The sequence below is a fragment of the Chelonia mydas genome, chromosome 8 (genome assembly GCF_015237465.2).
Source record: "Chelonia mydas isolate rCheMyd1 chromosome 8, rCheMyd1.pri.v2, whole genome shotgun sequence".
NCBI classification, from domain to species: domain Eukaryota; kingdom Metazoa; phylum Chordata; order Testudines; family Cheloniidae; genus Chelonia; species Chelonia mydas.
In genome coordinates, this window is record NC_057854.1 from 100,140,648 (window position 1) to 100,203,872 (window position 63,225).

The window sequence follows — 63,225 nt, forward strand, 5'->3', positions numbered from 1 at the left end:
GCTCCTGCAAGAGAGCAGGGGAAGCCCCCGCGCCCTGACCCCACTCCCCAGCAGGAGCTGTGGGCAGGTGGAGTAGGGCAAGCCCCTGTGCCCCAACCCCATTTCCCCAGCAGGAGCATGGGGAGGAGGGCGGGGGTGGGACTGCAGGTGGAAGGGATGGGGAGGTGCCCCACTTCCTCTGTCTCAGGGCCCCACAAAAACTTAATCCACCTCTGCTTCTAATAAAGAATGAACTCCCTCAATGTTGTCTTAGGCTCTGTCATAAGAACCCAGTAATATCACCTGGTGTCCGGAGTGGGGTGACAAGAACATGGACTGGAAATGGAGCAGCTCAGAGCCCCAGCAAAGTTCAAACTCTGCACCAAGGCAGCAGACCAGTGGAGCCACTGGGAAGGCAGATAAACAAAAGATTTTCCTTATTATAGCTGGGTCAGAAGCGCTAGATGTACATAACAGTCTGCAGGTAAGCCAAGAAGAGCAGGCTAGTTATGAGGCAGTGCTGCAGAAATCTGCGACGTACTGCGCTCCTGGAAGCAAGGAGACTTTTGAAAGATACAACTTTCACAGGAGAGCTCAAAAAGAGGGAGAAACTTTTGAAGAATTTCTGCCCGATCTCAGACTGCTGAGCCGATGGTGGAGAACTCAAAGGTTCCGTAATTAGAAAACAGATTGTTATGGCCAGCAGAGGAATAGAGCTCAGAAAGAGACTGCTGGAAGATCCAGGCTTGAATTTAGAAAAGGCAATCCGAGTTTGCCCGGCCTCTGAAGTTATTCGAGCCAGATGGAAACTGTGGGAGGGAAAAGAACACACTGAAGCAGTGGACGAGATTACAGTTCCTCTAACCTACAGAGAAGTGCAGAGGCAAAACAGATTTGAGAGATCTAGAGATAAATCTGAATAAAAAAACAAATCGGAATGAGCTTGCAGAAGGCTGTACAAAGGTCTGTATACCGTTTTATGGCAGGCGTGGCCCACAGCAATAGCTTGCGTCTGGAAAATGCAGCAACACCTGCGAAAAGCGTAAAGACTTTGCAAGAGTTTGCAAGCAGGAAAACCATAGGCTCAAACAGAAACAACGTGTGCACGCCCTGTCCCAAGAAGGGAACAGCACAAGCACCAGGGAAGAATTCTTCATTGGAACTGCACATGAAACTCCAGCACCTAGTGACTGGACTATTATGTTAGAAACAAACAGAAACCTTGTGACTGATAGGTTGGACAATGGTGCACTGGCAATTGTGGTACCAGCCTCTATTGTATGGGTCTTAAAGGAAAAACTAAGGCACATTGAAAAGAAACAGGTAAAGCTCAGTGCTTACAGCGGGGAGCTGACTCCAACTATTGGTGTATGTGCGCGTGAAGTAAAGGGAAAAGACAATGTGGAAAGGATAGGGTTTGTAATTGTGCAAGAGCGAAAAGCACCAATCCTAGGGTTGCAAACGTGTCAGACCCTGAGCCTTATACAGAGTGTGTTCTTTAGAGGGGGAGGGGATCACACATATTGAGGACCAGTACCAAGATGTCTTTAAGGAGACTGGAAAGCTCTCAACAGAATATAAGATAGAGTGGACTGAGGCCAATAGTCCTATAATACACCCCCCCTTAGGAGTGCACCTTTTTCCCTCAGGCAGAAGCTCAAAGAGGAACTGGACAAGTTTGTGGCACTAGGCACCATAGACAAAGTAGAACTGACAGAGTGGGTCCATTCTTTAGTAATGGTTGAAAAGAAAGATGGACCTCTTCACCTATGTCTAGACCCCAAGCAACTTAATAATATGTTTAAAAAGGGAACTTTTCCCTATATCTACAAGGGAAGATATCTTTGGAGAAATGGTTGATGCCAAATATTTCTCCACACTAGATGCATCAGTTAGATTTCGGCAGGTTCCCTTAGAACAAAAGTAGCACACATTTGTGCACTGGCCTTTGGGAGATACTGCTTTTGCGGACCACCTTTGGGTTATATCCTGCACCTGAAGTGTTCCACAGAAAAGCACAACAAATATTTGGTGGTACTGAAGGTACCAAAGCATAGATGGATGATGTTTTAATTTGGGCACATATGCCAGAGGAACCATGACCAGAGGCTCAAAAGATCAATAGAAAGGGCTTGTTGAGGAGGGAAAAAGCTAAATCAACAAAAATGTAAATTTAGGGTCAGACAAGCATACCTGGGAGAAAGGCTGATGGAACAGGAGATACAAGTAGATCTGAGCAGGATACAGGCAATTACCAATATGCTGGCCCAACAGACAAAGGTGAGGTACAAAAATTCCTAGGAATGATAAGTTTGTAGGGCAGTTTGTACCTAGATTCATAAACTTTAAGGTCAGAAGGGACTGTCATGATCATCTAGTCTGACCTGCACATTGCAGGCTACAGAACCTCACCCACCCACTCCTGTAATCGACCCCTAACCTCTGTCTGAGTTATTGAAGTCCTCAAATCATGATTTAAAGACTTCCAGTTACAGAGACTCCACCCTTTACTCTAGTTCAAGCCAGCAGGTGACCCGTGCCCCATGCTGCAGAGGAAGGCGAAATAACCCCCAGGTTCTCTGCCAATCTGACTCAGGGGAAAATTCCTTTCTGACCCCAAATATGGTGATCTGTTAGAGCCTGAGCCTTTGGGCAAGACCTACCTAACTTGGCCGATAAAACCAGCAACATGCAAGCTCTTCTGTGTAAAAATGCTCAATGGACATGAGATGCCAATCATAATAAGGCACTTGAAAACCTGAAAAAGTTCGTAAAAGAGCCTCCAGTCCTTAGATATTATGACAGTAACTGCCCAATGATGGTGGCTACAGATGTCTCCAAAAAAGGCATTGGCACAGCACTTGTGCAAAAGTATGGTGAACACTGGAGACCTGTGGCATATGCTTCCAGGGCACTAACCAAAACAGAGTGTCAATATGTTCCGATAGAAAAGGAGACCTATGCCCTTGTTCATGGATGTAAAATGGGGCAGGTTTTTATTATGGGAGACCATAAATAGTCCACACGCCACGAGTAGTTATTGCAAACAAAGGGTTAGCAGACACTCCCCCTAGGATCCAGAGATTATTCTTTCATATGCAGTTGTAAATAGTATGCAAGCTTGGAAAAGACCTAGTGGTTGGGGACAGGGCATGAGCCACTTGTTCGGGGAGGCTAGCACCTGACTCCGTCCCTTCTGCTGGAGGCCTCACCCCATCTCCACCTCTTCTGCCCCCCCTCCACCACCGGAGACCCGAGCCCCTAACTGCGGCCACCAGCCCCACTCCTGGCCAGGCTGCCTGAGTGCTCACAGCCCCGGAGTGCCGGGCGCCATGGCCCCAGCGACCCAGTGCCACCAGCACCGGGATGCCATGGCCCCAGGACCCCCAGCGCAGGAGCGCTGGGTGCTGTGGTGTCAATGTCCCCAGCCCCAGAGCGCCAGGCAGCTCCAGCACTGGCCCCAGCTGCCCTGAGTCCCAGGCTGCAGGCTGGCCTACCCTAGCTAATTGTTCCAAAAGCATTACAGAAAGACATGCTAAATTGAATACACAAAGGACAATTGGGAATGGGAAAATGTAAATGGAGGGTTAGAGATATTTTATGCTGGCCTCAAATGAATGTGAATGTAAGAACAGCCATACTGGGTCAAACCAATCGTCCATCTAGCACAGTTGTACGGGGAGATGTCAGCAAACCGTAAAATGACTGAAACAACTATGGCTTATTGCTAAAAGCAGCCAAGTCAGCAGGCTTAACTTAACCGAGGAAGGAGGGGAGGGGGTTTTGGGTGCCACAGAAAGGGCAGCTTGACCCCGCGTCCTTCCTGATGAGAATTGTGTTGAATGCTGACATATGCATTTTAGAAGAGCAGGATGTGCCTCAAGAATGTCTATTGGGGCCTCAAGGCTGCAGACTCTGGGAAAACCCACACCTGGTTAATCAGTAATCAGAAGGAACCTCTTGCTTGACCATTGAAACTGCTTACTTAACAAGTTTTCTTTAAGTGACATGTCATTGTGTTACTAATGTGTAAAATAAGGGGGGAAAGTTTGAGGTGGTAGGACTCTTCGGGACTGGACTCTCCCTCTGGATGCATCTTGTGTTCCCCACTGGCAGACGGGCTGCCGCTGTGCCACTCGAGAGCCACACTCAGCTTCGGTAATCATTGAGGGTTGGGGCTGTTTTACTAACCTGTTGCGGACATGTGTAAATGCTTGAGACTAAGTAAAGTTTAGCTTTAAGTGAAAGGACTCTTGTGTTGTCCTGTTTGTGCCAGCCATTGATCGGTCGGATGGCCATGTCTCCCCAGATTTATTTCTTGACACCACCTCGCACAGAGTAAAAGTTACCAAGAGCTTTTGGTTGAAAGAACTCCGGGTAACACAGTGGCCAAGGCCAGATGCTCCAGAGGGAATGAACAGAACAGGGAATCATCAAGTGATCCATCCCCTGTTGCCCATTCCCAGCTGTTGGCAAACAGAGGCTAGGGACACTTCAGAGCATGGTTTTGCATCCCTGTCCATCCTGGCTAATAGCTATTGCTGGACCTATGCTCCATGAACTTATCTAGTTCTTTTTTTAATCCTGTTATAATCTTGTCTTCACAATATCCCCTGGAAATGAGTTCCACAGGTTGACTGTCCGTTGTGTGAAGAAATACTGCCTTTTGTTTATTTTAAATCTGCTGCCTAATAATTTCATTTGGTGGCCCCCTAGTTCTTGTGTTATGAGAAGGAATAAATAAGACTTCCTTATTTACTTTCTCCATTCCCGTCTTGATTTTATAGACCTCTATCATATCCCCCCTTAGTCGTCTCTTTTCTAAGATGAAAAGTCCCAGTCTTATTAATCTCTCCTCATATGGAAGCTGTTCCATGCCCCTAATCGTATTTGTTGCCCTTTTCTGAACCTTTTCCAATTCCAATATAAGTTTTTGAGATGAAGCGACCAGATCTGCACACAGTATTCAAGGTGTGGACGTACCATGGATTTATAGAGAGCCAATATGATATTTTCTGTCTCAGTATCTATCCCTTTCCTAGTGATTCCCATCATTCTGTTTGCTTTTTTGACTGCCACTGCACATTGAGTGAATGTTTTCAGAGAACTACCCACAGTGACTCCAAGAGCTCTTTCTTGAGTGATAACAGCTAATTTAGACCCATCATTTTGTATGTATAGTTGGGATTATGTTTTCCCATGTGTCTGATTTTATATTTATCAACATTGAATTTCATCTCTCATTTTGTTGCCCAGTCACCCAGTTTTGTGAGATCCCTTTGTAATTCTTCACAGTCTGCTTTGGATTTAACCATCTTGAATAGTGTTGTATCATCTGCAAATGTTGCCACCTCACTGTTTACCTCTTTTTCCAGATCATTTTTGAATATGTTGAATAGTGCTGGTCCCAGTACAGACCCCTGGGGGACACCACTATTTACCTCTCTCCGTTCTGAAAACTGACCGTTTATTCCTACCCTTTGCTTCCCATCTTTTAACCAGGTTCTGATCCAGGAGAGGACCTTCCTTCTTATCCCATGACAGCTTACTTTGCTTAAGAGCCTTTGACGAGGGACCTTGTCAAAGGCTTTCTGAAAATCTAAGTACATTAGATCTCCTGGATCCCTCTTGTCCACATGCTTGTTGACCCCCTCAAAGAATTCTAGTAGATTGGTGAGGCATGATTTCCCTTTAGAAAAACCATGTTGACTCTTCCCCAACAATCGTGTTCATCTATGTGTCTGATAATTCTGTTCTTTACTATAGTTTCAACGAATTTATCAAGTACTAAAGTCAGGCTTACCGCCTGTAATTGCCAGGATCACCTCCGGAGCCTTTTAAAAAAATTGGCATTATATTAGTTATCCTCCAGTCATCTGGTACATAGATGAGTACATAGAAGAAACCATTAGAGCTTGTGAAACATGACAGAAATACAGACCCAGTCAAGTAAAGGGGCCCATAATCAGTGGTGAGCTGGAGCCAATTCGCACCAGTTCACGCGAACTGGTTGTTAAATTTTGAAGCAGTTTTAGAACCGGTTGTTAACCCACTTCCCTGCAGGGGGCGCTGAGGCTTTGATGGGCTCCGGCCGGGAAGTGATGTAATTCCTCCTCCGGCCGCCAGGGGCGCTGCGCTGCGGGAGCCATGTGGGCTGCCGCCTGGCCCTGGGCACAAGCCCTGGGGCCGCTGCTGCTTGGTGGGTCCCCGGCTGCTCTGCTGGGCCTGGGCTGCGTCCTGCTGCTCTCCCCGTGAGCACCCACCACCCTGCCCGCAGCCAGCCCCTGCCTGCAGCCAGCCCCTGCCTGCAGCCAGCCCCTGCAGCCCCTGCCGCCCCTGCCGCACACACCCCCTGCCCTGCCCACAGCCAGCCCCTGCCGAACCCCCTGCCCTGCCTCCAGCCACCCCCGCACCCCCTGCCTGCAGCCAGCCCCTGCCTCCAGCCACCCCCACACCCCTGCCTGCAGCCAGCCCCTGCCACACGCACCCCCTGCCCTGCCCACAGCCAGCCCCTGCCGCACCCCCTGCCCTGCCTCCAGCCACCCCCGCACCCCCTGCCTGCAGCCAGCCCCTGCCTCCAGCCACCCCCACACCCCTGCCTGCAGCCAGCCCCTGCCTCCAGCCACCCCCACACCCCTGCCTGCAGCCAGCCCCTGCCTCCAGCCACCCCCGCACCCCCTGCCTGCAGCCAGCCCCTGGCGCACCCCCTGCCCTGCCCGCAGCCAGCCCCTGTCTCCAGCCAGCCCCACACCCCCTTGCCTCCAGCCAACCCCGCACCCTCCTGTCTCCAGCCAGCTCCGCACCCCCTGCCCTGTCCGCAGCCAGCCCTGCACCCCCTGCCTCCAGCTAGCCCTGCCCCACGCCCCTGTCTGCAGCTGGCCCCATGTCCACTGGTGCCCTGCAGTTCCCAGGGCAGTAACCCTGCACACCTGCTTCAATGAAGGGGGCAGGGAGCAGCTGGGACCCACACATGTGCATACCCTAGGGTGACCAGACAGCAAGTGTGAAAAATCAGGATGGGGGTGGGGGGTAATAGGAGCCTATATAAGAAAAAGACCCCAAAATCGGGACTGTCCCTACAAAATCGGGACATCTGGTCACCCTAGCATACCCCCAGGGAGTGGCGGGGACCGACACATGTGAAACAGACCTTGTTTCTAGTTCAGGCCCATCTTTTTAAAAAAGAACTTTAGGCAGGGTTAACACACACCCGTATTTTCCCGGACAGGTCAGGCTTTTTGGTTCTTAAATCGCCATCCGGGAGGAATTTTTAAATTTTAAAAATTCCTCCCGGGAAAATACGGACGTATGGTAACCCTGTTGGTACAAAAAACACATACTGGGGCACATCCCTTAAATCAGAACGTTTTATAGGGAACCGGTTGTTAAGATTTTGGCAGCTCATCACTGCCCATAATATTTACTCAGGAGAGTTTAGTTCCATGGTATAAAGTGGGCATTGATTTGTTCACATATGCTAGAAGAAACTGTACACTGGTTTGGGATTATTTACTGCAGTTTCCAAAAATAGCATTGGTAGAAAACACTACTGCAAAACATGTTATTATGCACATAAAGTTCTTTTTTGTTAGATACGGTATACCGGAAGTTGTTGTGTCAAATAATGGTCCACAGTTTGATGGATGTGAGTTTAGACAATTTGCTAACAAATAAGGGTTTAAACTAGAGCTGTCAATTAATCACAGTTAATGCACGCGATTAACATGAAACAAATTGACTAGATTAAACAAACAGTTGTGATGAATCGTAGTTTTAATTGCACTGTTAATAATAGAATACTTGTTTAAATGTATTATAAATATTTTTGGATGTTTTTCTACATTTTCAAATATATTGGTTTCAATTACAACACAGAATACAAAGTGTACAGTGCTCACTTTATATGATTATTTTTGATTAAAAATATTTGCTCTGAAAAAAATAAACAAAAGAAATAGTATTTTTCAATTCACCTCATAAAACTCCACTCAGTCCTACTTCTTATTCAGCCAACTGCTAAAACAAACAAGTTTGTTTACGTTTATGAGAGATAATGCTGCCTGCTTCTTATTTACAATGTCACCTGAAAGTGAGAACAAGCGTTCGCATGGCACGGTTGTAGCCGGCGTTGCAAGGTATATATATGACAGATGTGCTAAAGATTCATATACCTTTTCTTGCTTCGACCTATAGGCTCTAAAGTTTTACATTATTTTGGTTTTGAGTGCAGTTGTGCAAATAATAAGAATAATTCTCCATTTGTAAGTTGCACTTTCATGATAAAGAGATTTCACTACAGTACTTGTACAAGGTGAATTTAAATATGCTATTCCTTTTGTTTATCTTTTTTATAGTGCAAATATTTGTAATCAAAAATATATGAAGTGAGCGCTGTACACTTTATATTCTGCATTGTAATTGAAATCAATTTATTTGAAAATGTAGAAAAACATCCAAAACTATGCATGATACATTTAAATTGGTGTTCTGTTATTGTTTAACAGTGAGATTAAAACTGTGATTAATTGCAACTATATTTTTAATCTCGTGATTAACTGCGATTATTTTTTGTAATCATCTGACAGCCCTAGTGTAAAAACATTACATATAGTCCGAGATTTGCCGTCTAATGGTCTAGTGGAAAATGGCATAAAAATAATCAAGAAGCTGTTTTAAAAGGAAGAGGAGTCTAACTCTTACTTAAAATTGCTGCACCCTTAAAGCATGGTGGGACAGAGTGCGGGGAGCGAACACGTGAGTCTGTGCTCTGAGCACTCAGACGTTAGTTAGCTCCCCTTGAGAAAGCTGGCAGCGGTAATTAGACAATCAGGTTGGTCGGCTTGGTGGGATCAGGAGCCAAGGCTGACAAAAAGGCAGGAAGGAAGTGCCAGGGGGAAACAGAGGGGATTAAAGCTAGCCGAGCCCAGATCTGCAGAGATGGAACCAGGAAGGGCCATGGAGGAGTCCACAGAGCGGGTGCGCATGGGTGGTACTGAACTCCACCATGCAGAGACTGAAGGGATAACACACAGATGCAAGAGACTGAGCAGCACACCTCAAAGACTAACTGAAAATTGTCAGTGAGTTAGTAGGGGGCTGTATTTGTATATATACTGTTGTGTCTAACCTTCACGTTTATTTGGAGACGGGAGGTGAGAGGATATCTCTCTGAGAGTCTGGCTCAGCACAAGGTGGTTAAGGATGCCACAGAAACTCAGGGTTGGGCTTTCCTCTAATACAGAACCAGTACCTCAACTTTGTTAAAAGTCTCCTTTAGAAGGACCAAGGAATATTCCAGATATTGTCTCATTGCACACTGGATCAGCCTTCATTGACAACTACTAGTAAAAGTCAGTCCCTTGGTAATCTGCATTTGAAAATATTGCAACATCATAGAATCATAGAATATCAGGGTTGGAAGGGACCTCAGGAGGTCATCTAGTCCAACCCCCTGCTCAAAGCAGGACCAATCCGCAACTAAATCATCCCAGCCAGGGCTTTGTCAAGCCAGACCTTAAAAACCTCTAAGGAAGGAGATTCCACCACCTCCCTAGGTAACACATTCCAGTGTTTCACCACCCTCCTAGTGAAAAAGTTTTTCCTAATATCCAACCTAAACCTCCCCCACTGCAACTTGAGACCATTACTCCTCGTTCTGTCATCAGCCACCACTGAGAACAGTCTAGATCCATCCTCTTTGGAACCCCCTTTCAGGTAGTTAAAAGCAGCTATCAAATCCCCCCTCATGCTTCTCTTCCGTAGATTAAACAATCCCAGTTCCCTCAGCCTCTCCTCATATGTCATGTGTTGCAGTCCCCTAATCATTTTTGTTGCCCTGGACGTTTTCCAATTTTTCCACATCCTTCTTGTAGTGGGAGGCCCAAAACTGGACACAGTACTCCAGATGAGGCCTCACCAATGTCGAATAGAGGGGAACAATCATGTCCCTCCATCTGCTGGCAATGCCCCTACTTATACATCCCAAAATGCCATTGGCCTTCTCGGCAACAACGGCACACTGTTGACTCATATCCAGCTTCTCGTCCACTGTCACCCCTAGGTCCTTTTCTGCCGAACTGCTGCAGAGCCATTCGGTCCTTAGTCTGTAGCAATGCATGGGATTCTTCCATCCTAAGTGCAGGACTCTGCACTTGTCCTTGTTGAACCTCATCAGATTTCTTTTGGCCCAATTCTCTAATTTGTCTAGGGCCCTCTGTATCCTACCCCTACCCTCCAGCGTATCTATCTCTCCTCCCAGTTTAGTGTAATCTGCAAACTTGCTGAGGGTGCAATCCACACCATCCTCCAGATCATTTATGAAGATATTGAACAAAACCGGACCCAGGACCGACCCTTGGGGCACTCCACTTGATACCGGCTGCCAGCTAGACATGGAGCCATTGATCACTATCTGTTGAGCCTGACAATCTAGCCAACTTTCTATCCACCTTATAGTCCATTCATCCAGCCCATACTTCTCTAACTTGCTGGCAAGAATACTGTGGGAGACCGTGTCAAAAGCTTTCTAAAATCAAGGAACAACACGTCCACTGCTTTCCCCTCATCCACAGAGCAAGTTATCTCGTCATAGAAGGCAATTAGATTAGTCAGGCATTAACTGCCTTCCAAAGAACTCTCTGCTGCAGCAGAGCCCAGGATCAGCCTCCACCTCATGAGACACCTTGTGCGGAGCAGCTCTGACACAGCTGAGCTCCCGGTAGCTCAAAGCCCTTGGCAGCAAACAAGCGGTGATCTCACCCTTTGCATCACATCCAGGCTTCTCAGCTTGATCTTCAAGGCTCTGCACAGCTGCTCTGCTGCTGAAATACCAGTTCCTAGATCTTATTCCCCCAGCCAGCACTCCACCTAAATCTGTCTCCTAACCGCTCCCCGTTGTAGCCTGCTCCCACTCTCGCCGTCACAACTTCTTCCACCCTGCTGCTTGTGCCTAGGACAATCTCCTACCCACCGTCCTTGGGCTCTCATTGCTGTAGCCATCCAGAAGAGCAGCATAGTCCCCAGTGTCCCCCTCCACAGCCAGAAGGATAAAGAGAAGAGCCCAGTGCCCCTCTGTGACCTGGGGTATCCCTCACTGGAAATGCCACAGTCAGGGCAGGCTGCAAAAGAGAGACCAGATACTTCCAAGACCGGTGGGTAACACTGAAGTTAAACTCCCCAACCAGTCATAAACTGTGCTTCTGATCCCCCACTCTGGTTATCAAGAAGCAAACAAAGAAATCACACAGCCCCTTTTATTGCTTTCCAGTTCTCTGCCTCCTAATCAGGACCTAGGTCCAGTATAGTGAGAAGTTATTTAAAAATCTCTGCTCACACATGCAAAATATTCCTCTGACCCCCAAAGGGTCAGCCACGTTACCAGATCAGTATAGGTTTGGATCTTACCCAAAATCCCACTCTGCCAGCCAATCCTTTAGTGTCTAAAACTAAAGGTTTATTATAAAGAAAAAAGACAGAAGAAGAAGAGAGTTGTTAAATGGTAAACTGTAACATACAAACAAAGACTTTAAAGTCCATATATCAGGTTCCTAGCAGTATTGGTGAGTTTGCTGGCTTGAAAGTCCCTCTGGAACACATCCACAACTTGGATGGGTCATTCAGTCCTTTGTTCAGAGCTTTGTTTGTAGAAAGGTTACTCCAGAGGTAACAAGCAGGAATGAAGACGAGAAGCAGAAGGTCAGCTGCCTTTTCTAGTCTTTTGCCAGGCAGCTTGATTTCCTTTGTTCCAAACACAAGCTGCCCAGCACATGGCCTGGAAGCCTTAGAGTTCTCTCCATAGGCATGTCCTGGCATGCCTTGCTGAGTCATAAGGTATATCCCTGACCCTTTCAATGGGTTCATTGTACAAGTGATGAGCCATCAAGCAGTCTAGGCAGCTCTGATGCCAAACTGTCTGGGGGTGTCACTCAGAAGCATGGCACAAGTTTGAAACACAGACATACATATCTATAACACATAATGCAAAGGTGACACAAACATATAAACAAGATCATCATACTGGGAAAATTATAACATTTCTGCAGATACCTTACATGGCGTACCTGACACAACTCATTGCAATTTTACAATACTGGTGTCCATAATATCCTAAAGTGTCCTCCAAATTCCATACAGCGTCGCACCCTCCCTGCCCCAGAAGCAGGAAGATGGGGTGAGGGACGAAGGAGCCTTTGCTTCTGGGTGAGCCCCCGCACCCTGGGAAGGAGAATGTGCAGCCAAGATGTCGATGGGCACCATAGGTATGGTAGTTGGGGGTAGCGTGGGCAGTGTTGGGGAACTGAAGGGACATCACATATGGAGTATTGTCGGCCAACTGGCTTTTGGGGAGGCGCAGTCCAGTGCACCACGGTGCACACAATGAACCATGGCCCAGCACCACTCTGGACCCTTCCCAGCCTTCCACGTGTGGGGGGGGGCATGAAAAGGAGTGTGGCCAGGAGTACACTTGTGCCCTGCTGATCCCCAGCTGCCAGAACAGCCCCTCGAGCCACATTGCACCCAGTACAACTTTACATTTCTCTTGGTAGCCAGTCCAGAGCCCGGCAGCCTGATTCAGTGTGCTGGTCATACACTACGTTACCACAGCCAGTTACCACCGGGGCCTTTATACTCGTATTTGTACCCTTTCCCCTTCGCTGTTTCAGAGCATCTTTTACGTTGTGAGTTCTTCGGGTCAGGGACCATGCCTGGCACACTGTGGTCATACCCAGCTCTAACTAATACCAGGGGTTGATTTCACCGGGGCTCTCTACTGTTGTTTTAATTACTAAAGCTGCTTTGTTTTCCCCCAGCATTCATGAAAGTACGTTGTATGTATCTTGCACTGTCTGAATCTGAGAGCCTGATCCAGCCCCTCAAGTCAATCGGAGTCCTTCTAACTGCTGCGAGTAAGCATTACAGTAAAAGCTGTGTTATCCGGCACTTAAAGCCTTAGAAACCGGCATGTCTGATATCTCCCAATACAAATCTTCAATAGGGTTGACAGGTGTCCGGTTGACGTAGGGCCGGCAGGCTCCCTACCTGGTTCTATGTGGCTCCCTGGAAGTGGCAACATGTCCCTGATGCTCCTAGGTGGAGGAACAGCCATGGGGGCTCCGTGCACTGTCCCCACCCTGCCCTGAACACTGACTCCGCAGCTCCCATTGGCCCGGAACCACGGCCAATGGGAGCTGCGGGGGCAGCGCCTGTGGGTGGAGGCAGTGCGCAGAACTGCCTGGCCACGCCTCTGCCTAGGAGCAGCAGGAACATGTTGCCACTTCTGGGGACCCACACAAAGCCAGGTAGGGAGCCTGCTGGCCCTGTGCCAACCAGACAACTGGCAACCCTATTGAAGATTTGCAGGGACATGTCACCACTTGCGGGGAGCTGCCTGAGGTGAGGGATACCTGTAGGAGCATGGGAAAGACAGAATGCTTGTCACATGGAGTGCTAATTAATCTCTACTTCTGGAGGAGGCAACAGATCTCTCAGATCATGAAATAGTGATTGCAGCAGAAACCTTTCCAAGTGAGGCTGGAAGACAGTGTCATGAAATAGCTCAGTAAAAGAAAGGATTTTCACAGAAGAGTTGTGTTCTGCAGATCAGTTTTAGGTTCAAGTTTGTTCTTTTCCCTGTTTTAGAAGTCCGTGTAAAGCCCTTTATCCTAGAGGCCAAGGGCTTTTCAGGATTGAATAAATAAATAAATTGGACATATAAATGGGTAACGAGAGTATCTAGAGTTCTGTTAGGGTAGAAAGAAGAGTTTGGGCATGTATATAAACCCTGGTGCTTCTGGGCATAACTAAGGGGGTCAGAATTTTTCCAGGAAGCAGATTATCCCATAACTGCCACTGCAGGGCTTCATGCACCTTCCTCCGACACAGCTGGCCACGGGTTGAGAGAGGATACTGGAGTAATGGTCTGATTCAGCCTGGCAGTTCTATGCATCCGATGAAGTGAGCTGTAGCTCACGAAAGCTCATGCTCAAATAAACTGGTTAGTCTCTAAGGTGCCACAAGTACTCCTTTTCTTTTTACGAATACAGACTAACACGGCTGTTACTCTGAAACATAGAATCATAGAATATTAGGGTTGGAAGAGATCTCTGTTCCTATGTTGCCATGTGTCACAGGGTCACTGGCCCGTTTTAGGAGGGAGCAGGGGCCAGTGCACCTGTAACTGATTACCTGCAGCCAAATGGGTTTAAGGGAAGACACCTGGGCCTTAAAAAGGAGAAGATGGCAGATGGGATGACTGGCTGCCCACTGACCTCTCTCCAGTCATGGAGCTAAGAGTGTTGCTAGAGAAAATTGTGGTATAGTGCAGGAGGCTCTGAGTAACCAGAAGAGCAGCAGAGGGGGTTTACCTGCTGACCTCTCTGAGGCAGAGCTGAGGAAGGCTGAGCTCTAACTGGGAAGCGCTGGGCCTGGCTGCTTTGGTGGAGCAGACTGGAACGGAAGAAATGCAGGACTAGCTGAAGACACCAGAGCTGAGTATGAGGATTTTGTGTCGGCGGGATGGACTTTAGTTTGGAACACTGATGATTGTGTAACCCTTCTGCCAATCAGAGTTGGCAGCAACAAGGGCCGGGTTCAATATCTAGGGGATCCATTCCAATAACAAAATGCAAACCGGCTCGAGCCCCCACCCAGTGACCTGGGACAAATATATACCACCCCCGCTGGGCGCCTCCAAGAGGCAATACTTCCCCTCTCGCAAGCACATAGTCTGAGTGTAGCAAAAAGCCTTTTAATAACAGAGAGAAACAATGTGGCATTATGTTGGGGAAACACCACCAACAGGATTCATAACACAACCCATGAGCAAAAAAAACCCACCCCAAGCAAATTGGGGCATGCCCCTTTCCCTCGGGTTCTTTTATTAAGCGGGCCACGAGAGAGCCTGTCTGGAGTTTTATTAAGGAGCCCTCAGCGAAGGGGAAACTGAGACAGGCCACTGCAGAGCCACTCTGAGGACACGACGGGGGGCTTGGGAGGTGATGCACCTTGTTACATCATGTTTCGTGGAAAGGCTTCTTAAGAGACGAGGCCTTTACAAGGAATCATTTGAAACAGACAATGGATTTGACCAGTGCTGCCTTATCTCAGTTTGTGAGTTGCCTGTGACCTCACTTTTTTCACTGTTGGTTATCTGCTGTTTGGTTTGAATATCTGTTGTTTCGGATTTCTTCATCCAGTAAGTACACTGTTTGTTCTGCAACTCATTCGAGCGGGGATTTGCAATCAAATGGACAATGCACAATTCTCCTTTGGCAAATATAGGTGGTAAAAATTATCCTGTGCGGAAATGTGACAACACCTTTGCGTTCAACTGTTTGCTCCTTTCTAGATGTAATTGAGGTTATGGAGAGGAAGTGACTAACAAGAGCACAAAGAAGCAAGAGAGTGTTCTAGGCATAAGCAGCAGCCTGGAACAAGGGCGGAGGATTGGGAGCAGGGTGCACAGGGAGCGGTAAGGAAATCCGTTGTGTTGGCTCGAAGGGAGTGGGAAAAAAGCAGAGCACAGGTTTATACAGGAGCAGAGCCATTTTAGAGGTAGAAGGTTGAATTGGACTTGCAGGATGAAATGTCACTTATGTTCCCTGCATAGTACAGAGGTCCCCAAACTGTGGGGCACGTTCCCCTAGAGGGGAATGTCTGAGGGTGGGGGGGCCTGGGCCAGCCCCCATGGGTGGGCGGGGAGGGAGTGCCACCCAGGCCCTCCCTGGCCCTGGCCCCAGCCCCAGCCTCGGCGTGACTCCGCCTCGGCAGTTTCAGGACAGATCAAAAACTTATTCATGGGATGGAACATGACACTGGGTAGAGCCTTCCTGAGTAGACTTTCACTGAATGATCTAGTCATTGTTTTACTCCGAACCTGGTGGGGCAGTGAAATGAACGCACATTTGATGCAGTAAGCTGAGCAAAATACAGGTGTGGATCTGGATTTCTGAACCCCTAAATTCATGAGGGCTTTTGCCCAGGGTGTTAGGTTGTCCAAGCAGAGAGAGCGGCATCAGCTGCACAAGTCATTAATGGATTTGGATTCTGGGATGTTCCAGTGCAGACCTGTCTCTAATAAGCTTGATTCCATTGTCTTTTAGTGTTTGAATGAAGCCATAATTAAGAGCAATGCCAGATCTGATCCCCTCCCCTTCAATCTCTTGAATTTGGGAGATGTTCTCCTGAAGCGCTGCAACTTGTAGCAAATGTCCTTTGTCTGTTCATGGGCTTGAATTAGAACACCAGACCTGAATGCCTCTTATCCTTGGGGCAGTTCGTATTTTGATCCACGTCTATGGCTCAGGCCCATCTTTGGATATTTAGTCCTGACGGTCCTATTTTGAGAGAGGGACACCCTACAGTAGGTGGAAGAACACTACTGTGAGAGCTTCTTATGCAAGGTGCATGCAACACAGATGCTTGTGCAACACAGATGCTTGCACAACAAAGACTTCTGTGTTACTACTCAGCAGTTCCAGGCACTGTCCTGGCTTCGCGTGTAATTTTATTGGCACAGTTACAGCCTGTAAATCAGAACAGTTGGAAACGAGCCACAATCCCTGAGAACACCGTGTCCTACAATCAGATGCCATAGTTACAGGGGGAAAAAATGATGTAGTCCACTTTAAAGGGCATTTCACTCGCTAAAGCAACAGATCACAATCAAGATTGGAAGTGTACTCCTGAAGCTGCTAAAACTTGCCTGGGAAAGAAAAAAATTCCTCCCGATAAAAACACATTGCACTGAAGAGGTTGATATTCCTCAGTGTTAATCTGGGGAAAATGCATTGCAAAGTACAAAATACATGCCGCTGTGAGGGGGGATGAGTGGGTAAGGGTAACAGGGAGGGCTGCCCCGTTAAGGGCTGGGAGTGGTGGGGAAGGGTCAGCCTGTTCTGGGGAGGGTCCTCGCAGGTTCTGGGAGTCATCAGACCCACTTGAGTGGAGGCAGGTGACTGAGTCTAATGATTACCAGCAAGGGAATAGAGAGAAGCGTCCCAGCTCTGTTAAAGGAGCCTGGGGCCCGGGAGTGGGCTATGAAAATGCCCTCCTCAAACAAAAGACCAAATTATAGACCTTGAAGTAGTGAGCTGCAAGGGGCGGGAAGCCCTGGGGAAATCCCTGGGCAGAGGGAAGACCCTGGTTACTAGAAAGCCAGAGGGGACCTGCACTCTACCCTGGGGAGCAGGGGAATTGCTTTATGTTGTCACACCCATGTTTTCTTTTTTTGCATTTGGGCAGCAAATGCTGGGTTCTGAACTCTGGTTACTCATTTGGTGTCTGGACTGTTTGTGATATTGCTGGGCATGATCTGGGGCTCTTTACTTTCAAATTAACTTATCGTATCAAACAGCAAAAGAGTTAAAAGGAGCGAACTACACTTTGGACAACGGAGAAAACGCCGGCTGTATAGTGCTAAATACAGACTGACTTAACTAGTGCTTGCAAACTGGGACCAATCAAGGTTCAACATCCATGTGGGAGTTTTAAAAGCTCTCAGTATTTGCCTCATTCTGTCCCCATTGACATGAATGATCAAACTCCAGTGAGAGCTGAGTTAGCCCAGTGCTGAGTGTATTTGAAAAGCCTACCCCACCCTGCAGGAAACCTGAAGAGCCTGTTTTAAATGAGGCCTAAGGAGAGGTATGGGCACCAAGGGGATTTTTTGTTTCCCCACAACTCTGCATCAGTTACACTGGTGGATTGACGAAGATGACACAAGGTGGGTTCTAGCCATGGCTGAGTCCTCGTACCCGAGGGATAGGTGCGCTTACAATCCACAGACTACTGGGGGAGTCCCAAAATCACACTTGAAATTGGTGAGCTCTCCTGCCTTTGTTGTGGTGGGCCTTCAACTACGAAACACGATAGCCTTGACAATCATCCTCATTCATCTCTTCCCATTTTAGAGCCTGATCCAATTTTCACTGAAGTCAGTGGAAAAGTTCCCACTGAGGTCAATGGGAATTAGATCCAGCCTTTAAGAAACACTGAAACCTTCCCCCCACCCCACCAAATGTGTTTAAGGATAGCACCTGTCAGTTCCATCTTCATTATCGCCTGCCACTTCGCTTTTTGTGTATTGTCCCCTCCCACACTCTGTTTGCTTTACCGCTTTGAATTTTATGATGGTGGTTTGCTTTTTTAAATTTAATTACGTTTTCAGGCATTTGAATCAGTTTTTGTCCTGTTGAATGTCCTAGTGAGATGACAGGAGACTCCTTGGCTGAAATGTGGGAGGCACATCATAAGTGCATAGAGAAGTAAGAGGCAGGATCAATTCATCTGAGGATCTCTTGCACCGTGTCCCATGTGTTGTACAGAATGGGGCTTGAGGACAGTGATGAGGCAGGAGATTTAGAACAAATACAAGGAAATATATATATATATATTTTTTGTTCAGTAGCTGGGTAACTTTGACTCCTGATAACATTCATGGCTATGCAAACAAAAGTCTTCCAATGACTTCAGGGCGCGTTAGACTGGATCTGGCCATAATTACAAGGGTAATCATAAAACTTCCTGCTTCAGGGTATGAACTGGCTATCTGCGATGCTCAGGAAGGAATCTGCACCCTCAGAAACCGAACTGCCCTGACGAGAATTATAAGTTGTGGGGGGTGTTCATATTCCTCTGAAGTGTCAGATAGACAACTGCCGGAGACAGGGTATGATGGAAAGATAGTGTGATCTTTTATGAGAGAAGGCAAAACGCCATGTGAGATGTTCCAATGGGCTTAGCTGGTACAGCAGCCTGGTGACTTCTTACTTTCACAGGCATTGTAAGTCGTATTTATAGACATGCCAATATTACTCAGCTAGGGGCACGGGTGTTCTGCAAGGGGGGTTCATGGGATTTGACACCCAGCATTGCAATCATTTCTCTTGCACAGTGGGCCAGATTCTTAGACCCGGTAAATCACCATAGCTCTGTTGAAGTCAATGGCGCTATACCAATTTACATTAGCTGAGGATCTGGTCTTATTCCTTCCGGTCCATGCTTTTTCCTTCCCCATTGCTAAGGTGTTTTCTGGGGTACTCCTGTTTGATCGGTTTAGCTATAAATGTCACTAATAACTCCATACAGCTGTTGTTATGTTAATAACTAGTTATTTATTAACACAGAAGACAGACACTGTCCCAAGCAGCTTTCCAGTCTTAATCAGATGCAGATAATGCAGTTTGCCCAGAGATCGACAGTCCAAACTTTAAGTTTTTTAATAAGCATTGATTAAAGCTCAGTAATACTTGGCCTATTCTTGCAAGTGCAACATAAGGAGGGTTTTGAATGAGGACGGAGGGGTTCATATGCAGGCATTGTGGAAGGTATGGACAGTGGAAGAAGGACCCAAAAAGGTAACTAGGAGGGAAATTTAGGCTAGATGGATAGTAGGGAGCAGTCAGAGTTGCAAGAAAGAAGCTAGAACTTTGGGGCCTGATCCAATGCCCATTGCAGTCAAGGGAAAGGCTTCACTGGGTGCTGGACTGGACCCCTGTGCGAAAGACGAGAGGGAGCCAGTGAAGAGATGTGAAGAGGCAAGGTCAGAGCAGGGGCAGATGTTCCAAGGGGATCACTTGCTAGACAAAATCCTACTGTGCAATAAGATCCATGCCTTTTATTGAACCAACTACCTGTGACACATCGGTTCAGGCCAATTTGGGCACTTTGGCTGATGGTGGCAGAAGAAGGGGGATGAAGATCTTTGGGCCCAAAAGTTTGTCTATTCTAACTAACTCCTTGATCTGATTCACATGGTACCATGTTATCTACTTGGTCCCTTTCCCGCACTTAGCACCGTGCAATATCGGCATCAGAGGACTTTCTTCAAGTGCAGGTGAATCCCGTTCTTGGAGCGTAAGATGAGCTGAGGTATTTTGATGGGGGGGTTGGCCAGATCCGGTGAGAGTTCGAAGCGGAGCAGAGTCAGGGCGAGAGCCACTTTCAGCTCATTCATGGCGAACTGCTGCCCGATGCAGTTCCTGAGAAAAGAGACCCAAAGGAAATTCAGAGAAGCTGGGCCTGTATCAGCAAAAAGCATGAACCTCTCTCCATAGCTCACCCTCTCTTTTATATCTCTTTCGCCCAAGAACAGCCATTACTTATGGTTTTCTTTAGTTCTCTTACTCTGCCAGACAGACACAGTTGTAGTACAGATGGCCATTCAGCAGTTCCAGTAGCTGAGACTCACATACTATCTGCCTGATGTATCCAGCCTATTCTCAGACTTAACCAACCACTCGTCTTTCACACATGTTCCACTAAAACCCTCCATAAAGTTCCAGAGTGTCCCGTAAGACTCTTGCCCATCTGTCCCGTTTCTGGTCTCTGTGTGCAGCCCCTCAGGGGACAGGCGTCTTGCCTTTTCCCTGCCTTATGGTGAAATCTTGCAGTGTTTCCCCCACTAGATCAGGACTAAGGTACGCTCCCCCATGTATCAATGATTTATGACCTTGAAGGCTTGACTGGGTTTCAGGCACCTGTTTCCTCGCTTGGGTACCTGTAGCCAATGCTAGTAACCAACGGTCTCCTTCAAACACAGTGTTCATATTTATGTTTGTATTAGCCAAGATGGGCAGGGATGGTGTCCCTAGCCTCTGTTTGCCAGAAGCTGGGAACGGGTGACAGGGGATGGATCACTTGATGATTACCTGTTCTGTTCATTCCCTCTGGGGCAACAGCATTGCCCACTGTCAGAAGACAGGATACTGGGCTAGATGGACCTTTGGTTTGACCCAGTATGGCTGTTCTTATGTTGCCCCTTCTTGATGCAATCAAAGTTTGGGGCCTTGGGAATGTTCCAGTTGGAAGCAGAAATTAATGGAGTCTAGTATCTATCTTGTTTATTTACAAGGAATGTACAAAGTCCATGTCTCTGAACACAGAAAGAACCAAAAATCTTTCTCACTAGCTTTTTCCAGGGTCATAGTGTGCTTACAGGCTCCTGCTTGGCTTTCTTGTCTCTCTCCCTCTCCCTTTCTGTTCTCAGTTTCTGTATGACCTCTCTCTTCCCACATCTAGTCTCCTGTCGACAGTAATATTTTGATCTCATTTCGGTTGTTAGTGCTGTGTGATGATGGTGGCCTGTGATGTAGTGAAGGTCAAAATAGAAGATCTGGTGGCCCCTTCTAGCCTTAAACTCTATGGGCATGGCTACATTTGCAGATGTAGAGCGCTTTGAGTTAAACCAGCCTTCGTAGAGCGCAGTAGGGAAAGCGCTGCAGCGTGTCCACACTGACAGCTACAAGCGCACTGGCGTGGCCACATTTGCAGCCCTTGTAGTGGCATTGGGAGTGGTGCATTGTGGGCAGCTATTCCAGCACACAAGTGACTGCAATGTGCTTTTCAAATGGGCGGGGGGGGGGGGTGGGGCGGTGGAGTGTGACAGGGGGTGTGTTGTGTGTATGTGGGGGGAGAGAGAGTGGGTTTTTGGGGGGCTGAGAGCATGTCAGCATGCTATCTTGTAAGTTCAGATAGCAGCAGACACCCCCCTACCCCCCCACCTCTCTCTCTCTCACACAGCATTCCACACTAATGGTTGCTTTGTCTCGGAGCAGAGAAGCAGCCGGCTGTCAGAAACGGAGCTTTCAAAGGGCATATCCGCATTCCTGCAGCGATTCAAAAACAAAGACAAGAGTGGCCACTTGACTTAAGGGAATAATGGGCTGTTTCTGGAGGCTGATCAGAGTGCAGTCATGCAACACCTCGTTCACACTGACGCCCGGGCGTTGTAGCCAAGTCGCAACAAGCGTTATTCCTCTTGCCAAGGTGGAGTACCAGCAGCGCTGTAGCCGCGGAGTCAGAGCACTCTACGTGCCTTGCCAGTGTGGACGGGGAGTGAGCTAGTGCACCCAGGGCTCCTTTATTGCACTGTAACTCGCAAGTGTAGCCAAGCCCTATGACTCTAAAAGCCCTAGGACCGTGAGAGGTTAAGAAGGAGAGTAAGGGAGGGGATGAGAGTGGGCACGAGAGAGATCAGGAGATGGGATGGGGTCACTTGGGCAAGTGGAGGTATCAGAGGAGAAGAGCAGATGAGAATTTCTTTGTCTGAGATGGGGTAGACTCCTTGCATGATCCCAGCCAAGTCATTTAATCTCTTTGTGCCTCAGTTCCCAGTATCTAAAATAAGGATAATGCTACTTTCCTATTTTGTGTATTTAGATTATAAGCTCTTTGGGTGACGGTACATGACTGCCTAGCACGGTGGGACAGGATCTTAGCTGGGGCCTCTGGGTGCTACCGGAATATAGATAAAAACTGATGTCAACTTGATAGAAAATATTAAGATTGTCAGTCTTTGGGGCAGGGCTCATCTGTTCCTTTGTGCTTGCACAATGGGGCCCAACCTTAGTTCTTGGCTGGGGTCTCTAAGTGCTTCTGCAATACAAATAGAAACATCTGCTAAATCACATTTAACAATGGTGGGTTCTTTTCTTCCCTTTGCCTTTTTAAATTAAAATATACTTCACCTTGACCCAGCAGCAAAAGGCAGGAAGGCATGAGAATGTCTGTCAGAGATGTTCTCTGGAGAAAATCTCCACGGATCAAACACCTGGAATGAAAGAGTTCATTTAAAAAACAAACAACAATGATCATTTCAGTTTCAAAACTACTGGCCAATTCTTTCAGAAGCGACTAGTGGCCTTGGTGTCTGTGTTCTCGATGCCCAATTTGAGACTCCTTTATAGGATAAAGCTGGACAAATGCAGACAAGAAACAAGGCACAACTTATCTTTCACAGTGAGGGTGCTTATCTATAGGGGTGGATTATGATTTTGTGGGGCCCTGGGTCAGAGCAAGTGGGGGCCCCTCCCAACCCCTTCCACCTGCAGTCCCCCCTACACTGCTGCTGGGGAGCGGGGTTGGGGCATGGGGGCCTTGCCCACTCCTCAGGAGGGCCAGGCAGGCTAAGCAGGACAAACCCTCGTACCTTGACCCCGCTCCCCGGCTGGAGCGCCAGACAGACGCAGTGGGTTGGAGTGCGGGGGGCACTCATTTTTCCAGGAGCCTCCAATTGGCCAGGGCCTCTGGGCACAGGCCCCGTTGGCCCAGTGGCTAATCCGCCACTGCTTATCCATGGAACCACAGAACAAGGGACACAGTGGATTCTCCATCACTTGAAGTCTTTACATAGGTATCCAATCTTGATTTAAACAGCTTTTTCTAGCTCCGATAAAAATGGAGGGCTTGATATTGGAATGACTAGGTCCTGGTGTGCAGGCGATCAGACTAGATGATCTAATGGTCCCTTCTGGCCTTAGAATCTGTGTCTCTCTTCCCCACTTCAATCCCAGGAAGGGTCAAGTACCTGCCCTCTGAAAGTCAGGTCCCTTTAACGGAAGTGTCCTAATTAAACTTGCTGATGACCCAAATTGGGAGCCATCAACAATACAGGTAGAACTGGAGAACTGAAGTAATAGAAATGGGATGAAATTTAATAGTATAAAGTGCAAGGTTATGCACTTAGACCAACAAGTATTTCTGCTATCCATCAGTTGGAAACAGAGGGAGAAAGACCAGGCTGCCTTAGTCAATCATAGTAAGACTATAAAAAGAAAAGGAGGACTTGTGGCACCTTAGAGACTAACAAATTTATTTGAGCATAAGCTTTCGTGAGCTACAGCTCACTTCATCAGTGGAATGCACGAAAGCTTATGCTCAAATAAATTGGTTAGTCTCTCAGGTGCCACAAGTCCTCCTTTTCTTTTGGCGGATACAGACTAACACGGCTGCTGCTCTGAAACCTGTCAGTAAGACTATAAAGCCACCACTGATGTGACTCTGGGGAAAAAAGGTAAAGGCAGTCCTAGGATGTATCAGGCAAGGTCTTTCCAGTAGAGAGAGAGAAGTATTAATGCCAGGAGTAGGCACTGGTAAAACCTCATCTGGAATAGTGGACAGCTCGGGTCGTGCATGTTTGAGAAAGATGAATTCAGATTGGAACAGGTGGAGAGAAGGGTTGCTAGGGTGATCGGGGGAATGGAGGGCCTGTTTAACCAGGGGAGATTAAAAGCCTAGCAAAATGAAGACTGGGAAGGGGACCTGATTGTTCTCTAAATACATTGGATTAAAATGGGGGAGGAGGTAAATTAGAGCGGGAGAAAGAGCTATTGAAAATAAAGCACAATCTTGGCACAAGAACAATTGGGGATCTACTCCCACAAACAAATTCAGGCTGGAAATGAGAAGAAGGTGTCCAGACATCATAGGTCAGGGGTGGGCAAACTAACCGGCCCGGCCCGCGGGCTCCTCCTAACCAGCCCCTGAGCTCCGGCTGGGGAGGCTGCTCCGGCCCCTCCCCCGCTGCTCCCCCTCTCCCGCAGCCTCAGCGCGCCATGCGAGCAGCGCTCTGGGGCGGGGTGGGGGGCTGCACACGCCGACGGATCAGCGCGGCAGCATGCTGGCGGCGTGCTAAGGGGGCCTGGCCGGGCTGGGGCGGGGCAGGGGGGTTGGATAAGGGGCAGAGGATCTCGGGGGGCGGTCAGGGGACAGGGAACGGGGGCATTGGATAGGGTGTGGGAGTACGGATAGGGGTTGGGGCAGGAAGGGGACAGGGAGCAGGGGGTTGGATAGGGGGTGGGATCCTGGGGGGTGATTGGGGCAGGGGGGCTCTGGAGGGGGCTGTCGGGGGACAAGGAGCAGGGGGCTTAGATGGGGGTGGGGTCTTGGGCGGGTGGTTAGGGGCGGGGGGTCTCTGGAGGGGGTAGTCAGGGGACAAAACGCAGGGGGGCTTAGATCGGGAGTGGGGTCCTGGGGGGACAGTTAGGGTGGGGGGGTCTCCGGAGGGGGCGATCAGGGGACAAAGAGCCGGGGGGGGGTTGGATGGGTTGGGGGTTCTGAGAGGGGCAGTCAGGGGGCGGGAAGTGGGTGGGGGTTGGATAGGGGGCGGGGCCAGGCTGTTTGGGGAGGCACAGCCTTCCCTACCCAGCCCTCCACACAATTTTGAACCCCGACGTGGCCCTTGGGCCAAAAAGTTTGCCCACCCCTGTTTTAGGTTCTGGGACAGCCTCCCAACAGGAGCAGTGGGGCAGATGCCCTAATTTTCAGGCTGGAGCTTGATATGTTTATGGATGGGATTATATGACAGAGTTGCCTGCAAAGCAGGGGACTGGACTCTGTCCCAGGAGGTCCTTCCAGTCCTATGTTCTTTAGGTATCTCCAGTTGAGCACCCAAAAATCACTACTCACTTTTGAGGATCATGGCTATTATTTAGTTAGCCACCTGCCTCTAGTTGTCTCTGTTTTCATAAATTACAGCCCTTCGGTTGTATAATGGGGATTCTAGCATTGTAAAGCCACTCACCAGATGTAAGAATCAGGGAGAAAGTTTCCCTGTGGGCTTTTGCCTGTCTGAAAGCTCAACCCGATTTGCAGCTCAAAACAAGGTTGTGACACACACTGAGATGGATTATTATTTAATTAATCTGAGTAAGGACTTAATCTCTCAATTGGGCGTGGAGTGGCTCCAAAAATACTTAATAATCAACAATTTGCACAGCTATGGGACATTAACTGAGGATTGCAATGCAAACAATTAATTAAGCCTTCCAGTGCCCTTGTGAGGTACCAGTACAGATTGTTACCAAAGCCAATTTCTGTTTGGCTAAACTGACACCCACAGAAAGGTCAGGGCCCATATTTTGAAAAGTGGATGCTCACTCTGGGTGCCCCTTCTTCAAGGGGTAGGAAGGTTTAATTAATATGTCTAGACTCTCTGGGAGATCTTCAGATAAAAAGATGGTACAGATGTGCAAATAACTACTGTGTAAGTTCTTTAAGAGATCTACCCATCAGAAGAGGCTTCCTGAAATGCCTAATCAACACAGAGGAGGCAGGTGGACTTGTGAAATCCCTTTGCTGCTCTCCCCTAACTGTGTCTTTAATTGCTGACAAAGGTCTCTGACTCAAGGATGTCTCCAAGACCACGGAGTCAGACATTGTTCGAGCCAGGATTAAGCCGAGGCGACCGGACTCCATGGGTTGTGTGCCCACGCACATGGATTTTCTTGTGGACTTTTTTTTTTTTTTTTGGGGGGGGGGGGGGGGAGGGGGTTGTGGGGGGCAGGGCAGGACGTGTTTTTGTGAAATAGAAATAGCCCATCAATGCCATCCACCCATCTGGGGAGACAAAGCCAGGAAAGTCAGAACACAGTGTGTAGGAAACGTGTGCAGCCTACAATCTTCAATCACAGGGGCCTGTGTGCCAAGGTGTTTAGGTACTAAAGGTGCTGGCTCACCTACTAAAATACATACACTGAATGCACTGCTTGCAGCGGAAAGGGTCTCGTAACGACAAAAGAAAACATACCAGCGGATCTTTCCATATGCTGGGGTTTCTGTGAATGAGATAGATGCTTACTGCAGCCAAAGAGCCTGTAAAGCAACCAAAGGGGAGAAAATGTTTACTGATGCAGCAATTACAGGGGGAAATTCTATGGCCTGTATTACACAGGAAACCTGCTTAGGTGATCAGTGGTCTCTTCTGGCCTTAGTCTATGGATGAAATCCTGGCCCCACTGAAGCCCATAGAAGTTTTGCCATTTCTCCTATGAATCTTTGAACAGGAATTGGGATGTAAGGACCTATTATTTCATAGAATCATAGGAGATTAGGGTTGGAAGAGACCTCAGGAGGTCATCTCATCTAATCCCCTGCTCAAAGCAGGACCAACACCAACTAAATCATCCCAGCCAGGGCTTTGTCAAGTCGGGCCTTAAAAACCTCTAAGGATGGAGATTCCACCACCTCCCTAGGTAACCCATTCCAGTACTTCACCACCCTCTGAGTGAAATAATAAGTTCTTTGTTCTTAATCCATTTTATTCCATCTGTCTACATTTGACACTTGCTTGAGTGGCCAGGAGGTGGAAATTAGCAACAAGTTTCTGCTGCACCTTCATCTTTCCCAGCCCCTGATTTAGCAGCCCACTTGCTGATCAGAAGAGTGGAGCTTCAGTACAAAATAATCTGTGTGTCTTGTGTCTCCGTCTGTAGGTCAAGATGGGATCATTTCACTCAGATGTGGTAGAACTCAGTTCGCATGTGTTTAAAAGCATGACAGTGGGCTTGGAAGAAAAAAGGGCAGTTTTGAATAGTTTTTTCTTGGGGTATGTCTACACTTTGAGCAGGAGTGTAAATTCCAGCTTGAGGAGACATTGGACTTCAATGACTGCTTTTCACAAGGGGCCAGTCACATATTCTCTTGGGCTTGAGGGGCCTGATATAACACCCAGTGAAATCAATGGGTTTTAGATCAGGCCCTGTCAGAGGATTTCTATTTGATTTGTTTTCCAAATTAAATGTCACTTGTTCAGTATCCGTTTAGGAGAAGAACAAGTCAACAGGGTGAAAATCTGCTGATTCCTTCTGACAGGGGGGTACTAGGTGTTTGCTGCCCCCTGCTGGAGGCCCTGCTGGCATGGCAATCCTGCCCTATGAAGCAGTCCTTTCGGAAGAGAAGAGTAGCGAGTTCAGACCTCCAGGAGTTGCCTAGAGAGGCCTCCCAGGATCAACTGCTGGATGAATAAGTGAGGCTAGAAGGGCTGGGAGCAGGCAGAGGCCAATCAGGGGCCAGGAAGACAGATAAAAAGGGTTGGCTGCTGCTTTCAAAGGCCAGTTCTGGGTGTGGCTGTGACAGGGAAGGCTCCGTCTCCCTGATTTAAGACTAAAACCTGGGCTGGTCATAGGCCTAACACTGATAGTTTGGTTAGATCTGTGAAAGACTGTTATGTTATGGTCTTTAACACCCAGGTGGCCATTTTGAGTTGAAAATTATTTTACAGAAAACTAAATTAAGGTAAGCCTGCTCCACAGGACACCCCAGCTCTGGCGAGCCCATGATATCCCTATTGTGACTGTAGAGTAGCATCCCATTCCAATTTGTTTAGGTTACTGGATCCCCCGTGAGCATGAAAATTGTCAGGCATTAAACTATAAAACCATCATCTAGTATAAGATAAACCAAGAAATGAATGTATTTAAACAGTAGGGGGTGAAGTTCGTCTCTGTGCAGAAGGGCTCATGAACCACTCACATCCCAATTAATCCTTATTTTTTAGGATTTAAATGAGGCGTACACCTTGTTCTGGCACACGGCCTCGGGTAAATTTCACTCTACACACTTTGACGTGAATAATCGAGAATCTGGCATGAATAGAGAGGAACAAATTAAATGCAATGGATACAGGAGAGCAAAGTCCAACTTTCCTCATTCTTTTTTAAAGCAAATATTGTGCAAAGTTCAGAACTAGGGCAGGGTGCTGGCCCGATAATTCTGCAGAAAGAAATCTGTTTGTCCACCAATAAGAAATTTCCCAGGGAGCAGCAGCAGCGTAAATTGCCCCCTGAGCCAGGCCAAGGTTTCACAGTACTGGCCTGGAGGGAGTTTAATCTCCAAGATCTCATTCCGTCTCTACTCTCTTCAGTTGTGTTTCAGTTGTGGTGGGTTTCTGTGTGATAGGATACCCATCCACGGTGAAACGGCATAAATTAACAGTGAGTAATTATGGAACAATTTACCAACGGTTGTGGTGGATTCTCCATCACTGACAATTTTAAAATCAAAATTGGATGTTTTTCTAAAAGATCTACTCTAGGAATTATTTGGGGGGTAGGGAAGTTCTCTGGTCTGTGCTATACAGAAGGTCAGACGAGGAGATCACAATGGTCCCTTCTGGCCGTAGCATCTATTAATTTGAACTTAGATCACTGATTCATTTCATATAGGCACATGACCAGTGGTCACAAATCATTCTTGCTCACGAATGTCATATGTTGTTTTTCAGCTGGCTAAACGTGCAATTCCATTACCCAACACTAGTCCCTAGAGCAATCGAGTATCCCTTTCTAAAGGACTTAAGTCTCCACTCTTAACAATATTAGAGCGGTCAAAAATTTGACTGAAGATTTTTGCGTCAGAATTCATTCAATTAGTTTCCAACAGTTTGATTCTAATCACCTTCTTCTTACTGCACTTCATCTCCTGACAACCAGAGGGTGATGTCTGCAGTTTTTTATATAAATGCTTGCTCTTCTAATGGCATATAACTTATTTAGGGGTAGGCCATATCCTTCTCTCCGTTTCTTAGGTTTTTAAGGCCCGGCTTGAAAAAACCTTGGTTGGGATGATTTATTTGGTGTTGGTCCTGCTTTGAGCAGGGGGTTGGACTAGATGACCTCCTAAGGTCTCTTCCAACCCTGATATTCTATGAGTCTATGATTCTAACTCTCATGGCTGTCAATGGGAGTTGTATCTTTATAGCTGAGAGCAGAATCTGACCATTAAAAATTAATGGAAAAGAGGAAGTCATATGTACAGACCTTCTGGTAAAGTACGTCCATCGTGGAACGTGATGGGTTTGCTGAGCTGTCGGGATACTCCAGGTACCGGAGGGTAAAGACGAAGGCTCTCCTTAATGCACATGGTGCTGTAAGTCATCTTGCCAAGGTCATCCCTGAAATGACCCAAAGGCAAGGGTGTGAGTGAGTGATACAGATATTCCCAGTACAGCTATTTTAGCAAGCAACAGCTGTACACAGAGCATACACAGTGTTTGCATCCGGCACACCTCTGGTTGTGCTTTGGAATTATAATTTTCCCTACATCTGCTCAGACTTAATTTGTGGGTAACATATTGCACTGCCCGATGCCCTGAAATGCAGTTACACGGACTAGATTAAATATAGATCAGAGGTTCTTGGGCCGCATGTGACCCAATTACCACACAGCTGCAGCCCAGCTCAGCAATGTGCTACAGGCTGGCCAGCGAGGCGGGGTCCGGGCTGTCCTTCTGCCCGGCGCGGTGGGGTCAGGACTGCCGGCCCGCCCTGTGTGGTGTGGGTCTTGGGTTGAGGCTCCCAGCTGGCCCTGTGGGGTAGGGAGTCTGGGGCTCCCAGCCGACCCCGCGCGGTCGGGGATCCAGGGTCGCCACCCGGCCACAAAAGCTCCAGGGTCCAACGCTGCCGCTCAGCCCCGCAAGCTCCAGGGCAGCTGGCCAGCCCCGTGCAACGAGAGTCCAACGTCTAGGGGCGGGCAGCCAGCTGGCCCTGCATGGTGGGGGTCCAGGATCAGGGTCCGGGCTGCTGCTGCCCTGCCACCCAGCCCCTGCTGCCCAGGTAACACATTGTGGGCTGCATATGCAGCCCACAATGATAAATAAGTTGAGAACCACTGGTATAGATATTGCAGGCCCAGTTTTAAGAAGGGCGTAGCATCCACTACATCAAGTGAAGTTATAACTACTGTGTATTCAGTGCCTCTGAAAACTAGGCCCTGAGCACCTTGGCTTTCTAACCAACATTTATTAATATGTTATCACCTAGTAACGATATTGATAGGGTGGAATCAAATAAATACAAAAATATGAGATTCACCACTGGATAGTAGTCCGGTCTCCCAGAATCTCCTTGATCTCTTCCCTGCACCTCTGCTGGTGCTCTGGGTGCAGGGCCATGCAGTACAAGAGCCAGGAGATCCCACTGGCCGTGGTATCGTGACCCTCAAACATAAACGTGTCCACCTCGGCACGTAGGTCTTCATCAGATAATCCAGCTCCGTTTTCATCCTAACGACACATGGACACTGTCAGTGGCACAAATGAATCGAGCAGTAGGAATTACATTCACTCATCATGCTGGCTACGGCTAGGCCAACCAGTTCAGGCAGGTATCCAAAATCTCTTTGTTACAGTGCCCATGGACAACTCCTGCTACCTCGCCTTGGCTCAGAAATGGGAAGAGGCAGGTTGGCTCCTCTTGTGGAGGAGCAGTGGAGAATCGCTCCTTACAGCACACTTCTTTGGTTTTCTCCAGGAAACATGCTCTCCCACTTTCCTGCAGAGACTGTTCTGGAGGCCCAAAGGGCCAAATTCATTCTGGCCTTAGCCAATTGACTGCCATGAAGTTGTACCACCTTTTGACCAGTTGTATCTATCTAACGCCGACAGACCCTGGTCGTTGGTGAGCGGGATCAAACCTGGGACCTCCGGAACTTAGTGCATGAGCTTGTCCAGCATGAGCTAAAAGCCAACTGGCTGTTAGCTAAGGCTGTAGAGCAGACTCATTAATCTCTCTCTCTAAGTGGGCACGGTGCCACTAGATGGGAGAGAACACCACACCCAGGAGGTGTGTGGGTTACATCTACATTTCCTTTTCTTAATATTGCCCCTTTAGTCCAAGTTATGCCACCTGCCCGGGGAAAGGAGTTATGTCCCCTGTAAAAATTTATCTGCTGTTGTAGTAGCCAGGCAAGGTACTAACAAACGTCAACAGGACTTTATTTTTTAAAGTGGAAACCTCTTTTCCAAGCTGCTGCTGCACCCTCAGTAGCTCTCCCTCAGCCTCTTCAACTCCTCCCCCCTCCTTCCTGTTTCCTGTGCTTCCAGACACCCAACAGCCAGTGCTCCCAAGTCTAATAATTACAAGCAACGTCTAAACACCACATCTGCCCTCTCCACTCTTCTGTGTAGATACACGCCGCTCCAGGAGCTTCCAGCAAGCAACCATGAGGAAGGGAGAAGAGAATATTCTCACTCCCCAGCGCCATGAAAAGACTTGAGAGCAAGGCCTGCCTATGCTAGAGAGGGGTAAATTGAAGCAAGGGGGCTCCCTAGTGGACTGAATCAATTATTGCGGATTGACAAGAAGTGAGGTTTACCTCTGGATGCTTGATTGGTGACTCACTGAGCACGGGGACTAACTTCTCTTTTCACTTTCTCTACGGGGGACCCTGCAGCTAAAGTCTGGGGGGCCATGCAGCTAACGTCTGGAGGCCCACCCAACTTTCAGTAGGATGAGAAGAGGGAATATTTTATTTAGTCACCAGGTGAAATTCACTCTATGGAATAGGCCAGCCATGAGGCTTATGCATCACTTCAGCCCTCATTTGAGGGTGCGTAGGTCCTGTGCTGGCTCTCAGCACAGGGGTGCAATTCACTTAGTCTCACCCAGGCCTCTGGTGGTGAAGCCCAGTGGAACATACCCCCTGCTTGGTGGTATTTAGTGCACACGCATTCCTCCATAACTCACTTTGGCGTGGAGAAGAATATCCAGAAAGTCCAAGTGCCTCTTCTTCTGGACCTTCTCACGTTCTCGCTCGTCCTTGAGAGACTCCTTCCGCTCCCTGATCACCTTGTCTGCATTAGAAAACGGTTGAAGTACACCTTTCAGCTACAGCAGGTAGAGCACTGTAGTCCTGGAGCCTGCCTACGTGCTCTCCAAACACAAAGTGGGGTGGCCATTCAACTGCACCGACCCTCATCTGACCTATGGGAACATGGTAGCACTCACTCTGTTACCACAGTATGTAGATCTGATCCCTCAGATTTAGACTCCTGGTGTTCATTGAAATCAATGGATGTTAGGCGTCTAAATACCTTTGAAGAGATGGGCCCTTGTGCGTCAGCAAAGATCTGTTAGAAGGAGGACTTCAGGAGTGGAGATTTCCTCCTATCCTGACCCCATTTACCTTAGCACCTCCACCAACCCCATTTACTACACTTCAGGAACAATATGGAACAATTAGGATTCAGAGAAAGGTCATTGATCAATTCCAGTCCAGACCGGGCATGAGCCAGCAGCCAAAGCTGTTACCCCAGGATGGCTATTCATTAGCCAATGTGAAACGGTCTCAGCCTGGTTCCTAGCTGCCCTGTGCTCATATCATGAGAAACAACTGGTACATCTGACAAGTAACTGGACCCCTGGCTGAAGACTTGGCACTGAGGCCAGAGAGCGTATGGGCCAGGTAGTCTGCACGACTCTCTCAGCTCTAGCCTTTTAGAAGAAGGTTGGAGCACGTTGGTCAGGTGCTGGGATGGCTGCTGTTAAACACCCGAAATGCACAAAGGATTCAGGAAACCAAAGGCCCTGGTGTTGGGAAGTACCTGTGTGGCGGTGCGCGAGCTGGCAGGCCTTCGCGAATTGGAAACCATGAGGGCTGAGCCAATAAATGAGATCATTGTGATACGGGAAGATGCGCAGCCGGTGGTGCACCAAGTAGCTGAGATCAAAGACGGCTCGGATGTAGGAATTCTCCCTGGGGTTGGAGAGGAGGGACAAACAGAAGGGATTTGCTTTCAGGAAATCAAATATTGTATGCCGCGGTGCACGTGGTCCCTGCTCACTTTCACCCATGGACACCATGACTTCCCAGCACCTCCTGGTCACAGGCTACAAGGCAGCACTGTCGTCTCAGAGGTATCTCTCTCCGAAGTATGAGCAATGTTAGTACCGTAATGTAACATGGGGGAGCAGCTGAACGGGATTTTAAAGTGGAAGATGGTGACCAAGAATAGAAGGGAGGGGCAAATACATCAGGACTCCATATATTCAACCAGATACCACCCAGGAAGGAGTGGGCTATCACTATTTGTTATAATACAGTAGCAATAGAAGGCCTTATGCAAGACCAGAGATCTTCTGGTCTAGGTCCTGTCTGCATATATGGTAAGACACAGTACACTGGACCATGCTGCAGGGAAATACACCGTCTGAATAAACAAGACAGTCAAAGGGTAGGAGAAAGGGAGAATTATTATTCCCCTTTTACGGATGGGAAACTGAGGCACAGAGATTAAGTGGCACAAAAGGACTCTGTAGCAGAGCTGGAAATTGAAGCCAGAGGTCCCGCATCCCCGTCCAATGCCTGAACTGCAAGACCATCCTTCCTCTCTGCCTAAGGAGGGAGGGAAGCAAATATTGCAACCTTTAAAAAGGCGGCAGTGGTCTCAATAATGCATCGGCTCCTGGGAGCCCCAGAGACACTCTGGCAGAGGCAGAATCTTTGCATGGGTTATCTGCTGAGAAGAAAATGTACATGCTGAGACTGTATAAAACTCTGGGAAATGTAAAAGTCACCTCTGGCACAGAGTGACTGGCAGCCGGAGGCAGGATTCCTGTGCATTCCGCCCATTAAACTTATGGACTGTTGGAGAACTTTTAAAATGAAGATGGGATAAATTTACCAGGCATAAGCAACTTGCACAGTTTATTCACGGCCAATGAATAGCAGCCTTCCATGAGGACCCGAGAGCACCCGGTACTGACCTGTCCGTCTGGCAGTTGCTCTGGTAACTGAAGGCACATTTCATGATGCTGTCGAGAGTCATCAAGCTGACATGTCTAAAGAGCTCCACCGACTTCTCCTGTGCGATCAGCTGTTCCCACTTATCCTAGTGCAGGAAGGAGACAGGTGAGAAGGCCCAGAAATGCCTTGCCCTGCAGTGTCAGCATTTACCTTCCATCTTAAAAATAAACGAGGGACACCTTGACCCAGTTGTGTATTCTGAGGACAAAAAATGGGAAAGGGAGATGTTCCCTTAATTCTCATTTAGAGATGCTACCTTGAAGCAAGAGGAAGCTAGGAATCGACTTGGCACTTGTGGTATAGACCCAAGTTATTTTTCTCTCTCTTGTCTTTGTCCAGAGTCAGTTGCTTTGATCGTTACACTGCAGGGTATCTTAGGGTATGGTAAATTAGTCCCCAAAATTACTGTCTACAAATGGTCCCTCTTTAGCCAAACCCTGATGCAAAGGTCTTGGGCTAGCCCTCTGCACAGGAGTGAGCTTTCACTGTAGTCCCCATGTATAGGATGCCAGACACTCTGCCCCCAGCCTGAGCAATGCGTTCCTCTTCCTTACGAGGCACATTCGCTACCAGACAGATATCTGTCCCATGCCAACATTGCCAGTGTCAATTCAGACAGGAGACACGCTAATGCTGGCCCACAGCCCATCCTGACGTGTCAAATGTCATTGCCAAAGGCCTCCTTGGAAGAAGCCTCAGGCTGACATCACGATGAGGTCAGAAATAACGGCCACAAGGGGAAGTATTTGAGTGCAGCAGAAGCCACAAGGACAGCTGAGTGGTCCCACAATGGGCTCTTAATGTTTAGTTTCCTGTGTCACTGTGAGGCTCTTAGGTGTTATAATAAAAGTCAATCTAAAAATAATTTGTTCATTGATCAATGATTTCAGGTACCAGTACTGACTGATCTAAAGGCTACTGGTGCCTGAGGATGTCAGATGCTTCGGCGTTGGTATATGATTTGTATTGCTCCTTACTCCTGCGTAGGGGTGGCCATAGCTAGATTAGCCCAGGAGCAGCTCTGGGAAGGAAACTGACTAAAAGACTTGCAACTCCAGCCTGGGTTCTCCTTTGCATCAGTAGGGGTGTAAGTTGATTCAATCATTTGTAGGATGCAGCTTGCTTCCTTGTGTGTGTGTGGGGGGGGGGGGGAGGGTAGCATATCTATATAGGCTAGGAAGGATTAGATGCATTGATAAATATCAGTGAATGTCAATTTCAAATACATACACAAACAGAGGGGGGAAATATTTCCATAGATAATAAATCAAAATATACAGATAGGAAAACTTAGAGTTTGATTTAAGGCTTTTAACTTTGTCAACGTGATGTTGACAAACTGTGTTTTAATGGTTAGAAAGCATTACCTTTTTGAATCTCAATCTCTCTGTAATAATTATTGTCTGGCACCGCCCCCCCCCCCGCCCCAATCATTTCCTGAAACTGTGAAAAATTTAAACTGACGATACAAAAAAAGCTTAACCCATAATTTTGCGCAACTGTCAAAATTTAAATCAAAAATTGAAAAAAAAATGCTTAAAAATAATCAATATTAGCTGTCCAAGATATAAAAATGAATCAATAAATTCTACCGAGCCCATGGAGAGAGAGATCACCCTCTCGTGGCACATATCAGAATAACAGCATCTGTTGTATGGTTTGTAAGTTTATAGGTTCAGTAAAGGTGTTATGCTCTGCAAGTGGCTTCCAGCTCTTAACACCTGGAAGCTTGCGCTGGGTTATTACTGGCATGTTGTGGGGAGAAGCCACAACTCTGTGGCCACTCTGCTCCCCTCCTATCCTATTCCCTGCCCAACTTGCTGGGGATCAGAAGTAGCAACACTGCAGCGTGGGATCTCACCTTCCCTCCCCCCGCCCACCTGAAGCTGCAGGCTAAATAGAAAAGCTGGGTCAGTGGGGCATTGTGCGCCCCGCACCACCACAAGAAGGCAAGGGAGAATCTTGCCCATCATATTTAAAACTGGAATGTATTAGCTTTTTTGCTGCCCTATTAAAGAAAGCAGCAAAAAAGGCAGCAATACTGGTCAGTCTTAAGGAGGTGTGACCTGCTAGTGAATGTGTGCCCCTTCCAGACCCATTCCAAAGAGGGTCTGGGTCTGTTACAGCTCCCTGCTATGCCCGGAGGCTCTTTAGCTCCATACAAGATGTACAGGCTCATGTTTTCAGCAGTGGAAATCCCCCGTTCAATCCCAGTTATATTGGCTGACACATACAGAAGATAGGGCTGTTTTATTTTTCTGTAACGATAGCCCCGTGTGGTTCAGACTTCACGCCAGTGTGTCAGTATTATTGCTTCTCTCCGTGCACATGTTCAGTTCCCTCAGTAGTGAATCTAAGCTGCAGGCCTGTCTTTAATTCTCACACTAGAAGGCAGTGTTGTCCACATGGAATCAGAGTTCTCTCAGGGACAATGCATTGCCCTGCTCAAATAAATTGGTTAGTCTCTAAGGTGCCACAAGTCCTCCTTTTCTTTTTATTGCCCGTTTAGTTGCTCTTGTACCCAGACTCCCTGACAATGTAGCTGCAGAAATTAATGACGGTCCCGTGCACAAATCTGGTAACTCTATTATTTTTCCTGCATAGAGCCCACCAAGAAGTGAAACTGTAGTTGCACTGTGTACTATGCAAAGCAGAGATTGCAGTCTAAACATTGTGAATATTGGCATCTCGGGGTATTTTCTAATCCCCAGATCACAGGGTTGAAGTGTCCCCAATCCTAGGGTTTAGGAATGCATGAGATCCCTTGTTTAATCCTGCCTTTCATATAAGTACCTTCAAAGAGTGCCACCAAGAACCTATTTAATGCCTTATTAATAGTAGTAATCACTATTGATGATTAGATGTGATTTTTGGATCATGGTAAAATGGAACCCCAAATCCCTGGATTCTAGAATTGTTCTAGAATTGTTAGCTATTGAAAAGCAAGGAAATACTGCAGCTGGAATCCACTTCAGAAAGGCCCAGACTGCCCATTTTCTTACATTTCTAACAAGCAAAATGCATTAATTAACTCGAGTCGAGCTGGTTGGGACCCATCCCTCACAAACCGTTTCATTGAAAAATGTGTCCCTCACAGAGCTGCTCAGAACACCGGGGCATCTTCCATAGAAAAGGTCAGCTTTTCATGAGAAAACAAAACTCAGCCCCCCAAAAATATTTGGCTGTAAACTGCCGAAAAGTTTTTTAAAAAATTGTTTTTCAGTTTTGATGAGGAAAAAAAACCAGAAATTTTCAAGGACAGCAGACCGGTCACAGCCAGATTTTCATTTACTCAAAACACCATTCTCTGATCAGCCCTGGTCCCTTATCTTGTTTTTTTTAAAAAATGATATTATAGGCTCGGCCACAGAGTCTGTACAGCTTCTGGACCAATTAGTTGCGATATCTCAGAAAAGAATTGGGATTCATTTAAAAAGCTAACCACCAGAAGAGAGAATTTTCATGGAATTATAGACTGTACAGGCTGATAACAGCAAGGTAACAGCAAGGAAACTCTTGATCCATCACTTTACCTTCAACCCATCAAGGATAAGAAACTAATATAATAAATATGGCAATAGCAGTAATCATTCCTACCAGCATCACTTTGGTAGAATCTGCCATCAATGGCACATAAGGTTTCAAAACGTCATAATGAAACCCTGGAGTCAGCAGTTTACGATGCTGGTACCACTTTGGCCCATGTAAGACCAATAATCCTTTCCCTGGGGGAACACAAGCAATGGAGTTCAGATCATTTCAGATTTTAAAGACCATAAGCAGATATTTTTGATGTATACAGGTAAAGTCTGAGCCTACAGTAACCAGAACTTCCATCAGAGATGGAAACTATTTGGTCACATCTAATCCATCTCCCATTTGCTAGGATAATATGTTTTCTAGTGCTATGAAAACAAACAACTGATAGGAATGTGGAGAGGATATTGATCTTTCATCTTCAAATTTCACCATGATTGCTCAGGATCATTCTCCAGGTGATGATTTTATTGTGGATAGGTGACCAGGTTTAGATGAAATAAGAACCTATTTGAACATTCCACCCATAACTAGTCTTTTACCAGTCTCCAGTAAAATTAGCTTTGGTTGCATATTCATTTTCATGCTTCTCTGCATTTACCATTTTCAGACCGGACCAGAAGTGGATGTACAGAAATGCCAGTAGAACGGCTGTGTTCCCAAGATTCCTGATTGGACCAGAAGCAAAGAATAGTCTAAATCACAAGAGAATGCCAGTTCTTATGAAATCCACAGCCAGATTTCTAGAGCCAAGAAGTTCAGATGAGCAGCTAAACTTTGGGTTGCCTCTTCAGACTGAACCTTTGGATCTTCGCTCATCACTAGTCCTTGCTGGATTCAAGGTATGTTAATGGAATTTCATTTGTATATATCACATAAGTATATGGTTGCCAACTTTGACAAATTCCTGGAGATTTCATCACATGACATAATCTTTAATTAAAGATTAATTTTTAATTCCTGGAGACTCCAGGACAATCATGGAGGGTTGGTAACCTTACATAAGTAACATCTTGTGGGGGAGAGACCTCAGTGTTGATACAAAAATGATAATAAAAATATTAACTTTTTTTTAAGTTGTTACAAACTTGTCTGCACCTTTACTGAACATTAAGATATAGACATAATAATGTTTTAGCCAGGATGCTTGAAAATATAACAGACATGAGTTTAGCTAATTATGTTACAAAATGTTAAAGCTAATCAAAGAGATTTCAGAAGGTTTCTGTTTCTAATAGCCAAGGACAAGCAATCATCAAGTAGAATAACCATTTAAACCCTGACAGGAAGAAAACTGATTGTGAAAGAAATGCAAAGTTGTGTTATCAGAGCAATAAATCAAGAGGTATTGGGCCTATAACAAATCCCCTCCCCTTTTCTTTACAAAGAGAAACCCGAGTTTAAACTCACACAAGGAATGCTAGGAATATCCTCATTGAAACTGATTTATCCTGAAAATACACTAAAGTCTTCATTCTATATACCTGCAGAATATTCACGGTGGTAAATGTTTTTACTAGGGCTGTCAAGCCTTCCTATAATAATTGCTTGATATCATTGCTGTATGAATAGTAAGATGTTTTATGTACAAATATAGCAAAGTCATTTGATGCTAGACTAATGACTAATATAAGAAGCCATTTAAGTATAGAATAGTTATATTAATGGGGAATTAATTAATCAAAGCAAACCATCATCCAACACAGGAAGAACATAAAATCATCATTCCCAAAATTTCCATGTAGAATCAACAACTTGAGCTAAGGTCTTACTAAGAGTTATTTAATTTTAAAAGACTGTTTTGAGGACTAAAAACTCTTATATAATGAACAGGAATGTTTGGACTTTTTGAAAACAGATTTTCACTTCCTGTCAAACTAAGGTAAAAACATTTTATCAGAAAATGGACTGAATGAAAAGAGTTAGTTTTAACTTTAAAAGTTATCTGGATATTCCCTGCCACAAGAAAAAGGGTAATTAGCAGACTGACTAAGCGGCAGTTCTGCAGAAAAAGACCTGTGGATTACAGCGGATGAGAAGCTGGATAGGAGTCAGCAGTGTGCCCTTGTTGCCAAGAAGGCTAACGGCATATTGGGCTGCATTAGTAGGAGCATTGCCAGCAGATCGAGGGAAGTGATTATTCCCCTCTATTCGGCACTAGTGAGGCCACATCTGGAGTATTGCGTCCAGTTTTGGTCCCCCCCGCTACAGAAGGGATGTGGACAAATTGGAGAGAGTCCAGCAGAGGGCAACAAAAATGATCAGGGGTCTGGGGCACATGACTTACGAGGAGAGGCTGAGGGAACTGGGTTTATTTAGTCTGCAGAAGAGAAGAATGTGGGGGTAGGAGGGAAGGATTTGATAGCATCCTTCAATTGCCTGAAGGGGGGGTTCCAAAGAGGATGGAGCACGGCTGTTCTCAGTGGTGGCAGATGACAGAACAAGAAGCAATGGTCTCAAGTTGCAGTGGGGAGGTCTAGGTTGGATATTAGGAAAAACTGTTTCACTAGGAGGGTGGTGAAGCACTGGAACGGGTTACCTAGGGAGGTGGTGGAATCTCCATCCTTTGAGGTTTTTAAGGCCCAGCTTGACAAAGCCCTGGCTGGGATGATTTAGTTGGGGTTGGTCCTGCTTTGAGCAGGGGGTTGGACTAGATGATCTCCTGAGGTCCCTTCCAACCCTAATATTCTATGATTCTATGATAAAGGAATGTTGCATATTCATTAGGCAGACTGCATGTTCAGGAGTTGAAAATGTCACCTAAGCCAATCCCAAAATCATGGAGTCAAAAAATTAACCAGAATCTAAAACAATTATAAAAGAGGTTTGTTTTCCTATAATTTCACAAAAATAAGAAGGGATAAAAGACTCTGAAATAAACACCTCGTGCTCACACACTCCCAGTACTCATGGAGAAAGCACGCCCTAACTCATCCTGTCCATCTCCACAAGCAAGCTGCCACAGACAGATAAGAAAAACAGAAAAGACTCCAGAAGAAACAACCCAAAGCAACCTCTCCACGACTTCAACATGGATCGGTGAGAGGAAGTTAACTCACTTGCAAGGGATTACATTTAAAACTCTTGTAATGATTTTATTGGAACATTGAAATGGCGTTGTAACTTAAATTTATTTATCATTTCTCCTGTTAATCACCAAATGGTTAGATCATGTATTCCTGGAGAGGAGAGACGGGCTAAACATTGGTAAACGGAGAAACAGTGGGATTTAATTGGATTTAGGATTCTTAATATTTGTACCTGGCCTGTTTTAAGACAGCTTGTTAAATGGCTTCTTTTAAGGAACTAATGTAAATATTGTCTTTGAATTCATAGGATTTAGTTAAGATGGCTTACTTTGCCCAGCTATAAACTGTTTGGGTTATTTTTAACAACTAGATAGGCTTAAACAAATTATTTTGCCGGACATTAAACACTTAAGTATCTAATAAGCTACTAAAACCAAATTCACAAGAATTTTGAAAACAATATACTTTGGTCTTTACTTACTGAGGGAAAAGTGACCCCTCCTCCCCAAAGGCGGGTTCACTCCCAAGGGTATAATCTCTGTTAAAAGTTCACCACAGAAAGGCTTGCAAAAGAGACTAACGGAAGTTACAGTCCAGAATCAGGGCCTGCAGCGAAGCCAGTCTCTGGGCAAACTAATGCTCACAGCTGGCCTTTAGTGGGCTGCCTGATTGGCTCCACTGCTTATTGCTTGGAAGAGGCAGCGGACTGGCTCTTAAATCCAGCAGCAGCAGCAGTTCAGCAGACGCTTAAAGTATTAGCCCATGGCTGCAATAGCTCCTACTCCTGCCTTGGTCCTAGCCCTGCTCCTGCCTTGCTTCACTCCAGGTAACCCAGCTCTGACCCTGGCTGCTGACTCCAGCTAGGACCGTTGGCTCTGATGCCTGGCTACCGACTTCTGTCCAACCACTAGGCCTGACTCCTGCTCTGACCACTAGGCATGACTGCCCCCCTCCCCATCACTGACACTAACCAGTTTCTCACGCTGTCATTTGTGGTATTTTGTTTCATGTTTTCTTTTTCTCTCTTTCATAATAAAATGGCCCGACTTAATCATGGGGGTTATTTGGCTTGGTCGTGATCAAGGTGTTCCCCATGGTATGTCAAAGAGCCCTGGTGATTAAATAATGGAAGCCACACCACTGAGTTGGCAGTAAGAGAAGCAATCCATAAAAGCTGGCCTACTCTTTCTTGTTTCTCTAAACTCAATATTTTTAGTAATTTTTAAAAGAAAATGACTTTGTAACCACCAATTTAAAACTAGCCCTTTCAACCCTGCAATCTGAACCTTCTTCTGCGGCATGTAACCACCTTTATCCAAAATCTTCTTCGAGTTTCACTTTTTTTTGATACACAATGCGTACATGATGATTTCAGAAAGCTTCCGGCCCTCACCGCGCCAAGGAGCGCGAAATGCCATCGATTGATGGCTTGTTCTTGACTGACCTCGGCATCATTTCTGGTCGGGAATATGGAGGAGGCCACGAATATACGTACCAATCCATGGAACTATATGCCTATAACTAATGTTATCCTTGGGATCTGGAAAAGTCAATTGAGAGAGAGAGAAGAAGACAATACTTTATTAGTAATGATTCACTGCATTGTACATTTATCTGTGGAGTACGCACCAACCTTCAGTTGTGAATGAAACAAAATGGGTGGCATCAGTTCATAATGAATCAATATTACACAACAAAGCCACACCCAGTTCAGCATAATTGTGAGGGGGCTGAATGAAGGAGAGATGCAAGACTAGGATTAACCAAGGATACTGCGAGTCTAGACCTGAATGGGAACACGGAAAGGTATTTCTGTAAGAGTTCACCACTCATCTACATCATTTTTCAGCACAATCTGCATGGACGTGCTCAGTATATTACTTTGTAGCTATCATAAATTAGAGCATGACCCAAAGCTCATTGAAGTCGCTGGACACAGCTAGATATGGAACACTGAATGGGGTGGACCAGCGCTCTGAGAGGGTACAGAGAATTCTTGTTCTACATGCTGGGCTGGTGTGACTTGCTCATGGTCAGGGATGCATGATTGTCAGATGTGGGGTCAGGAAGGAATTTTCCCTTGGCAAGGACCTTGGATGGGATTTCACCTTTCACTGCAACGTGGAGCATAGTTCACTTGCTGGGATCATCTGGGCATATCCCACCTAATCTATTACCTGCCATTGCAGGAGATTTCGGTATTGGGGACACCTTGGTATCTCCTGTTCTCTGCCTGCATCACACAGTTTCGTCTCCTAAGGACTGAAATGCTTTAGTCTAACTAAAGTCGTTGGTCTCTATAGGGGTATCTGGTGATATTTAATGGCCTTTGATAGACAGGAGGTTAGACTAGACCAGGGGTCGGCAACCTTTGGCATGCGGCTCATCAGGGTAATCCGCTGGCGGGCTGCAAGACATTGACTGTCCGCAGGCATGGCCCCCTGCAGCTCCCAGTAGCCGCGGTTTGCTGGATTACCCTGATGGGCTGCGTGCCAAAGGTTGCCGAGCCCTGGACTAAATGATCTAACAGCCCCTTCTGGCCTTAAGTTCTAGGAAACTATCAAAGACTCCCACCAGACTTCAGTGTGCCTTTGATCAGTCCCCAAGTGTGCAGTTTTTATGTACTACTTTAGAAAGTTTGATTTGCAACCAAGGAGCAGGAAATATGAGGTTGGAAAGAGTAACTGCTATCCAGCCTGAAAGTACACAGACTGTTCCAAGGTAGTAAAAGACCCTAGCAGTCCTTCAGAGTGGATAGCAGTCCCTGGCTGGGCACAGATCCATGGTCAGACAGTTGCACACATGATGAGGCATCAAGCAGTAGAGATTCCTAGTGACAGCATAGGTGTGGAATTCTGGTTTGCTGTGAATAGTGAACACCCGGGAAATTATGCACGGCATTTGCAATCATTCAGAACTCAGATGCAGCAGGCCTTACCTCCTCTGGCAAATAAGACCTTGGCATAATCAGGGTGGGTGATGTTTAAGAATGCTGAGAAAGTCCCAAACCAGAACGGGAAGGCATATGGGTACTTCTGGCTCCATTGCTCTAGTTTGTTAAAAACCTCACCTTCATGAAGAAGCTGCAACAGCAGAGGAGAAAAGAGAGAAGAAAATAGGGTGGTTGGAAAACTCTCTGTCCAGAAGAGCTCAATGATAATCTTGCCACAGCCAGAAGAATGGGGAATGTTCATAGGACGTGACAGTTATAAACAGTCTATGGTCCCTCTGAACTGGCCTGATGTACTGCAGAGAGGGGTGTCATTTTTAAACGTTATATGAAATAACTGTTCATCCAGGGATTCTCACCAAGGAAAATACCTTTACATGGAATGCTGTAACGGACTGGTCAGTGTATGTTACGTGTCCCTACCCTGGAAACCAATCCACAGAGGATGTGAATCTGTTACAGCTCCTAGCAGGACAGCCTGGCTTTTTAGCTCATAGATGGAGACTTAAGTTTTCAGCTCCAGGAGGTCCCTGGTTCAATCCTTGCCACAGTGGTACAATATATAATGGACTTTGTAAAGGAGCAAGAGGAATCTAACCAACCGATAAAGAGTCCAGATAAAGATGGGCCAGAAGCTGTCACAGATCAGGGCAACTGCAGTTCCCTTTGTGGTCTCATAAGGGTACCCACTCTATGCTCCCAACTCCTCAGCCGTCACCTCTCTGGGGCAGAGACCTGTGTCTCTCTTCCTACTGGCCAGGGTTTTTCCAGCCTGCGCAGTTCCCCAGCAAGTCAGACTGCCCAAGCAAGCCTGCTTGGCTTTCTCCTCAGAGGCTGCAAAGAGCATAATTGCCCCTGGTTAGAAATTAGCACCCTGCTCTTTTAAGCAAACACCTTTGTTATAAAGCTGAAAACAGTGCAGAGGAAACATATTAAAAACAATAAAAGGACCTACACACATGCTAATTAGCTTATCAGAGATCATAACCCCCACCCCAAACTCCAGCAAGGGCTCTAGTAGGAGTCAGTCCTTCAAACCACACACAGGGTGTTTTCTTTGGTTACAAGTTCATACTTTTGCTCAGAAGAAGACCCCCACATGAATAAATCTGCCTGTGTGTTATACATCTGGGGTCTCTCATTTAGAGATTCCAGGAGCAGGTAAACAGACAATGGACCTCTCCTCAGGGCATAGCATCAAAAGGCTGGGTTTTTGCATAACTAGAAGGGGGATCGGGTACATTTGCATTCATCTCCCCCTAGAGATTTCCTAGGAAACCCACTTAGCCAAAAGTTCATTCTTGTCCGGCACACTGTTTAAAAGAGTCCTTTGAAGCTCAGAACACTTCCCAGGGTTTGCATTAGTCACATCTCCCCCCTAGAGCCGTTACATACAATCCCACAATACATAAACCTTTGCATCGTTAATACAATAACTCTTAAAATACTCACTTAATCCAATAAGGTTTGGCTTAATGCAATGAGGTTTGTCCAGGATAGTGAAGGAAATTGCCGTATCTGTCACAGAAGCATTCACCCATCCCTTCCACCAACCTCTGGTTTGGGTTTTTACAAGGGGAGATGCACAGTATGGTCTATTAGACTGAATAAACAGGTAAGAGCCACAAATTCCTCAGTTCTAATCCCATCACTGACTTGCAGCATGTCCTTGGGCAAGTCACAAAGGGCCAGATTTTAAACAGGTATTTAGGCGCCTAGCTCCCTTTGATTTCAATGGGAGCTAGGTGCCTAAATACCTTTTAAAAATCTAGGCCTAAACCTCTATGCTTCCATTTTCATTCTAAGTAAAATGAGAAGAATAATAGTGGCCTACTGCACTGGGGTGTTGGGTGCAGTCAGCAGTAAACGCAATACGCTATAGTTAGCTGGAGCTCACAAAAGCTTATGCTCAAATAAATTTGTTAGTCTCTACGGTGCCACAAGTCCTCCTTTTCTTTTTGCGGATACAGATTAACACGGCTGCTACTCTGAAACCTATTCAGGTATAATTATTCATATTAAAACTCAACCAGTGGGAGCTTGCAAGACAAAGTCCCACCACACTGTTGCTCCTGTTTGAACCCTGCAGGTTTCCAGGTCGGGATAGGGGTGCGCATCTTGGGGGGCTGTACGTCATTCAAAGCTGGTAGAGCATCTGCATGCAATGGAATTGCTTTAACAGAAGGCTCGAGCCCACGCTTCCGAGGTCAGAATGGAGCCCTAACTCTCTACCCCGAAGTTGGATGCTGAAGAAAGATGGAACCATTCAGGTAAGCGTGTCACAAAGCTTGGTCGAGCAACTCAAAAATCTGCTTTAAAATTCCCTGCTGTCAATAAACATGTTTTTGAACAGTGACTAAATAGGGATTTTGTACCGTATGGAGCAAAGGTAGATACCAGGCTTTTATAAGCTGTCTTTATGCCAAGACGATGCCACAGTAGTCAGCTCGCACAGGGCGCTGTTTCATATTCCATTTTTAAGCAGACTCACAGACAAGTAGGTTCTGATTTGTACCTGCGAACACTGGGGAAGTCAGAGTTACAGCCAAGCCATCCATTTGTCCGGTCATTCCCAACCACCAGTGAAACGACATGGTACAATAACTGAGCCCAAGGCTGTATTAAGGACTTTGCTCAGTCTCAGATCTTCAACGGTATTTGAAAGCAATTTGTGGAGGCAACACCAGGTTTATAGTAAACAAGGGGTTAAATCTGGCATCCTCCCTCTCTTCCCTCCTCATTGTAACTGCTCAGTAGGGTGGCTATGGGCCTGGTTCTCATTTACAGGGGGCCCCTTTGCACAGCTCTAGCAGTGTAAAGGGGCCCTAGAGTTGGTCTAAGTTCAAGTGGCCGGAGAGGTACAAAGCGACCTTAGTATAAATGAGAATCAGGCCCTGTGACAGGAGTGGGCAAACTTTTTGGCCCAAGGGCCACATCTGAGTATGGAAATTGTATGGTGGGCCACGAATGCTCATGAAATTGGGGGTTGGGGTGCAGGAAGGGGTGAGGGCTCCGGTTGGGGTTGCGGGCTCAGGTGGGGCCAGAAATGAGGAGTTCAGGGTGCAGGAGGGGGATCAGGTCTGGGACAAGGGGTTGGGGCGCAGAAGAGGGTCGGGGTGGAGGCTCTGGACAGCACTTACCTCAAGCAGCTCTCAGAAGCAGCGACATGTCCCCCCTCTGGCTCCTACACAGAGGCGCGGCCAGGCGGCTCTGCACGCTGCTCTGTTCACAGGCGCCACCCCTGCAACTCCCATTGGCCCCGTTTGCTGGCCAATGGGAGCTGCAGGGGTGGCGCTTGGGGCAGGGGCAATGTGTGGAGCCCCCTGGCTGCCCCTACGTATAGGAGCTGGAGGGGGGACGTGCCGCTGTTTCCGTGAACTGCACGGAGCAAGCCCACGACCCCGCTCGAGGTCGAGGGCCAGATTAAAATGTCTGAAGGGCCAGATGCAGCCCCTGGGCTGTAGTTTGCCCACCCCTGCTCTATGAGACTAGCCTCTTGGTAGCCACAGAGAGGAGAGTTCCTGCAAGGGGTGGGAGGGGGCCAGGTTTATTCCCATTTTCTACAGACTGGGGTGAACCTCAGCCTGAGGAAGATTTTGTTTGTTGTTGTCTGTTTTTGCTCATGGTAACTTGTGATCTATGGCTATAGCAATTTGCTCCTGATGAAAAGTCCTTGTTATGTCTCACTTCTGCGGAGTCACCCCAGTGATTTACATACAGAATGTGGCATCAGGTGTAAGCCACAACTTGGGGGCTGGCTGTAGGCCAAGGTGCAATTCTTAGACTGTACGTTAGAACAGGGACTGTCTTTTGCTCCTATTTCAAGTTTACTCTTGTTCTGACGCTTTCGTGGGGCCCTTGTTTTCTCATTAACCTGGAAACAATTGAACTTTGGAACTCAAACACAAGCTGTAAATAGTTCGCCTTTTGGAGCAGGTCCGGAACAGCATTTCACTGGAGAAAAATTAAAGGCCAGATTCTGATACCTTAACTCACCCTGAATAGGATCTTACTCTACAGCTGGAGCTACGCCTGGAGTAGGGTCCTACCCAATATGAGTAACTGGATCACAATCTGATCCTCAGTTACAAGCGATTTGAGCCTGCCCATTAGACATCTGCCTAAATGGCCTCAAACCTGCTGCCTTTGAAGTCAATGGGAGCTGAATCAGACCCATTTTATAGCAAAGGCCTGTCTGCTTTGTGACATTACTGGGGAGGGGCCGGGCAGAAGTTCCCTGTGAATGGGAGAGTGGGGGTCGGAGGGATAGGAGGGGGGAAGGGAGGGAACTACCAAGACTTGGAGAGGGAGGGGAAAGGCAGGGCAGCTCCTTCACCTCCCCTGCGCTGGACAAGATACAAAGCCAGGTTTGTGACAGTACCCATAAGACATGGAGCCAGATCAACAGGTAACAGGGAAAATATTTAGCAATCCCTCTTCCTAGCCCTGATCCACTGAAAATTCATGAGGTTCCCCAGTCTTTGCAGTCCACTAATTTCCATGGGTGCAAGACCATGCCCTTCACCTTTCACGCCTAAACTTCAGTCCCAGGTCTTGTACAGCATCTAACAATTACAAGCACTGAATTCAGCCTAGTAACCTTAAACTGGTTATGTTTCCAGGAGAAATGGAAACATTTACAGCCATACACTAGAGTGGTTATGGATTTTCTCTACCAGTTATAAAGATTTAATAAAGGAATACCCTAAATTTTAGAAGGATAGTCTGGGCGACCCTAGTGTTCCTGGCTCTCAGTGCAGGATCGATGGCATTGGAACAGATGATGCACAAATTTACTCATATGAGTAGCCCTCAAGTCAACAGTCACTCACCACCACAAACCAATGGTCTATAATTAAATGTTCTTGCATACATTGCTCATTCTAATCTCCAGCTAAAGTCAATGGGAGATAGGACCTTATCCTGGATTCCCCAAACTACCTTCAGACTTGCTGGACTAACAACCAAGTATATATTTATTGTATTACTATATTATTATCAGTGCTTGTGTTAACTTTTAATTGATTTATTATTATAAAAATCAATAATAGCTACATTTACAATTATGGATCCTATGAATTCCTATTCCTGTAAGAAAGAATCTTCTTCTGTTGCTTTGCAGCAGTCAAAATATTCTTACCCCGGTCTCTGACTCTGGGTCTGACCCTCAGCACTGTTCCTGTCCTCTGATTCCTGCTATGACCACTAGGTCTGACCATTGCTGCTCCAACCACTAGGCATGGCTGCTCACACCCCAGTCCATGACAATCAGTGCTGACTGCTGAGTGTGGGATTTGTAGCAGGTGCTGTTACATCACAAACTGATCTTCACTACTCGGTACATCTCATTTGGCAGTGGAATTAAGGAAACCCTACAAATTGGTAACAATATGTCCCTGAACCTCATTATCTGCCATGTATGGAAGCCTGATCCTAATGTGCATTCTGTCCTTCTGCAAAGGAATTACAACATGGAGAGTATTGCAGCGGTTTCACTCTCAGTTCGCTTCCCAGTCAAACCAGAAGAGCCCTGGGATCAGCAGGTGGAAATTGGTGTAGTTTTAAGGAAACTACCCTGATTTACGCCAGGTGAAGAGCTGACCCATAAGGTGTCATAAGGTGTTACCTTCTCCTTTGCCCTCAGTTAATCATTACCTCTTTGTTGTGCTTTTTGCACTGACCTGTGTCTTTTGTTCCTTACACAACATTCCTTAGATAATGACTTCAGAGCAAGCTTTGTATAGAGGGATGCATGACTTACCAATGATTTATATTAGCCAAAGGGGCACGAGGAGGATTCTCTCACAGATCCCAGGGACATACCATATCAGTGAGATTTTTCCCGCTTCCCGCCCCCCTGCCCCCAAATTCAGGGAAGCTGCTTCCTCTGTTCACTGCGTTGTGTCTATTTCATTTTTAAATACCACCTCCTTCTGCCCCACCCCCCAAAGTGCAAACTCAGCCCTTTTCCTACCTCATGGACATGGCCGTATAGCCAGTGGGTCGGATGACCTGGGAATCTGCTGAAAGCTTTGATCAATTCCTGTCTCCTGTGATACAGCTGAATCACTTTCAACAGCACGCAGGTCAAGCAGAACACAGCAGCCAGGTGAAAAATCCGATAGATATCCACCCCCAGCCAGGACCAGGGGGGCTTTAACCCTCTTTCTAGCACTGATGTCATGTCCCTGCTGCTTCTGTCTGACTCCCCCAACCTGCACTCATTGTCCTGTGTCGCCCTTCCTTTCCTACAGATATAGTCAGCAGCCTCAGCCAATGCTGTGCAAAGAGGCAGATTCTCAAAGGCTGGTTTGCTGTCAAATAATGAGAGCCTTTATTGGAGGGAAGAGCCCAACCGGCACAGCCTTGGGGAAACATCATTTATGCGGGGAAGAGCACAGACAGAGCAACAACCTGGCAGGTCTTTCCTGTATCCTGTAGCTGCAGACTAGGCTGTGAAGCATATGACACTCACATCTGACGGGTGTCAATAATTGCACAAGGTGCAAGGTAGTGGAAAATCAGCCCCACAGAGTGACCTACATATTTCAAAGAAGAATGCATTAACTGTGCCCCATCTATGCTGTGCACTGAATGCGTCAGGGCGCTGGCGGAAAAATTAGTATGGAATCGTGTAATTAAAGACTGTATCACAACCCATCCACATAAGGGAGCCAAATTAAGGTTGAACTGGCAGGATCAAGCACAGTAGCCAACATTTTCAAAAATGACTGCTATTTTTGGGTGCTTGGCTTGAGGTACCATAGGAGCTGCCACCCAAAATACGGGTCATGCTGGGCCAGTCAGAAACTGAGCTACGTGGGCAGAAGAGTTTTGCTGAGCATTGTTTGCTGGAGCTCTGTGTGGGTTCGTGTGCGCAGATACGAACTGGAAACACCACCGGAGACAAAGCAGGCAGCAAGAAAGCACCAGGCACAGCCACAGAAGCACTGGTAGTGTGACTCTGAGAAAAGCTGAGAGAGAGAGAGAGCTTTTGGGTGAAGTGCTGACCGGAAAGAGGCTTGGATCTTTGAACTAAGAAACTGTCTTTCGCTGTTTGATTCCTATTGTGATTAGGGAAAAAGGGCTTTATGAACATTCTTTGTAAATAAGCACATTTGCACCAAAGAAATACCTGACTCCATCATCAATTTCTCCTCCTAATGGGAATAACCCGCAAGACCTCCAAAAATGGCTAACTGCTCAGGTCAAAGGATGTAACAGTAATATTATTATTATCACCATGGACAGGTGCCAAATTGAGGTGTTTTGAAGTAAATGCAGATTTGATTAACTAGCCAGACACCAGAAATTAACCCCTGACTGCTGCTTCTCTTTAGCTTTTAAACATCTATGCTGCAATAAAGAATATGAGCCAGCACTGGCAGGCATATTGGTCCAGGTACTTGGTGTGCAAGGCAACATTCACCAAGCTGACAAAAAGAAAAAAGAGTCACAGAAGAAATCAACCCATGGCCATTAGTGCCTTTCATAGAATCAAAGAATCATAGAATAACAGAGTTGGAAGGGACCTCTGGAGGTCATCTAGTCCAACCCCCTGCCCAGAGCAGGACCAATCCCAACAGCAGGACCAATCCCAACTTGATTGCCTGTCTGAAACAGCTGTCCATGCTAGCAATACAAATCTATTTCTTTAACCCATTCTAATCACAGCATAGGCACTATTTGCCCGCTAGGTGAAACTGAATCTTTCCACTGAGAAGCTGGCTAAATCACAAACCAAGACTGGCTTGGATTTGCAGCATGTAGGGCAGGGGTTCTAAAACTTCGTGGCACCGCGGCCCTCTTTGACAACAAAAATTACTTCACAACCCCAGGAGTGGGGACCGAAGTCTGAATCCATCTAAGCCCCACTGCCCCGGTGGGGGAGGGGGGATCAAAGCCTGAACCCCACTGCTCTGGGCAAGGGGGCAAAAGCTGAAATGCAAGGGCTTCAGACCCAGGCAGGGGGCCTGCAACCTGAGCCCTGCTGCCCAGGGCTGAAGTCCTCGGCCTTTGGCTTCGGCCCTGGGCAGTGGGGCTCGGGCTTCAGCTCCGGAACCCAGCAAGTTTAAGCCAGCCCTGGCGACCCATTCAAAGGGGGTTGCGACCCACTTTGGGGCCCCACCCACAGTTTGAGAACTGCTAATCTAGCGTATTTTCCGCTTGAATAGGTTTCCTCAAATGCAAGTGACAATGATAGACAAGGGGGGTGAGGTAATATCTTTTATTGGACCAACACACAAAGTGGTGCGGATTTAATGAAAGGTGTGATTTTGCACCAATTTAGTTGAATAGGTGCAACTTTCTGTGTGAACGCTCCTGTATCAGTTTAAGCTTCATGTGTAGCAGTTTAACTTGCGCTGGCAAATTTACAAGTGCAAGCAGATCGAGGGATGTGATCGTTCCCCTCTATTCGACATTGGTGAGGCCTCATCTGGAGTACTGTGTCCAGTTTTGGGCCCCCCACTACAAGAAGGATGTGGAAAAATTGGAAAACGTCCAGCGGAGGGCAACAAAAATGATTAGGGGACAGGAACACATGATTTATGAAGAGAGGCTGAGGGAACTGGAATTGTTTAGTCTGCGGAAGAGAAGAATGAGGGGGGATTTGATAGCTGCTTTCAACTACCTGAAAGGGGGTTCCAAAGAGGATGGCTCTAGACTGTTCTTAGTGGTAGCGGATGACAGAACAAGGAGTAATCGTCTCAAGTTGCAGTGGGGGAGGTTTAAGATAGATATTAGGCAAAACTTTTTCACTAGGAGGGTGGTGAAACACTGGAATGGGTTACCTAGGGTGGTGGTGGAATCTCCTTCCTTAGATATTTTTAAGGTCAGGCTTGACAAAGCCCTGGCTTGGATGATTTAGTTGGGGACTGGTCCTGCTTTGACCAGGGGGTGGGACTACATGGCCTACTGAGGTCCCTTCCAACCCTGATATTCTATGATTCTATGATATTAAGCTAAATGGCTATAACCAGTTCTAAACTGATATAGGAGAGTCCACACACATCAGTTGCACTGGTTTCAATAAACTAATTTAAGGTAAACCAGTGAAACTTGTGTGTGTAGACGAGCTCTTAGGAAACAAACAAAACAAAAACAGATAAACAAAAAACACTGGGAATCACATTGGTGGGGTGATGTCATGGATCCACAGGCTCTGTGCTATTCCCCAGCTTTTAAACAGTCCCTTGCAGAAACCCCTTCTGTGTGGCAGCCCCCGCGGGGTCCTACTCATCCTCAAGGATAGTCCACACAGCCTCAATACCTCCAAGACTGAGCCTCTGGGCTTCAGCACTCCTGCTTCACGCCATGAGCTCTGCCTGGGTAGGCCCACTGAGGTAGACTCCTGATCAGAGGCTTTTACACTCTTCAGGGACCAATGCAGCTCAGCAAGGATTTGCAGTGACACCCGGCAGCCTTTTCAGAACAGAGTAGGGTTTTGAGTCAACTGGAACACAGTATGTGGAAATCCTTACGTTAGCATAGAGAACTATCCATTCTGGCCAAGTCAGCGCTCCACCCAGCAAAGACGGCATGGAATCTCTCTCGGGTTCTGGCTCTTTTGGGCTACACTTGCAGATTTAGAGCGCTTTGAGTTAAACCCGCCTTCGGAGAGCGCAGTAGGGAAAGCGCTGCCGTCTGTCCACACTGACAGGAACAAGCGCACTGGTGTGGCCACATTTGCCGCACTTGCAGCGGCATTGGGAGCGGTGCATTATGGGCAGCTATCCCACAGAGCACCTCTTCCCATTCTGGTGCTGTGGCTTTGGGGGAGGGGGGCGGGGCATTCTGGGTCCTGTCCCAACGCCCCGTGATGCATCGGTTCGCATCCCAGTAATCCCTGAGCTTCCGTCCACATTTGGCACCATCTTTCAACGGTTTTTGTACTGCGCGCTCTGTCTTCCCTTTCGGTCTGCGGGAATGGAGCCCGAACTGCTGAGGAGTATGCTGATGAGTCTCGCCGGCACATCACGTTTGGCAGTCAAGTTGTCAATGACTGTGGCGTGTGCTTTTGGTCATTTAAAGGGCTGCTGGCGCTCTCTGTATGGGAAGCTGGACCTGGCCGATGACAGCGTGCCCGCGGTTATATCCACGTGCTGTACCCTCCATAACATTTGTGAAGGGAAGGGTGAATCATTCACTCAGGCATGGAACTCGGAGGTTCATCACTTGAAGGCTGAATTTGAAGAGCCAGAGTGCAGGGCTATTAGAGGGGCCCAGCGCAGGGCTGCAAGGATTAGGGATGCTTTGAGGGAGAAATTTGAGGCTGAAAGCCACCAGTAATGTCTGGTGCCCTGCACGGGAGTGAAGTGCAGTGGTTCCAATGTTAGTAGGAATCTGTGTTTGCTATGCTGACTTGCAGTGCCTGTTTCTTTCCTGGGCTAAGGTATCTTTTACTTTATGCAATAATAAAGAATGTTTTCAAAGCCAAAAACTCCATTTATTGAAAAGAAACACAACTGCTTGGGAAACAGAAAGGGCAAGGGGGTACGGTGGGGAACGGTGTTAGGATATAGTTATTCAGGCCTGTCTGCAAAGGCCTGTACTTTAAGAATTTAGGTGTATTCTTATCACTTGGCTAGTTCTAGAGGTATAAAAGAGAGAATCAAAATCACTGTCTGCTGGTGTAAGGGCCTTCTCTTACTGTGACAGTCTGAGGCCCTGTGCTTAGGCTAAGGCCTTTGGCTAAGCAGCAGAGGCAGCCATAAGCTAGGAAGCGACCGGTCACATCCTCCCATTCCAAACTAGTCACATTGAAAGAAGGTGCTATTGGGCTCTTAGGAATACAATCCTGTCCTGATAATGCCTATCACCTCCAGAGAAAGGGAAGTGCCTAGAAAATGTAAAAGGAAACAGCATCCTGTCTGGCAAGAACTCACTTACCAATACTGGGATGTGAAATCCTCACTTCTGTATTGTTTTGTCATTATAGTTCCCACTTTGCTATTGTTTATCTGTATAATCTCTGTCTGGTTCTGTGATTGTTCCTGTCTGCTGTATAATTAATTTTGCTGGGTGTAAACTAATTAAGGTGGTGGGATATAATTGGTTACATAATCATGTTACAATATGTTAGGATTGATTAGTTAAATTTCAGGAAAATGATTGGTTAAGGTATAGCTAAGCAGAACTCAAGTTTTACTATATAATCTGTAGTCAATGAGGAAGTGAGTGGGTGTGGGTGGGAGGAGTGGGTGTGTGTAGGGGAGATGGCAACAGGGAATGGGGGTAAGGAAATTGGAATCATGTTTTGCTAAAGGGGGAGATGGGAACAGGGAATGGGAGTGGGGAAACTGGAATCCTGTTTTGCTAAGGGCAGGAATGGGAACAGGGACACAGGTGTAAGGCTCTGTGGTGTCAGAGCTGGGAAGGAGGATACTAAGGAAGGAAACTGGAATCATGCTTGCTGGAAGTTCACCCCAATAAACATCGAATTGTTTGCACCTTTGGACTTCGGGTATTGTTGCTCTCTGTTCATGCGAGAAGGACCAGGGAAGTGAGTGGGTGAAGGAATAAGCCCCCTAACATCTTGGTGCCGTGACTGACTCGGATGCATCACATTGGATAGGTGAGTGGCAGCCTGTAAGTCCCCCTCCCCAACAGTCCGCGCAGCTGCTTGGAGGGGGTATCACGAACTTTCGTGATGGTAGTTGCGGGTTCTGGCAAGCCAGGGTAAAGGATTTTTTGGATAAATGGATAAGGAAGAACCAGGGCCCATACCAGGTGCAGGGGTCAACCTGGGATGAGATTAAAAAGGAAATGGAGGAAGTGTTAGGGGACCCAGAGGTATGGGGGGTGGCTGAGGAGACCACCCTCCTTGGTATATGGGTAGTGGAAGAAGGTCCCTGCCCATGGGGACTGAATGCCTTCCAGGGAAAGGAAGCACTTCAGTCTGTTTGTGAGAGGTTTGAAGTAAGGGCAGCATTATGGGAAGCTGCAGGAATTTTTCAAGTTTGGTGCTGCTTCAGCAGGGGCTGCTGAAGGGTTGTAAATTAGTTAGGGGTAGTGAAAGATGATTTGGCACAAAAGGGTTTATAGTCAAAAGCAGAGTTAACAGACCACCTTTAGAGACTGGATCTGGGACTTGGTCCTGGGGGAGTGGAAAAAAAAAAAAGTTTCAAAGTGCAACCTGCCTTTCCACACTCTTTTGTTTTTCTGAAGTTTTAATGGAGGGTACTTTGGATACTTATGCGAGATGTCAAGAAGGAAGTTTTTGTTTAATGATAAAACCCAGTTATATAAATGTAACTGTATGTGCAACTCTGTGCAGTCACATTGGATGGAAGCTTGGTAATTAAATTATCCAAGGGGGTCAGGTCGAGTGGCTACTACCACCACTATGCTTCTGTCCCCAAAAGCGTTTACAGCTATTCTGAGGGAAAATGGGCCCTTTTCCCACAGAAATGGTCTATAAGGGACTGCTGCAGGCAGCAGGCGGAGAGAGAATCTGATCAAAATTATTTGACTTTGGGGTAATGTAATCAAAATCACTAAAGGATGGAAGGGGTTTCTATTGGAACTTAACTTGGCTGCCCCTGGTTGTGTCTAGTTGTACAAGATGGAAGGGTAATCGGGGTACAGTTGTGTAAAAGAGTAATCACAGTGCAAGGGATGTTAGGCAAAAGAGAATTTTGTGTGTGTGCACAGGTAAAAGAAAAGGAAAAGGGGAGGAATGATGGGAGCACTGAGCCTGGGGGTGGCTCTGGGGGATCAGATTGTTGCTTTGGTGGGTGTGCATGAAAACTCCGTGGGCATGGGGGAGGCAGTTACACCTTGTGTAAAATTAATTTGGCTAATATGATGTTATGGAGGTTAAACTACATGGAAGAAATCTGCATTTTCCCAGGACGTGTGCGGTGTATATTGGAGAAGGGGTAAAAGAAATGCAAATAAAACATGGTACTTCATTAAAATCCTAATAGGGCTCCAAAAGGAGCCACAATAGGTTGTGCTTTCTTTTTCAGATCTGTGTGTTTTGGAGCAGGAGAAGAAAGTGGAAAGTAATCAGAACTCTAGTGGAAGTGGAATGTTTCCCTTTTAAGACACTCTCTAAACTGCTAACAGCTTTGGATCCAAAAGCAAGCTAGTAAGCCTCTGTGTGTAAATGCAAATTACCTAGCTGATGGGCACAAAGGAGCTGCAAATAACGAATACATCTGGTCAGCAAACAAGCTACTAGAAGACTCAGATTAAGGCTCTCCAGGAAAGGGAGGTGAAAAAAACAAGTCAAGCCTGAAAATAAGGGGGACAGGTTAACCTTAAGGGGTGTGTGTGTGTGTGTGTGTGTGTGTACAGTGCTAAAATCTGAAGCTGTGTCTCGGCTATTACCTGAGAATAAACTTAAAGCTTGGTACAGCAGAGAAACTATTGCAAACTTGGTCTGTTGTACAAGAGGGGAAACTGAGGTACACCATCTCATAAATTTCATAAATGACCAGTGAGTGAGGTAATTCACTAGCCTGACTATAGAACAAAATAAGGACAGCCTGGAGGTAATTCTTCTGTTTTTCCTGCAATTAGCAAGGAAATTTGTAAAAGAAAGTGGTATTATTATTAAGCAATAATCTGTCCCCACCAGGGGGGTGGAAATTGTTTCTTTTGTTTTTCAGACACTCTACAAGCAAGCTGGCGCCAACGGGAAAAATAACTCAGAATACCATGGATCTGTGTTTTGTGTTTGTCTGTGGTGTTTGTCTTGTTGCTAGCATTGCTGTGTTTTAATAAACAGAAAATCTCGTGACATGGGTGGGGGATGGCTTCAAAAGGCTGACCTTGGGGGGGGGGGAAGATGTGTATGGGAATGCAAAATGCTCAACTAGGAGGCCAGCACCTGTGTAATAGCTACCGTGGTACCTGGAAATGGAATGGCAGCTAAGGTGGTCCCTACAAGCCCTATGGAAATAATAAGAAGGGGAGGAGCTCACTGGGAATCAATGGAGGGGTGTGTAAAATAGTGTAAATCAATAGAAGATGTTTGGATGTGCCCCTCTCCTGTGACTATAGAGGAGCCTATGCAAGGGGTGGACAATTGGGTGTACTGTGTATAAGGTGTTTTGCTGGGAATGTACATATTACTGGGGGCACAATTACACCAGTCCATAACCAAACTACACACATTTACATACTGCTATCTGGACTTTGGTGCACAAATGGATTTGTGAATCTTATTGCCATGAATAATCAAACCAGGGCATACTGCCTGATTCCATACCAAGTGGTCAAGCTGGTTTGGACAATATCCCATTTCTCTGTGAACATCCAATAGACTTATGATATGGACAAAAGCAAGCAAAACCTGCAGGGGCAGCTTGTTGCAACTGCCAGCAACTGGACACATCAGATCGTGACCCTGTCGAAGGAGGAGAGGCAGTGTTTTGGGGGTGTCTCGGATGTTGGACCTTACTGCAGTGGTCAGGACTCGCTGTTGCTTTGGATTTTGTATTGTTAACTGTACTTGTGTTACGTTGCATAGGGAGATAACCTATAAGTAATGTAATAAGCCCTCCAAACCCTGCAGTGTACTAGACAACCCGGACCCAACCTTCTCAGGCCCACTCTAATGGGAAGTCTGGAACACTAATTGGAATAGGTGTGGTATGCCCGTATGAGAGAAGGTGCAGGGCACTATATACTACACAAGGGGCAGTGGGACAAATGGAATATCGACACCTTCCACCTTGATGCCTGGCCCTATCAGGAAATGTATCACCATATGTCCTATGCTTTTCCAGGGATACCTGGGCAAGGAGGATCCCCCCCAAAAAAGAAAAAAAGGGGTGGAGTGTGAGGATATAGATATTCAGGCCTGTCTGCAAAGGCCTGTACTTTAAGAATTTAGGTGTATTCTTATCACTTGGCTAGTTCTAGAGGTATAAAAGAGAGAATCAAAATCACTGTCTGCTGGTGTAAGGGCCTTCTCTTACTGTGACAGTCTGAGGCCCTGTGTTTAGGCTAAGGCCTTTGGCTAAGCAGCAGAGGCAGCCATAAGCTAGGAAGCGACCGGTCACATCCTCCCATTCCAAACTAGTCACATTGAAAGAAGGTGCTATTGGGCTCTTAGGAATACAATCCTGTCCTGATAATGCCTATCACCTCCAGAGAAAGGGAAGTGCCTAGAAAATGTAAAAGGAAACAGCATCCTGTCTGGCAAGAACTCACTTATCAATACTGGGATGTGAAATCCTCACTTCTGTATTGTTTTGTCATTATAGTTCCCACTTTGCTATTGTTTGTCTGTATAATCTCTGTCTGGTTCTGTGATTGTTCCTGTCTGCTGTATAATTAATTTTGCTGGGTGTAAACTAATTAAGGTGGTGGGATATAATTGGTTACATAATCATGTTACAATATGTTAGAATTGATTAGTTAAATTTCAGGAAAATGATTGGTTAAGGTATAGCTAAGCAGAACTCAAGTTTTACTATATAATCTGTAGTCAATGAGGAAGTGAGTGGGTGTGGGTGGGAGGGGTGGGTGTGTGTGGGGGAGATGGCAACAGGGAATGGGGGTAAGGAAATTGGAATCATGTTTTGCTAAAGGGGGAGATGGGAACAGGGAATGGGAGTGGGGAAACTGGAATCCTGTTTTGCTAAGGGCAGGAATGGGAACAGCGACACAGGTGTAAGGCTCTGTGGTGTCAGAGCTGGGAAGGAGGATACTAAGGAAGGAAACTGGAATCATGCTTGCTGGAAGTTCACCCCAATAAACATCGAATTGTTTGCACCTTTGGACTTTGGGTATTGTTGCTCTCTGTTCATGCGAGAAGGACCAGGGAAGTGCGTGGGTGAAGGAATAAGCCCCCTAACAAACGGTACAATCACAGATTTGCGTGTGTCCTGTCTGGAGTGCTGTGCAATGAGTGCTGCACTTCAGGATGGTTACACTGCATGGTGATGGGGGTTGGGTGCAGAGGGTCGGGGTCGTAGTTTTCAGGGCTGGGTGGTGAAGCTACAGGTGTTGGCGGCAGCTGGTGGCGGTAAGAACCCGGATGCTGGGGAAAGTGGGTTGGAGGTGACATGGGGGCACAAGGGAAAGAGTTTTGGGACAAGGGCTGCAGGGGGGTTTGGGCGCAGTAGTGCTCCGCCTGCATGGCTACGAGCCCCTGGATCGAGTCCGCTTGGCGCTCCGTTATGCTTATCAGCCGATCCGTGCTTTGCTGCCGGAGCACCGCGCTTTTGTGCCGGCGCTCCTCATTCTGCTGGCGGATCCTCCTTTCACTGTGCCGCCACTCCTGCCCTTTTCGATTTTCATTACTTGAATGCTGCATTACTTCATGCAACATGTCTTCCTTGCTTCCTTGCTTCTTCTCTTTCTGATTCTTTGGGGTCTTTCAGCCGGTGATAACACGGACTGCTGAGATCTCAAGGTTGCATCTGTAAAGGCAAACTGCAACACTTGGCAGAGGCAGCATTGTTCACACCAGACAGAGTAATCATTCCCCCCTACTTAAGGGCAAGCACAGTCTACACAATAGCATGATTTGCCCGTCCCAAAGCGAGCGCACATAACCCATGGAAGCCCCGAAATGGTGAGTAAGCACAGGGTCAAGCGTGACTGATTGTTTCACGGCTGTACTGTCCTCTGGGGTTCTGTGCCTTGGGGAGAGCCAACAGCGGCAGGGGGCCCCTACACTGAACACTGTCCCCACATTTTCCACAGGCGTTCGTCCTGGAAGATATCTCGCTGCTGAGGGTGACCTGGGAAGCAAGGGAGGATCTTCAACGGCAATGCGGATTGCGCCCCTGCCCATATGCAGCTTGCCTGTGTGCAGCAATGGTCCCCCCGCCCCTCACTTCACAGTGGCGCGAACCAGTTAGCCTGACTGGGACAAGGACCACAGTTGCTCTCCCGAGAAACCTGCACAAGCTCATTGCCCAAGTTCTGGATGAGATCTTTGAAGAGATCACTGAGGCCGATTACCGCGATGTGAGAGAGCACATCAGTGCCCTGTTCCGCATCTAGGCATGCATGCAGCCCATACCCTCCTCACCCCAAGAGCCTGCACCGAATAACTTCCTTCCCAAAATAAAAACCGCTTACCGGGAAGCTCCTCTGGTGTTTGTCCTTCCCCAAGCACCGGCCCCCGCAACTGGCTACCTTCCTGCTAGCTTGAGAACAACTCCTGGCTGCATGCATCTAGGGACCCCGGGGTGTCTCCCCCAGCCTCAGCACCCTCGCTCCCGCTTTGCTCCTCCTCCTCCTCCCGCCTTGTTGAACTGGGCTCTGACGTGTCCATGGTGGTCCTCGAAGTGGAGGTGGGGTCGTCCGCAAGTATCGTGTCCAGCTCTTTGTAGAAACGGCAGGTTGCGGGGGCAGCACCGGCGTGGCTGTTTGCCTCGCAGGCTTTGCGGTAGGCATTCCACAGCTCCTTCACTTTAACCCTGCACTGCAGTGTGTCCCGATCATGGCCCCTTCCCATCATGTCCCTTGATATCTGCCCGAAGGTATTGTAATTCCTATGGCTGGAGCGCAGCTGGGACTGGACAGCTTCCTCCCCCCAAAATTATGAGGTCCAGCACCTCGCCGTTGCTCCATACTGAGACTCACCTGGCGCGTGGAGGCATGGTCACCTGGAAAGATTCTCTGAGAGCACTCCACGCCTGGCTGAGAAAACAGGAAGGGGATTTTCAAAATTCCCAGACAATTTAAAGGGCGGGTCTGACGGTTGATCACCTGAGGGCAGGGCAATAGAGTTCAAAGTGATGCCCAGAGTGGCTAGAACAGGCATTGTGGGAACTTCTGGAGGCCGATCAGAGCGCACTATCGGACCAGGGCGTCCACACTGGCGCCGTGGCACTCCAGCAGGGGCACACCAAATGTTATTCCACTCGCCAAGGTGGAGTACCAGGAGCGGACCAGCTGCGGAGTCAGAGCGCTCTACGTGCCTTGCCAGTGTGGACGCGTAGTGAGCTAGTGCGCCCGGGGCTCCTTTAATGCACTGTAACTTGCAAGTGTAGCCAAGCCCTTTGTCAGTTCAAGGTTTGAGCTTAACCCAGCCACCAGCCACCTTTTCCCTTTGCTTTTAAGTGGGGACCTGCACTCTCCTTCCCTGCTGGGAGGAGGGGGGAAATTCCTTCCTCTTGGTTGGCTGTTGCAAGGTGTGAATGTTCTGGCCAGTGGGGTTCCCATTGTCGTCTCAGATTCACCATCGATTTGGGTCGGTTTCAGCCACTCCTTTAATAGCCCATTCATTCCATCCCAGACAGCTAGGTGACACAAACACCTCATGCCTATTGCTCCACTCCAAGAGCATCTTTAACCGTTTTTAGCCTGCTGTGGAGCAATGGAAAGCACAGAGGGAAACTAAGGCACACATAGAATTAATAAAAATATTACAGAACATTCCCACTTCATCACTGGTGGCAAGTAACCAGCAGACCATCCTCTGTGAGGTCCTCCAGGGGTATTACAACTAGTAGGAAAATGTTGGGGGATGGGTCTGGTTTCTATTGAAAAGTTCAACTTTTTGCCAAAAAACCTGAAAAGCTTTAGTTTCCAGTCCAAAAATTTCCCGTATTGGGATTCTGAGCTTTTCAATGAAAAGCTGACATTTTCCACAGAAAGCGGATACTTTTTGTGGAAAATTTAGTTTAGTCACAAAGCCTCTTTTGATGGAAAATCTCCAAGCCGCCCTGTTTGGAACTTACTCTCCATGTGGGCCATGTCTACACTAGAAAGTTGTGCTACTTTAATGATTCCAGTATAGCTGAAGTGGTACGGGCGTTATATGAGTATATGGGTATGTCTACACATGAGTAGAGGTATGTCTACACTGGAAACTTCAAAGCGCTGCGGCGGGAACGCTCCCACGGCAGCGCTTTGGAGTGCGAGTGTGCTCTCCCAGCGCTCCTGGTAATCCACCTCCACGAGGGGATTAGCTCCGAGCTCTGGGAGCGTGGCTCCCAGCGCGCAGAGCCTGTCTACGCTAGCTCTTTAAAGCGCTCAGACTTGCTGCACTCAAGGGGGTGATTTTTCACACCCCTGAGCCAGCAAGTTAGAGTGCTATAAAACGTAAGTGTAGGCAAGCCCTAAAGGTGCTTAGTTATAGCTATTTCTGTAAGGGAAGAGGAATAACTATATTAGTATCAGACACTTTTATACTGATATAACTGTGTCTTCATTTGGGCTTGTACCAGTAGAACTAAATCAGTAAAAAAACCAGACCCTTAACCAGCATGGTTATCGTGGTCCAACTTTCAAGTGTCGATGAGCCCTTTGTCTGAAATGGCTCAGATGTGGGCAGGCTGCAAAGCCCATTTATTCACCCAGGCCTTTGTGGAGGGAGGGACACCCTAGAAGCTATCATTTATGTGGCAGAGGGTGAGAATTGTTGGGTGTGGCTTCTCCTGTGCACTGTTAGCCTTGGCATAGGGGCATGGAGCATAGCTGCTGACTTTACTTTGGATTGATTGTTTTTTTAACTGTTGTCAAAGCCTAGGCCAGGTGCTTTTATCCATAGTCTTATAAATCTGAATAAATAAGCAATAGAAATCTATTTATCAAGTTCAGTTGTCACAGGTGATTAGCTCCGGGGCATATACCCTCCATGGACAATCCTGACTCACTTCTGCACATGCCTCTGCTTATTCACCCTGACAACACCTCAAATTCCTGCCCTGTCATGGGGAAAACAATCACAACCAC

The 63,225-nt window shown here is 47.1% G+C and overlaps 1 protein-coding gene and 2 long non-coding RNA genes across 6 annotated transcripts; 2 read left to right on the forward strand and 1 right to left on the reverse strand.

The window, feature by feature from the left end:
• The first annotated feature begins 11,512 nt into the window (after window positions 1-11,512).
• Window positions 11,513-24,005, forward strand: LOC122461409. The gene is made up of 3 exons (XR_006283276.1): window positions 11,513-11,673; window positions 17,333-17,339; window positions 23,995-24,005. It is a non-coding gene; the product is annotated as an uncharacterized LOC122461409 (long non-coding RNA).
• On the reverse strand, window positions 19,275-49,855 carry LOC102935597 (cytochrome P450 4B1). The gene is made up of 12 exons (XM_037905996.2): window positions 49,550-49,855; window positions 43,564-43,708; window positions 42,121-42,165; window positions 37,657-37,784; window positions 34,020-34,144; window positions 32,858-33,009; window positions 32,001-32,107; window positions 30,348-30,538; window positions 29,295-29,428; window positions 26,285-26,349; window positions 22,446-22,528; window positions 19,275-19,958 (listed from the first exon to the last, which is right to left on the reverse strand). The coding sequence occupies exons 1-12, from the start codon at window positions 49,757-49,759 to the stop codon at window positions 19,790-19,792; spliced, it is 1,554 nt and encodes a 517-aa protein (XP_037761924.1). The 5' UTR covers window positions 49,760-49,855; the 3' UTR covers window positions 19,275-19,789.
• On the forward strand, window positions 40,255-60,438 carry LOC114019905. 4 transcript variants are annotated; one of them, XR_005226369.2, is made up of 3 exons: window positions 40,255-40,635; window positions 45,665-45,845; window positions 60,241-60,438. It is a non-coding gene; the product is annotated as an uncharacterized LOC114019905 (long non-coding RNA). The 4 variants fall into 4 exon arrangements; XR_005226368.2 differs by lacking the exon at window positions 60,241-60,438 and adding an exon at window positions 56,547-56,576; XR_005226366.2 differs by lacking the exon at window positions 60,241-60,438 and adding an exon at window positions 49,830-52,080.
• The last annotated feature ends 2,787 nt before the right edge of the window (window positions 60,439-63,225 follow it).

What these genes read in the sequence shown, in the direction of transcription:
- LOC102935597 (XM_037905996.2), bottom strand. Translation starts at nt 49,759, where the DNA reads ATGACATCAGTGCTAGAAAGAGGGTTAAAGCCCCCCTGGTCCTGGCTG. An exon ending in ATATTCTTCTCCACGCCAAA is followed by an intron (nt 30,539 to 32,000) that starts GTGAGTTATGGA and finishes ATGTGTCGTTAG; the next exon opens with GATGAAAACGGAGCTGGATT. An exon ending in GCATATGGAAAGATCCGCTG is followed by an intron (nt 22,529 to 26,284) that starts GTATGTTTTCTT and finishes CTTTCATTCCAG; the next exon opens with GTGTTTGATCCGTGGAGATT.